At 33.4% G+C, this 72,089-nt stretch overlaps 3 protein-coding genes across 14 annotated transcripts; 1 reads left to right on the plus strand and 2 right to left on the minus strand.

The window, feature by feature from the left end:
* Nucleotides 1-9,206: 9,206 nt before the first annotated feature.
* On the minus strand, nucleotides 9,207-11,650 carry LOC128183417 (kelch-like protein 24). The gene is made up of 2 exons (XM_052852404.1): nucleotides 11,503-11,650; nucleotides 9,207-11,018 (listed from the first exon to the last, which is right to left on the minus strand). Exon 2 carries the CDS (start codon nucleotides 11,012-11,014, stop codon nucleotides 9,515-9,517), a length of 1,500 nt encoding a protein of 499 aa, XP_052708364.1. The 5' UTR covers nucleotides 11,015-11,018; nucleotides 11,503-11,650; the 3' UTR covers nucleotides 9,207-9,514.
* A 5,598-nt stretch (nucleotides 11,651-17,248) lies between these two features.
* Nucleotides 17,249-24,517, minus strand: LOC128183424 (uncharacterized). Of its 2 annotated transcripts, XM_052852415.1 has the most exons (8): nucleotides 24,287-24,517; nucleotides 23,243-23,371; nucleotides 20,682-20,847; nucleotides 19,785-19,924; nucleotides 19,133-19,246; nucleotides 18,841-18,978; nucleotides 18,281-18,321; nucleotides 17,249-17,712 (listed from the first exon to the last, which is right to left on the minus strand). In XM_052852415.1, the coding sequence occupies exons 1-7, from the start codon at nucleotides 24,324-24,326 to the stop codon at nucleotides 18,317-18,319; spliced, it is 732 nt and encodes a 243-aa protein (XP_052708375.1). In that variant the 5' UTR covers nucleotides 24,327-24,517; the 3' UTR covers nucleotides 17,249-17,712; nucleotides 18,281-18,316. The 2 variants fall into 2 exon arrangements, with proteins under 2 accessions (XP_052708375.1, XP_052708374.1); XM_052852414.1 differs by lacking the exon at nucleotides 18,281-18,321.
* Nucleotides 24,518-34,318: 9,801 nt separating this feature from the next.
* On the plus strand, nucleotides 34,319-57,309 carry LOC128183410 (uncharacterized). 11 transcript variants are annotated; one of them, XM_052852389.1, is made up of 21 exons: nucleotides 34,324-35,210; nucleotides 42,569-42,669; nucleotides 44,707-44,736; nucleotides 45,285-45,402; nucleotides 46,077-46,102; nucleotides 46,261-46,401; nucleotides 47,081-47,176; nucleotides 47,309-47,370; nucleotides 48,172-48,294; nucleotides 49,067-49,147; nucleotides 50,061-50,171; nucleotides 50,612-50,623; nucleotides 52,534-52,639; nucleotides 52,826-52,969; nucleotides 53,201-53,306; nucleotides 54,627-54,712; nucleotides 54,880-54,955; nucleotides 55,519-55,607; nucleotides 55,870-55,939; nucleotides 56,210-56,350; nucleotides 56,664-57,309. In XM_052852389.1, exons 1-21 carry the CDS (start codon nucleotides 34,605-34,607, stop codon nucleotides 56,775-56,777), a joined length of 2,439 nt encoding a protein of 812 aa, XP_052708349.1. In that variant the 5' UTR covers nucleotides 34,324-34,604; the 3' UTR covers nucleotides 56,778-57,309. The 11 variants fall into 11 exon arrangements, with proteins under 11 accessions (XP_052708360.1, XP_052708349.1, XP_052708351.1 ...); XM_052852398.1 differs by lacking the exon at nucleotides 34,324-35,210 and adding an exon at nucleotides 37,968-38,495; XM_052852391.1 differs by lacking the exon at nucleotides 44,707-44,736.
* The last annotated feature ends 14,780 nt before the right edge of the window (nucleotides 57,310-72,089 follow it).

Raw genomic sequence — 72,089 nt, forward strand, 5'->3', positions numbered from 1 at the left:
AAGATATGTTTAATCATTTTTTTTTTTGCTTGTTTTGAGGGGTTTTTTTTTTTGGGGGGGGGGGGGCTTTGAAATTTGGTCCTAAAAATTACTAGTTCAAGTATAAACAAGGGAAAAGCTGTCAATGTGACAGCAAACCGGGTTTTCTTTTATGTAAACTGTATCCATAATCCATGTCAACACGTATCCAGTGAAATGGAGTACCCTACGTGTATATGCAACATTTTGCCCAAAAATGGCTAAGTTCAAAAGCTAGTATTTTTTTCATAAATTATCGGAAATCAAAATCCTAGCAATATGCACACCTCTGATATATGTACAATTGATCTGCAAAAGAACAACTTCCTATCTTGAGAACTGTAGGAGGAGTTATCCGTACAATGAGGAGACCCTATATGCAATATTTTGCCAAAAATTGACTAAGTTCAAAAGCTGGCATTTTTTCGATTAATTATCGGAAATCAAAATCCTAGCAATATGCACACCTCAGATATATGTACAATTGATCTGCAAAAGAACAACTTCCTATCTTGAGAACTGTAGGATGATTATTCGTACAATGAGGGTACCCTATATGCAATATTTTGCCAAAAAATGACAAAGTTCAAAAGCTGGCATTTTTTCGATAAATTATCGGAAATCAAAATCCTAGCAATATGCACACCTCAAATATATGTACAATTGATCTGCAAAAGAACAACTTCCTATCTTGAGAACTGTAGGAGGAGTTATCCGTACAATGAGGGTTCCCTATATGCAACATTTTGCCAAAAAATGACTAAGTTCAAAAGCTGGTATTTTTTCGATAAATTATCGGAAATCAAAATCCTAGCAATATGCACACCCCTGATATATGTACAATTGGTCTGCAAAAGAACAACTTCCTATCTTGAGAACTGTAGGAGGAGTTATCCGTACAATGAGGGTTCCCTATATGCAATATTTTGCCAAAAAATGACTAAGTTCAAAAGCTGGTATTTTTTCGATAAATTATCGGAAATCAAAATCCTAGCAATATGCACACCTCTGATATATGTACAATTGATCTGCAAAAGAACAACTTCCTATCTTGAAAACTGTAAGAGGAGTTATCCGTACAATGAGGGTACCCTTTTGGCAGCCGCCCGCCCGCCCATCCGCCCGCCCGCCCGCCATTTTCACCATTTTAATAACCGGATTTTTCCGTTGGAAAACCCGGTTAAAAATGAAAAGATCAATACATAATACATACAGAGAGAGAGAGAGAGAGAGAGAGAGAGAGAGAGAGAGAGAGAGAGAGAGAGAGAGAGAGAGAGGGGGGGGGAGAGAGATTGTCAATCTGTGGTAAACAATATGTAAAATTACACACCAAAAGAGCCCGGCTTAAAGTATTTCAGTACTTTGAATTTTGTAGTTTTGCCCCTGTAATTATTCATTCGTGTGTCTAATGGGCACACTGCTTGTCTTAATGTGTAGCACTGGCAAATAAGTCCACTTCAGCTTATATGTATATTCAAATTTCCATTTTCCCATGATTTCTCGTGTTTTAATGACATTGATTTAAAAAAAAAAATCCGAAACGTGTTGAAGCAATCCTTCAGTTCAGTAAAATATTGTTTGGCTCGCGAATATGTCTGGTTTTTTCCCCATAATATACATGTTACAATGTAAAGCTAATGCCAAACTACAGATTCTGGGGAGTTTTAACAGTAGAAAAATGTCCAACTTTAAGACAATATATTTGCAATATTATTGAGAGTCCAAAGACAGATTTTTGATATATTGTAAAGATAAATGTCCTTTTATAACTAGAAACAGATTTAGTGAATTTAAAGTGCCATTTTCTGACTTTAAAGCATTTAAAAAATGTATATTTTCACAATTTTACAAAAAGTTGGAAACATGCCAGATTCGTGACCTATCTGCACTTAACAGAAAGAATATATGGGAATTGTTACAAAATGAATTACACAAGTGTACCTTGTTAGTGTTAACTCTAAATGACTTTTTGAATTCATATTTAAACTAAACTCAGAATTCTTAACAATAATTTGGTGAATTATACAAAATTTTATTATTAAAAGGGTCAAAATGCTATTTTTAGTAACAGTGCTGCAGAACCAAGTTTAGACTGACCACATCAAAAAAATTTTTATGGCAAATTAATTCATATAGATGCACACTGTTACACACAAAATATGAAGTTGATCAGAGAACCTTGCTCCCACCTTTTGCATGGTTTTCTCGTAGACATGCTCTTAAGTCCAGTGATGAGCCTGTCGACGCCGGGTCAGAAATCTAAATAAAACGCCTCTACTGACCACGGTGCGTCAGATCATTAGTATGCACTTAATCGCATTTACTTATTAGGAGGAGAATATTATAGCGCAGTGTCCGTGCGTATAAGATGGGGGTGCGGGAAACACAGCTCTCCAGTAGTCATCTGGAAGCTGTCTTTCTGCCTCCTCTTTTATACAGGTAAGATAAATTATAACGCTTGCGCGCATTCTCATAAGTAAAGTTAATAGATTCAGAGGGTTTAACTAATATTTTATTTTCAGAGATTTTTGTAATAAATATTAATGTTGATAAATTTCATTGTAATTAATATTGATATTTATTGTTAAAATGTCAAATTAAATAAATGAAAGAGTAGTCATCTGGAAGCTGTCTTTCTGCCTCGGAGTCCTCTTTTATACAGACTGGGACACGGGCTACTCCCCAGGTAGAGGAGGAGACATTCCGGAAACAACTTGGCTAGGGCACCCGCCAAGTGTGGGCATGTTGGAACAAAGATCTCGAGGATCTAAATAAATTAAATGTCATAACAGTCCAGATAACCCCAAGTCGACTTTCATGAAAATAGACTAAAAGCATTATGATATAGAAATGGACGTTATGATAATAGTATGATGATTTGTTAACACTAGTGAATCTAATTTACCATATTTGAGAACAGGGATGAGAATGAGGGCGGGGGGTAACCAAAAATACAGGCAAATTACCAGTGCATCATGTAATTCATTAGAGGAAGAATGCCCCCTCACTTTTCCTTTTCAAACATATGAATTTAAGCAACAATTAAGATCTGAAAAAGAAGTATGCTCTGTTATAAATTAATTAAATGCAGTGATATTGAAAAAAAACGAGCTGGCAAAACAATGATTTCTCCATTGGTATATGGAAGAATCCATAAGTGTTTCAACATACATGTAAACCCTCTTTTCATATTCTAATAAAATAAATTGAAGGTACGCAGTATTCCTTTACTTACCTTTAATTTCACACTCTGTTTTTTTTTGTTCCTCTTCCATTTCTCATATGCTTCCCAAAAAGTGTGGGACTAACTCCACTTTAATTCAGTTTTATTTGTAAATTTTAAGAAATTGTCTGCTGCGAGAAAAAATGAAGGCAGAGTCTTTTCCATTGTTTATATAGGAAAAGACACATTTCATTATTAATTTCTTGTACAATGATTTATAAGTAATTTATTATACAAGAGTTTATTGATATTGAATGAAATATTTGGTCACGATGGATGTGCGGATCTAGAGGGGAGGGGGAGAAGACGGATCCCAACTGAAATATTATATTTCCATAATAAATTTATCGAAATATGTAGGCCTGGACCCCCCCCCCCCCTTCCCTAGCAAACATAAATATCTCTCGGACCCTCCCCCACTCTACCCCCTCCCCGAAAAAATGTTCTGGATCCGCTCATGTTCGTTTTACATGTAATGAAGACTTCTCCAATAATAATCGAGATTGAAAACGTCATATTAATTCGTCTATAATATTTGCATTCCTAAATGGTAAAATCTGTAATTTATATGAATATAATTGATCAGCAGTAAAGTGAACTTAAACAGGAATTTCTTATTTTTCTCGATGGTACTTTATACAGTGGAAATACCGGTACAACCGCCGAAAATGGTCGGGGAAGAAAAATCATGGACATGTTAGTACATGTATGAAAAGAGATAGAAAAATGAAATTTCATATGTTTTACAATTTTTTTTAGCCAATTACCATTTTAACCTATGACATTTCGACAAACCAATATATTTAGCAATATTGAATGACTTATTTAAGATATAATTACCTTGTATTATAATACGAAATGTAGTTTGAAGTTTCAAAGTTTCATTTAACATCCGTTACTTTAACTTTCAATTTCGTGCCAATCCGAGCTATTAAATGTTTTTATCTAACTGAACAATATCCTTTCATAGATATTTCAGACTGCCTTATCAGGCATACATAAATTCGCTTTTAAGAGGCAGGTATATATTTCTCAAATTAAAGTATTATCATTAAAAGCCTTTGAAATGGGTCGGTGTCAATAAGCGCCTCAATTTCCATGCGTGCTGCGCATTCTCTATTTTTGCAGTTTTATAAAAATTGTCCTTGTTTTTCAAAGTTTTAGTAATAAACGTCTTTATGATTTGAAATGTATATAGAATTAGTGAATTTTTGTAATATAGTTTAACATCCGTTACTGTGATTTCAACTTCTTACCCCCCCCCCCCCCTCCCCCTCCTTGCAAAGAATCTGAGGTAGATTTGTAAAAACAATAGGTACATGTATGTAAAATTAATGATTTTCAGGAAGGGTATCATAGATGGTTTTTTTTTTTTTTAAACCAAATTATTAAAACAATCTGGCAAACTTGATCTTTTAACAACGAGACCTGTGTAATGGAGTAGCAGTTCTGAGAATGACTGATTTACTCCGTAATTTAAATCAGGAAAGACAACTCTGTAGTTCTTAAAATATTTTTACATGCATCTATAAATAAAACTAAAATATCGTAAATTCCATGCCGTTTGTATACATTTTTGTAAATATACATGTGAGTGCGTTAAATTAAGTGGATGTGTTTGATGGGTTCGGTACTGCAAGGTAGCTATATTTGCGATAGTGTTATAGCTGAAAGGTTACATGTACATGTATTTTACATTGTAAAATGTGAACTGTTAATTCCCTGTAGTCAATTGCATTCGAAAACGAGATATTTCCTGTGGAGAGAGAGAGAGAGAGAGAGAGAGAGAGAGAGAGAGAGAGAGAGAGAGAGAGAGAGAGAGAGAGAGAGAGAGAGAGAGGATTCATTTATAAGAATTCAAGATTTCTATTGATAGTTATCTTTTGTTGGACACTTTTAAGAAATAGACCTCCTACTATGTTAGCCAACTTTAGAGCACCAAATGTTTACTAAATCTTATCTGATCGAACTAGTACATGTATTTAATTTGATAACATAACGTTCAGTAAACAACGCATATATGTATAGATGGAGAGACAAAATTGATACATGAATGTTTCAATCTTATTCAATTCGCTAAACCCAAACCAAAGAGGCGGTAATACCACTTTGTATATGCACATTTATACATGTACGTGTGATACATGTTACAATAGTGGTTTTGCGTGTATATTTAACATGGGCTGCTATTGGTCGAAAACAGTGTACAAACAGTATGCATGTATAGTACAGTCACACTCTTTCATCTCGCACAGCGCACTAGCTGTTGCGTTTACATGTGTACACTATATACATGTAGTACATAATGTTCACTGCCATACATGTAGTACATGCTGTTCACTGCCATATCCGGAAGTTAAGTTGACAGGACACCAGTTCATGCATGAACGGTAAATAATGGAAGGAGGCGCGTTATCCAAGTTTCAAACAGGGTGCCCCTATCCTAACCTACCCTACTTTTTTCAAAATAATCTTTTAAAAAATACTATGTAGGGAGGAACCCACTTGACCTGTACTGTTACGTTCCAACACATTTAATCCATTTGAACTTAGTGGAAATCAATCAAATGTATATTACACAATTAAGACCCCTTTCCGACGAAGGGCTTGTGATAAAAAAAATACGTGGAAAATTACCCGACAGTATGACTTTTAAACCTGGAGGCAGCTCTAGTAAAGTAAATAAATCACATGCTCTAATATGAATAACTTGAACATTAGACCATGCAGCCATGTGTATCAAATATGTGGATGAAAGTTGATAACACAAAGAGCTCTAGATCTGAATCACTTCTATATATATAATTGGGGAAATTTGTGACAATGATATAAATTTAAATATGTAAACAGAGAAAAGGGAGTTTTTCATTTCATTTTAGTTGTGGTAATTTAAAAGTGTTTTTTTTTTAAATGAGAAAATTAAAGTTCAGTTGCGAAATGGTATACCAATATTTTGTGCAAGACAAAACATGTACGAACGAATTTCAATAAACGATAACTAGAGAATCGTTTACAGGTTTATTTAATATTCTGCAGACATGTTTCTCAGATTCCATCCTGATAGTCGCGCGCGAAAACGAGCATTGCGCTGGTTTTAGACGATTATGGTAAAAGAGCTTTCAAAGGGGTCGATGAAAATTTGATTCTAATTTTAACTCTCTAAGTTCACAAAAAGCGTAGAGAATTAGAATCGTTCTCCATTTTCATTAGTTATAAATTATTGGGCATGAAGCTCAATTCGACAAAAAATGCCTGCAAGTTTTTTTTCTTCTACTTTTTGATAATTTCGAGAATAATCAATAAACGTGATAAATCATCCAGCATGTAAACTGACTCAGGCACGTAGCTCATCATGTAGGTTTCATCAGTAATTACTTATAATTGATTAATTTACAGACTCTCAATGACTGTAATTTTTTTGTCCGTGCAACTATGAGGTGCGCAGATTCAGAAAACTTATCAATTGGAGGGCTGGGGGTGGGGGAGGGGAGTCCGAGAGATACTCGTGTTTCCCGGAAAGGGTGGGGGAGGGGTCTTTTTTCGGAAGTTTCCGGACCCCCTCCCCCCCCCCCCTTCAATGACCCCACCTTTAGATGTGTACTTGTGCGATACTAATTTGGACTAGGAGTTTTATTGTACGCGTGGGGGTTGGATGAGAAGTATAAGCCATGACAGTGATTTCCGGATATGTTTTTTCTCTCTTTTCTTCAATACTTTCAGTTTGCTATAGATTAAAAATTTTACATGGACGATTTTTTCGCTATAGATCTATGTATGTATCGCATTACATTGACAAAGCTCCGGATGAAGACAGGATGTCGTCCATTTTTACCCCGCACAGCTATAACACTATAATTATATAGTGCATTATATATATATATATATATATATATATATATATATATATATATATATATATATATATATATATATATATATATATATATATATATATATATATATATATATATATATAATACTACTACTTAGAGTCTTCTATGCAACAATCTCCAGAAGTAATTTTTATGCAAGTAGCGATAATTTTTTTATTTTGGAGGGGGTGTGCTTCCCGTAATCAACAAAAAAAAATTCTGATTATCCTTAATCCCGTGTTAATCTACTTGTGTATTGGTTAATCTCTATATTAGTACATGTATAGTCGAAGGTCAGGTGAAATAAAGACCCGGATTAACCATGCATGCTATAGGTGCCGGCGACTTCATTGATCTTTGGCGACGGAAAACCACATCTTAACTTTGATAAATAAAATGTGCGCATTTGCTGACTTTGAATACTTATACCCATAATTGCAATAACTTAGAGCAAATGTACATGGTGCATTTTCAAAGTATGTCTAATAAAAAAGGGCAAATATTCTTCACACCCCCTCCCATTTTGATTCTGTAATACCACGCTTACATGTATGAGCGAACCAAAGAAAGGAGAGACTTCTTTTTCAAAGATATAAGACTCCCCTCCCACTACCGCTGAAAAAATACTAGTAGGCAATAGATGTGGTGGCAATGGGATTGTGATGTTCACGTACATGTAGGTACTTACATAAAAAATTATGAAATCAATCTTTTCAAGTAAATCTATAGCTATACACTAGTAATTATATGCGCATTGAAATTCGTAACCATTTTAAGAATCAAACAATTAAAATACATCTTTCTATCCTTTTTCCTCCATTCCTTCCTTCCTTTATTTCAGTAAGTAAAGAACATTCTTAACCTTCCGAGCACGCCGGGGTCCATGTACAGTTGTATAAACCAAGAGTACGAGTAAACTTTTGAACAAAATCTAAATCTGCTTTAATTAATAACTCCAATCGCATTTCTTTCATTGACGGAGAGATTTAGCTTGCCTTGATATTAAATACTTCGCAACAAGCAAAATTTGTACCGAAGTTGCCATCGCTTCGATCACGAAAATCTAAGCGTAAAAACACGATAATAAGCAGTTTAACCGAGGCAAACAACTTATTACGTATTTTCATGTTAGCGACTCAAGCAGAAACATATTAATTTTATAAAATGCTATAAATCTGGACCATATTACGAGTAAATATATTTTTTGTCCGAAATAATTGCGAAAACGTTTTGAAATAGCATTGTATAGGATCTATATATTTAGATATATTGAAAGAGGACAACGTAATATTTAAGCAGCAAATCACACAGAACACGCGTAACTGCTTTTTTTTCTTCAAAGTGTTACTAAATTATTAATAAATAGTTTGGTGAACGATTGATTGGGATGGCCTGCATTTTTTTGTTTAGAACATTAATTTAAATCTCCTTTTTGCACTGAAAATATCTTTGGTTCATCTTCCTTTTCATTTCACGCGTCTTAATTAAATCATATGTAAACCATAAAATTTCATAATACGAAATTATATATATTAACGTCAGTTACATTATTCTTCATACAATGTTTATGAATTTCATTGTCACCTTTTCGTACCTTCATGCATATGGATGTTAACACGCATGTACAAATGTACACCTATCGAACTCAATCTAACTTTCTCACTTTTTTTTTTCTTTCTAGGCAGAAATGAAAACAAACAGGAAATTCGGTTCATCATAAAAAATAAATTAAACTCAAAAACACGAATAGGACAAAAATTTAAAAAGCGATGGAGGAAGAATAAAACAGAATAGCTTGAATCATTAACTTCGTCGGATTTTAACTTCCGTTTTGATCAAGCTTTTTAAGAAAACCGTTTTTATTGCCCACATTGTCTCCCAAGATATACGTCCGGATGCCTTATTTACGTTAATTTTTTATTTCATAAAAAGGAAGATTTCTTCTACGGTGCTTAATGCTATAATACATGAATTGCTCATCGAATTAAGTATTTGGGTGAACCTGACTGCGACCACACCAGCATCAAATACTCTGCATAATTTTACGTACAATATTTAAATCAGGGTTGTGTCATTAACTTGAGAATAAAGAAAACAAAGCTGTAATTTTTTTTCCATTTAATTTATTGTAAATATACAAAACAACAATTCATAAATGCACAAAGTGACAGTTTAAAACTGTGCATGCATTGGGTATAAACAAAGAAAACGCATATTATGCATGCCTTCAACAAATGTGATGAACACTCGAGGAACATTTGTAGCAATAAACATTGTGGAATAAAAAATAAATGCATAAAATCAATAAAAATACATAACGTTTTTGAACATATGTCTATTTGCACCAATCCCATACATTTTGCATTGCTTTGAAAATAAAAGAACACGATAAATCGGCAAGTTAATTAAACGGAATGTACTGAATGTCGCGAGGAATCTTTACAAGACACTGTCCACACACGCTCTGGCTTTTATTGCCTGTGATGGGAGCATCAGACCACGTGCTCCCGACTATAGAATACCGGAAGTTGTTATTTGGGGAGTTTTTCTGCGAGTCAACGCCCCCGGTCAGACAGATTTCGCTCCCTTGCAGGAAGGCGCCAAATTTTCGGCGGCGTTCAGGCTGACTCGCCATCATGGCACTCTCGTTTTTGTCGACACAGTATTTGATACAGTGTCCCTGTTCGGTCAGAATGTAGATGGAAGTTCCGACAACGACGCACCGACCCCCGGAACACTCCACCGGGAGATACCCAACGATGTCCACGGTTTTTGTTTTGGGATCAAACACTTGGATAACGGACACGCTGTCGCCATTTTCCTGCTCCCCGCCAAAAAGATAAACTATGTCTCCGTGGACAGCTGATATGATGGAATGGACGTTCCATTTCAGCTTCCCAACGACCGTCCAGGAATTTTTCTTGCGGTCAAACTCGCCGATTTGGGAAACGTTTTTACTTCCGTTTGTTCCTCCAAAAACGTAGACTTTGTCATTAGCGGCCTCCATTGTATGAAAGCATCGCGGGTTTTTCATGTTGCTGCAGACCCTCCATTTGTTCATGATGACGTCATACTCGATCATCTTCCTGGACGATTTCTGCCAGCCGCCGGACAGGAAGATGTACGGAGGCTCCGAGACGTCCCTTTGGAGACAGCACACGGCGAATCCAGGGTCCATTTCCAAGTGTTTCTTCATACTAGCGCTGTATTCTTTTCCGAGCTGCACATCCAAAACTTTCCCGCCCGGGCAGTAATGATTCTTGACCGTCTGATTCAGAGAAAATGTCACCAGGTACGACCTGTCTTCACTCTGTCGTTTCTGAACTGGGAACAAATTACTGTCAACTTGGTGTTTCAGATCATTATAGACCTGGCTGCGTTTTTCAGCATCACACTGCCACCACTGATACAAAGCGTCGCGAAGACACAGTTTGTTTTTACACATTGGGCTGCTCACAAGGGATTCCATCTGCGAATTCGAAAGCGACAAAAATTTCGGAAACAAGATAGCGCGCTCTATGCTTTCCACTATCTCGTTCGCACATTTACAGGAAACCTCTGCCAAGTCAAACTCATCGGCCAAGTCAAAAATCTCAAACATGTTTCTTTTGTCCAAGTTATGGACGAGTTTCTTCACGCAAATATCTCTTAGATCGCGGAGGTTCGGAATCGAGCTGCAGATGGTCAAATATTCCCGGATATTTTCGTACCGCACGGAATTCTCGTTAATTTGTCCTGTACACAGGTATTCCTGCATGGCTTTTTTACACTGTGGGTTTATGGAGAGATAGGCAGTAACAGCTTTCATGGCGGCCCCTCCGTCCATGCTTTTTTTGTTCTCCATGGCCCTTTTGTTGTTGTTGTTGTCGACTTGCCGGTGAAGCATCATCTCGTTATGCATCCCACTGTAACATAAAATTTAATAAAAATATTATGTCAGAAATTTCAACTTCAACAGCAGGAAGTCAGACAATCGCAAAGTGCCGGTTTCCGTCTTCCTCCCAAGTACTTCAATAACTTAGAAAGCCTCTTGAATTCTCCGAGCTAGAGTGTTACATGTGCCAACAAAACGAGGGTATAGAAGTTAGCACAGTATAAGCACTCGTCCACGGAAAAAAAAATTGTTCTGAGTATTCCGGCTTTGTTTGTTTTGTCCTTTGTTATCGCAGTATCATATTGCACGCTATTCATCAATAATGTAATTTCCTTTGTTTAGACCCATAATTTTTTTATTTCAATGCTGCTCTTTTAAATGAAAAAAAGAAAAAATGTTGATCGATGCATCGAAAAAAGTTGAATCCTCAACAAATAAACTTAATAAATTGCTAAATTTCATTGATTAAAAAAAATGCAAAACGAATTTTAATTGTATAATTTAAGTGTTCTTACCTGCACAAACACAAGTTAGTTTCCAAAGCGTCCTTTTCAGGAATAAAGTAATTGAAATAAAATTCAGGAGCCAGACAAATCTTTCTCCTTCGACCATTCGCAATAAGCAATAAAATAAATAAATTGAAATCTGACGGGCAGTATATATATGCAGAATAACTTTAAATTTATAAATAGGACGGGAAAATCCTCGAGATCTCTTCCACAGGTGACGCGTTTTGTGTGTCTATTTATAGCCGAGTGACGTGTACAGGTGATCTTGCACAGGTAAATGAAATAGATTTGCGATCGACGCGTTTGTTTTTGACTACATGTACCTGTGTTTTAGTAACTTAGACAAATAATGATGTATCAACCCTTTGCTTCTACGCAAAAAATTAAGAGTAATTATGGATAAACTGATTAATTCATTAATTAATACATGCATGTATACATGGATGTTGATAACTTCTCTAAAAACAACTTTTCCTCGCTGTCATTTAATTGCATTGTTGGTTTGAAAATTTAAATCCCTTATACTTATCTAGCACTGTAAATAGACTTGCAATTCACATTGTCAGTGCTATAGTTTCAATATTTTTTTAAAATTTACAGAGCTTCGATTCATCAATAAATTAATATATACAGTGTAATTGTTAATAACGCCAAAAATTAACTTCCTATATTGGAGTAAAAATATCAACGGGTATTCGTATTTAAAAATAGCTTGTGGTTTGCTTATTCATGTCGGCCACGTGTATATCATCTTGGGGATTCCACTCGCTCGTGAGGTGGCGATAAATTTCAAAATAAACACAACTAAAGCGCAGTTATTTATCATTGGGTAAAAACCATATCGCCTAATGTAAACATAAATATATCTATTACCACGTGTAATTACTAGTATGTGACGTGAGTGTGTTGGAGGAATTTTTTTTTTCGGGAGGGGGGGGGTGATGTTGGTCAAAATGATTTAGATATAATACATTGTACGTCATTTATCTGACGCGGTGTGAAGTCAATAATCGCTATGTGATTGTCGTTTCTATAGATTCCATTATTATTTACTGAATAAGATGAATATTTCCATTGAAACATCTCCATTTTGCAATAAAAGTTATATTTATCTATTGTATCATAGAAGTTTGTAAATCATGGATAAAAGAAAAGTTGTGTTTGGAAATAACAAACCATAAATGTAGATAGCATGCATACTTTTTCATGCATTTTGTTTTATTTCTTATGTAATTAAAACAAATTAATTTGCTCTTTTTTCTGTTTTGAGAAATAATTTTTTTTCAGTGTTTTAGAATAATATAGTTTATCTTGATTTGTTCAATACATAGCATGAATAAATATTGATCCCTAATTGATAAGGGTTTCAATTATGTTTTCACTAATTTCATCATGCTTATTCTTCAAAGAAACGCTATTATTCTATTCTTTGTTTTAAACATATTTTACAATTTTATGATAAAGTCATGTCAAGTTTTTTTTCTATGTTATGCTACCAACCAAAAGTCAAAACCTATATTTTTCTATCAGAACCAATTACTCAACAGAAAAAAGCGTTTACTTATTATTTAGTATATTAATAACAATCATTATCATTTTTGAGTATTTTTTTCCATACTATAACAATAGCAAACAAATAAAAATCCCAGCCTTTGGCACAAAATTAAATTGTCTAGTAACAAACCAAAAAAAAATCTTAGTACCATGTATTTTTGAATAGGAAGAGTACATGCACATTTCTTTGGGACTTATGTTTGTGGGTGGTTTTATTTTCATTCTGTCGGTGGACGCTTAACTTAGTAAAAAACTTAGTTGGCCTTATATTTACACGAACCTTAAATAAATAAGAAAACTTTTATATATTCAGAAAAGTTTGATAATTAAGACCAATATTAAATATTAATAAAATTGAGTTTTAGACATAGCTTTCAAGAACCCAACTTATTTTCATATTTTGACCTGTAATCACCCCCTCGGACCAGGGGCAAGTTTTTTTTTGTTTTTTTTTTAGGGGAGGGGGGGGGGGGGGCTTGACACTTCACTTTGACAATTAAACTTGAATGCTCTTTGCCCGATGGTGGTTGATATTTACACAATGATTCCTAGAAAATTTCGAAGAACCTTACCGGTACAGCTGACATGCGGATATTAAACCATTAAGACTAAGTTTTTATCAGAGAATTATCAGTGAAAAATTAACGCTACGTGAAGCTGAGCTAAAACTGATCAATTTTCGATAACAGTTTATTTACTTTAATTTGCTTTCGATTCGCATTATAAGATTAATATCTAATCTAATATTTACAAGTATATTTTTGTAATCTTTATAATTGTTACATGATATGTTTGATATCGTCGATCGTGTAATGTTTACTTTTCTATCAGAGTTTGTGTTACTAAATGTTGTCCCCCCCCCCCCATTAATCCTGAGATTCAAACGCATCCCCCAAAACACCCACACATTCTACTAAAATAGGTCTTGGAGACTTCGATATTTCCAAGTAAAACTTAAGTCAGAAAGGAAAATGTAAACTTTCTGTTTCAATAAAATACTAGACTAAATACGTTTTCTTGCAAAGGAAGTAATAGGTCTGTTAAATTGGCATTGCAGATATACACGTGAATAACACTTCTGTAGGGTTTCCAGGAAAAATCAATGCAAGTTCACCTCGATTTTTGACGACTAATAATGCGTTTACACTTAGTTTTCTTATCTGTAGATACATATGATTGTATTCTAAATTTATTAATGAAAGTAGTTTAAAAGGAAATACAGCTATGTTTGTCTAAAAAAAATTAGTCACATAAGACATTTGCATAGGATATCATGCGCGGATCCATAATCTTTTTTCCGGGGGAAATTGGTGGTGGAGGGTTCGAGGGATGTTCAAGTTTTCTAGTGGGGGCTCGAGGCAAATTTTCGGTCATGTAATTTTGCCATGTAAATTTAATAAATTTGAATTTCCCAGAGGGGGTCCACACCCCATTCTCCCCATCTGACCCTCCCCCCCCCCCTTTATATCCACTCAGTGACAGTGGACAGTTTTAAATAATTTATTCATTCCTTTTTTAAGTGTCATTATCAAGGTGTACGACCGACTTTTAGCTAAAACAGTTTCTGCATTAAGGTATCAAGGTTGTGAAATAGGGGACAGTTTCCGGTAAACACTTGATATTTCTATTCATTGCATCAGCTGTATTTAGCTCTGCTGGAGCCAATCATGTAAATTCAACTCGGAGGAATGTCCTTTTATCTTATCTGCGGTTAATTCTGTCATTCATCAAAATAAATTATCAAAGTAACATTGGATTTTTACATGTGTGCTACCGGATGCGAGAGATACCCCCCCCCCCCCCCCAACCATCCCACAATTTATTTTTTTTAATAAAATTGATGAAATTGAATAAAACTTTTTATCATTCTACATTTTTTTTCAAAATGAATAAAAAAAAAAACAACACGTAGAGTGTGACGGTGTGTTTATAAAGGTAAAATCAGTGTATGGTTATTTACGTCCGTCCATTACCGGTGTGGTCGCAGAATAGGCAATTTATTAAATTTAATGGAAATTACGAAGTGAATTAACTTCTTCTTTTCAAAATAGTATGTGTTAAAATGAGGAAGTTTTTCTTTTGCTTTTACTTGGGCCAGGGAAAGGCTTTTTAATATCAACAATCGCTATGCAAATGCACTCAGAACAGATAAATATTTCATATTGTATCAATGAACCTACATGTATTTTCCCTTTAATAAAATGTTTAATCAAGTTGAAATATATATATATATATATATATATATATATATATATATATATATATATATATATATATATATATATATATATATATATATATATATATATATATATATATATATATATATATATATATATATTATATATATATATATATATATATATATATATATATTTTTTTTTTTTCAGTAAACGACGTTTACAATAAATAGTGTAACAAAAAGAATTATACGTGTGTAGACTTTGTATATATATACATGTATATATGTGTGTTGGAGGAATGCTAGTTAACAATTCTTTAAATGCAACACGTGTTCACGTATCAATTATTAGAACTTAATTACATGTGAGTCTCACAAAAATCTCTCTCTATTTCCGAGGATCTTTTTAACTTTATTTTAAAAAGTGGCTCTTAAAATGAAGAAAAACGCATGATACATTATTTGTTAGAATATTGCCCGATCGAGTATTACATGTATACCTTATGAAAAAAAAAAAGACAACTCCCTTCACAATAAGGTAAATTTTACTTCTTATTTTTTTTTTAACGTGAACGCGATTAAAGAAGTTCGTTCCTCTGATTTTTGGTGGCCATTTTGGGTCACCTCTAGTCTGAAATTCTGTGTCTTATATGAATTCTACTTGTAAATTATTTTTTTTCAAAGTGGACGTATTATTACATTATTAATTGTAGCTCGAACCTGTAAATATTGTAAATTCATGATTGTACTTAAAGTGACACAGTCAGATAAAGTCAGTGACATACATTGTAAGTATCGGCGGTAGCTCCCTCGTAGGCAAGGACGTGTGTATATGGACTATATTTTGTTGGTTTTTTTTTTTAATCACGTGAACAATGAATATGTGAAGTCTATTTGACGGTTGACAGAATCATGCACCATCTGACAGGTTAACCGCAAAGATGGAACAAGATTGTCAGCCTTGGGGGAGACTTTTTATACCGAAAAAAATATAAATTGCGCAAGATTTCAACTTTTAAAAAAAATATGGAAAATGTACCTTTTTCACGGGATTAAAGCCGATAGCTTTATCTGAATACATGTTTATTGCATATACAGATTCAAAAACATGTTGTATAAAACGATGCGAAATTTAATTTTAACTGAGTATGTGCTTTTACTATCCATTTCGTTTGTACACCAGTACACTTACATATATATAAATTTTACCATACGGTGGCTGTATACAGTGATAAGCTTTGTCAGTTTTCGACAGGTTACATGTAATACAAGAACTAGACTAAGTGCTTTTTGAATTTGTCGGGAATATTTATTTATTTTCAAATATGTGGTGCACCTTTATACACAGGAAAGGGTTTACACGTAATGACAAACAAAGAATAATTACCCATGTATTCATTTGTATATTGTATCCCGCTTTCTGTGTCCTTACCAAATGTCTTGTATAGAAGATCTATATGTACGCGTTTAATAATTTCTAGATTTTTTTTTCTCCAACATATTTTTTTCTAGTCGTGGCGTTGCCTTTAATTGTTTGCGAAGGAATTGAACATTTCTTGGTCAATTTTGCAGATCTGAAGCATAATTTCATAAATGCTTTTAAAACGCTTAGCTAAAATAAATTTCATCAATATGCCAACAATCAGTTGTAAATTGATTTTATTTACTTTTTTAAAAAAAAATGTTACTTTATATTTCGGTCTAAACATTTCATTTCAATTGTACTTATTATAAATCACTTCTGTAAAGAAAACACACCGGTTTTTTTTTTTTTTTTTTTTAAATATCTGTATAATTTCAACAGTGTTATTAACTGCAGTTTATTATTTGATATAAAAAAAAAATTCCACTATTTAAATTCAAAATGATTTACCAAAGAACTTCTGTCATTTATAGTAAACTGAAAGAATGCATGTCTAATAGTCTATGAACAAAGGGAAATAACCCTAAATGTAGACCAGTACTTTTTTTATCGATTCTTTTATCATTAAAGCATTTAGAAATTTTATCTAGGTGCTCGATACAAATCGTTATTTATTAAGTTGTTCAAAAATTGCATATTATACAAACATACTTGTAATCAAAAACAGAAAATACATCTTTAAACATCGTATTACAGTATATATTGCGTATATATAATAATATACACATCTTTTTTACAATTTTTTAAACGAAAAAGTCAATTACAAGTAAACAGTCATGTAAAATTATTGGAGTAAAAACATTGATATTGCGTTAAAAATGTTAATGTGATGATATGGAAAATGAAATTTCAAGATATTAAGCCGTTCAGCATTTAGTCCATCACCAATGCACATGCGCAAACAAATATGCTGAACTAAAATGAGACGAATATCCTTGCATATTTTCAGCCATTTTCTGAAGCATTGTTTTTTTTTTTTAAATTAGTTTTCACTCGTTGGTCTAAACCTTCAGGGTGATGTTTCATGTCCTCATGGATTAAGCGTCGTTTTCCTGATCTAAAAAGAGTCGGGAAGAAAAAATCCATAAAATTATGTAACAAAATTATTTAAAAGGATGATACTGCAATGAATTTTACATAATTGATAGATCTGAAGATCACATATTGTTGCATGATATTTACTTATGAGATTAAGTGTACACATCAATGAACACATGTCATCCATTATATATCCGTTACGAAAATTCATTACGTTATTAAATAATTCAAATTTTTCCATATCAACATCGGTGACAACAACCATCCCCTAATGAAAATAATGTTAGGTACAATTGTAATACACCCTATCAACAAGGAAAACACTTCAAGTTAAGCCAGAATATAACGGAACAGACACAAATTAAAGGCAAACAAACGAAGCTCCTGACAAAATTTTGGTTAATGCTTAAAGTTTATTCTAGTTTGCAAGCCAAATAAGCTTTTATTAGATGAATCCGGCCAGTGATCAGCCAGTGAACGAATTAATTAATATATCTGTCCAAAACGAAGAACAAGTCACGCGTTTGCTACGATTAATGAGTGTAAAAAGCACAAATAAAACTGCTATTTTTTTTTTTAAATGTTACCTTTAGAAACAATTAAACTTTTCAGTTTTGATATTTTCATTCTGAAAATCAAGAGATTAATTCATTCGTATCTATACAATATACATATATGAGAACCGATACTGGTGTGTAGATGTTGATTTTTTTTTTTGTAGGACTATATCCTCTCAACAAATCGGCGGTTTACCGGATTGATGCTTTGTAGTAACGTCTGAATTCAAAACTTATACCTGCCAATGAATATACATGTAACTGTATTTTTTCTTCCAATCTATAAAATTTGGAAAATGTTTTTTATCATAGTAGGAAGAAATATATACCTACGTGTATAGAGAGAAATATTTATTAAGTCGAGATTTTTATTTCTACCATGCAAAGGGTGTGTGTACATATGCACATACAATTGTTCATATGTCCATAACAACAAGAGTGTATTCATGAACACACGTTTTCAGTTCTCAAATAAAATAATATAATAATTTATTATAAATTCAATGATAAAATTGCATTATATGAAACAGAAACCCAATGAGATGTGCTTTCCTAGGACCAATTGCAAACACTTTTTATTAACACGTTACCTGGACCAGGTGTGCTAGGTTTCCGGATTGTAATCAGTGGAATCGTCAGGTCCCGGTCCGGTTTTTTGTCCACTCCGTTCGTTTCCGGTAACACCCTCTTTTGCTGGGTGGGCGTGTCCAGTTCTAGAGGCTTTTCCACTAGTGACAGAAAATTGCAAATAATTTGAACTGTTCATATGAGAAAGCAGATACCTGTATAATAAAGGCACGCAACAATATGGCCGCTGAAAATACATGTACATTCATGTATGTCCTATGCAGATGATGCCTGCTACTTTTTCAGTCTACTCACAAGAGTGGTCAGTATGTCCCTTCTCGTCCGGAGAGTACACGAAACCGAGCACTTCCTCGTCATCGTTCTCCTGGGAGGGGCTCCCCGCGGGGGATACACCGCCCTCCTCGTAAACTACATAACAGAAAATGTTATTACAGATTACTCTCGAGCTCCAGAAAATACATGAGTTACTGTAACAGCCTCTAAAAACAAGCTTTTGTAAGATGGCTCATTCTGAAATATTATTTATTATTAAATGGAGTAGGTTAAATATGGAGGTTTCATTAAAGTTTCCTCCTTAACATGATATTTTTTTCAGCTAACTGATGACAAGAAAAAAGTAACAGAGATGGTAAATACATGCGCGAATCCAGAAAATTTTTCCAGGGAGGGGGTCTGAGGGATAATTTTGTTTTCTTTTGGGGGTAGGGGGTCCGGGCTTATTTACGGGAATTCGGAATTTTACTATCATAATGTGGATTTAACAAATTTGAAATCTCCAAGGAAGGGGGGGGGGTGGGGGTGTTGGTGGCGCCACGACCTCACGACCTCTCTCTTATTGTGTATGATATATCAGACACCCCCTATATTTACTTAGCAATAAGATAATTGGTATTTCAGAGATCAGTATTTAGTTCTGCTTTAATAAATCATAGTGTTACATACGTACCTATTTTATCCTTTTTCTTTTTGATCCATATGAGTTTCCCCTCGTGGATCCCCGGCCTCCTCTGACAACAGCAGCAGTAAAGGACCATACACAGTGTGATCCCCACCGCGCACACCACCACGATCGTCACCGCGACAGTCCTGTACAGAAATAAATTAACTCAAATATAATTAATTAATCATAGGTATGGGGGGCTTAGCAGAGTTATGCATAACCATTGCAAAAGACCCTTTTTTATTGCTATTCATGATTTTTGATAAGTCTTACCCCCCACTTTCAAATTTGCTTCCGACGCCACTATTTATCTTAAACATTACATAACTGCATTACATAACTGCCACATGCACACAGGACATAAGGTCATTTGAAAGACTGTATTTAGAATTTAAAATAATATATACAAGAAGCAAACGAATTCGATTTAAATTTATCCTATTTGAAGTTTCTACCACATTTGGAAATATAGACACTTGAAAATTAGCTTGAATTTGTAACTTTAATTTCATGCGTAAAAATACCCCCACCAAAACGCGTTATCCACTCAATATATAACCACTTTAGTGTTCTTTTTAAACTTTAATCTCTGTCTTAAGTTAACATAATTTGTCATGTAATTTTAAATTTTAGATTAAAAAGAAGTAAACACACTTGCATTCGTGTTCAATTTAAAAAAAAAATTTCAACAAGATTTATATAGCTCCTTAATTGTAGCTTTTTGCTTTGAGATCAAATAACCTATGAACATATTTTTTTCACATCATTATTTACCAATACCTTGAAGTTTACTTTAGTATTGAAAGAGGTTGATTCATGAAATTATATTATCCCATCAAACTTTTACCAAAAATTTGGCGTTCATAAAGTGTACAATCATGAAAAAAAAAGATCAAGTCATACACTGAATTGTCACTCTTGTCACGTTTTGGAACCATTTGAGGCATACAGCAGGTGTTGTTGCAGCATCTGGTTAACTTCCGGTCCAGGTCCGGAAGTGGGCATGTAAAGTTGGTGAAAACGGTTCCATTAACATCGACCCCAGGTTCACTGTAGCACAGCGTTGGTTCTGAAAATAATTTTACAGGATTGTGGTATATTTTCTGACAAGGAAAATTCGTAATAATAACGTTTATAACAAACGATGATGTAAGATTTTGACGACCGTTCAACTATCTTTTAGAAATTTTGTCGATACTAGCAGGGGATTGAAACTGATATACCATTGCTAAAAGCCGTGTGGTTTATCATCGAGTGGGAGAAAAAAGGGAATGTATTATTTGAATGTAAAATTAAAAAATGTAATTTCCGATCAGGAAATTTGATTAACTTTATTTATTTACACATTTTCGATTTTTTTAAGGGTAAAGATATATAACAGAAAAAAACTATGTATTCAATATACAATACGATATCGTCCAAATCCTATGTCAGAAACCAGACGTAAAATGCATGATTGTATTAACATATTTTTTAGATTTTTCCCCCCAGAAGGATCGTCTCCAGTTCCATGATTTCATATTTTAATGAAGGAGATACATGTATAAATAAATTGGGAAACATTTTGTGATATTTTTTGACATTTCTCATGTTTTTTTTTTAGTTTCTAGACTGATTTATCAACCCAATCATTCCCAAGCAATCTCAGTGTTTGTTACAATGTAATTGGTAAATGTATGAATCACTAAAACAAAGCAGCTTGATTCTTTTGAATGGACCTAAGCATACAAAGAATAATAACACTTCAATGTAAGTGGAACTTTAAGATTTTAAACTATACTCCGGTTTTTTTTAATGAATCAAACATCTGCAATTGTTAGTACGGCTGTGTAAACAACTGAAAATTTTTGGAAAGTGAAAAAACACCTGCTTATTTTTATTCAAATGTAGACCTGTCGATAATAGCATATAGGTATATTTCTGGTCCAGGCTATTGAAGCATGAAACAAGCCATGAACGTGTCACAGCTGTAACGTGCTAAATGTACGTGTACTTGTGAATCAAAGCTGCATGGTCTGATCTTCTGAGAAATATGTAACATATCTTTATTTTTTAATTTCTTGCACACCTGTATCTAAATAAATGGTAAAATATATAGAAATTGTGTGTTATGATATATAACTGTGTAAGAAAACCCTGTGTACAATATTTCATTAATTCAAATTTCTCACCAGTAGAACGTAATTTTAAGCTGCCATTGTGTCTGATACGCATATATACATACATGTACCTTCAAAGTACTTTACAGACACGAACTGTATTTGATTAACAGTGGGTTATTACCAGACCAGCTGCCGTACTTTGTCCGAAACTGAGACGGGCACTTAGTACAATCACCCCCTCTTATACTAACACAGCACAGCTAATATAAACTAACTCCAACCCCAGCCATGCCAATTAACAAAACTATTAACTGCTGCATGCAATAAAAGATATTCGTCCCTGAAACCTGCCGTATTCTCGCATTGTAATGATTAATATGTCTGTATATTAGGAGCAGTTTAATTAGAATTGTCATTGTGGTATTATATTGTCTAATTACCGGTAAATTGTAACACGCCATGTGAATAGATTCGGCAGTTACTACAGGGTGGTATTATTACAGGCTTATAAACAAACCTTATCATTTTTCTTTGCCATCGTTTTGAATGAAGTGTTCTATGCGCAACATCGACGTTTGTTAGAATTTTTTGGGGGTTTTTTCTTGCAGACATTTTAAGTAGCCATTTTCAAGAGAGGTTTGGAACTTCATTATGACAACGTATGTTTCTGTTACAAAATTTTGAGAGCCAATCATACATAGCGTCAAAACAAAGCTATAAAATGTTTTCTTGTTTGAGAAAAAAAAGTATACTTGACAAAAATTGTAATTATGACTAATGAATATAAATATGTGGAATGTAAAGTACAACCTTGAAAAAAGCACAATTTTGATTTAATATCTAAAATCAATACAAATTTGACTTTCTTTCAAATAATTGTACACTTCTATGCTTTCTGGATCCAAAAGTTAAAAAATAAATTATATATCTATTATAATTTATCAATTAGATATTTTTCTTGGATTCTGTATGTATACATGTAGCTACGTTTTATTTCAAACAAACTAGGAAGTATATGTACTCAACGTCATTTACTTGCGTATTTTAACCAAAAAATTGAACAACTTTTGACAGCTATATTCTAAGAAAAAAAATCACGGTAACCCGGAGGGGGGGGGGGGGGTTGGTACATCTTTACTAAAATTCAAATACATGTACCGTATAGTAATATAGCAATATTAATATATTTAACATTTAAATAGATTGGTGAGGACTTAGTATACTTTTCGCTCGTTATAAACTTTTAGCACGATGGAGTTAATTTACATCCATAATATGTATCCCAAGTCAGTCTATAAGACAAAGTTTGGACACTCAAAATTTTACCCCCCCCCCCAACCTCTTTTGTCAACGTTTACAAACCTGCACTGGGGTAAGCCTCCTTAAACTCCCGGTACCCGTATATTGAGTTGTACACGGTGGTATTTCCCGAGCCTGCTTCCGAGGAGAGGATCCCACGCTCACCCAGAACAATGGTCAAGAACACGATACCTTTAAAACACATCATATTGTTATGTATGATAAACACATGACAGAACAATTACAAACTATCGTAATTTGAATTTCACGGTGTCATTTGCAATGCTATACACAGCGACGTACTAAGAATATAAGAACACACGCAGATACGTAAATGTTAAACCTTATAGCCGTAACATGTGATACCCTTATAGCCATAACATGTGATACCCCCATTCGATTCATCAGACTTGAAACATAGCATTTTATTTCATTTGATTGGACAATATTTTTGATAAAAGAAAAAAAAACAGGCGAGGTTTTTTGTCTGCAATATTTTCCAAGTTCTTCCTTCTGACTGATAAAATATTCAGCCTGGGGATGTCGTTTGGGAATTCGAATTGCCTATAGTAAATGGAAGAGGGCTGTTTCAGAAAGGCCAGAACGTTTATGAATCGATCGTAAAAGACGTAATATAGTATCGCTTTTATTTATTACGCGGGAGCTGTTCAGATTATCAGCAAAACAGTACGCGAAATAAAAAAAATGGGTCATCTCTGAGAGTCATCATGTCACAAGCTACCCCGATGCGATCAATAGCCAACGGGATTATCAGAATGTCTGCTCCCAAGCCTAAAGATTACACCGCGCTTTATTATATCATTGCAGCATCTGCACGTAACAGTTTATCGTCTGCATTATCTAAGAATCGAAGTTAATTTCGCCCTGCGAAGATTCTAGAAAAAATTAAGGAAGCCTAATGCTGCGAAAGCAATCTTCCAATGACATGATAACACGCTTTAACATTTCTATGTTGTGTCGCCGAAAATTAAATATCTATCGATTATCGAAAAAAAAAATAACTCGCTGAATCTTTTCGATCGTTGAATAAATCATCATCGAAATATATAAATGGACGCTATTAAATAAAGAATGAAATAACTTTACCTATTGCATAGAGAACGCTTAAAAATCCTGAGCCATTCATTGCTCCTGTACATTTCACAAATGCAATTGGTGTTTCCTCTTTAGAACCATCACACGCGCTCCAGTGCTATTGTTCTGTGATCAATATTGTATGCAGTAAATGATGCGTAATGTGGTAGCTCTCTGTAGAAGCGAGATGAGTCGGACGACGCTATAGCATAGAAAGGCAATCCAGCGCTGCTTGTACAATAATCCAATCTCTCGTTTTAGAAATTATTCCGTTTCAGTTTTTAATTATTCAGGCGTGCGTTAAAACAAATTGCCTTGACATTCATGTAAGACGGGATTTCATTGTTTAGCTTTGGACAGCGTCATAAAAATAGCACACAGTGCTTGGCGTTCCGCAACGTTGATTTCATTGTCCGCGCACTGACTCATCTTGTTGTAAACATATCATGTTGCCTTTTGGAAGAAAACGAATTCTCTTTGATTTGCTCTTTAAACATTTGTTTTAAATTATTTAGGAATTTACTTCAGAACCTATCCCATATCCTGGAACGCAACGTTTATTTCGTTGTATGTATGAGTTGTCCAATTTGTAGGAAAAGGAGAATTATCAAAACTTCACGGATAAAAAAAAACAGAAAATGTTTTAACTTGAATAATTTATGCACCTTTTTTGCAATGGAAAGAGCTCTTATCTTAGTTATCAATCAAAGTGGATTAGATAAAGTCTTAAAATAGAGAAAATCAATATTTTCAGCGTTGGACGGGTTTTGCAGGAAACAACGAGAAGTAACTGATGAACAGCGATTCATTCACGAGAGCTGGAGTTATTTCCCTTTTCTTTCATAATCTTTCATTAATATACAAAGATTACATTAATATGTACACCAAATATTGGTTTTATCTTAAACCTAATATATAGAAAAAATAAAGTTGGCAGCTATGCTTGAATTTTAATGCAAATAAATTTTAATAAAAACCCGGTTTTATGATAAAGCTTCTTATATATATTAACCTTAGTTTATAACGATACATTAGTATAAAAAAACTATCCAAAGAAATTTTTTTGAAGATTTTTCCACAAAGGGATTATATCATAATCAGCAAAACAGTTTTTGTTCAGGACAACAATAATATAATTGTACCTTTATTAGGGACTCATAAATATTTTTTCCCCACAAAATAAGACTAACAGAACTTTTTTACTCATAGTCCTTTTGTCATTTTAGCTGTAAATTTTATGCGTATAACGATTTTACAATAAAGTTTTTAGACGTGAAAATTGCAGCTAACGATGCTTTAAAAAAAAGATCACCATCTTTAGAACAGCCTCCATCTTCACAACTCAAGGGTGTCTAATTCGCACCTTGTAGGGAGCGAAGTGGGCCAAAAACCCTTGACTATCGAAGACGAACAACCTCTCTAGTCTGTCCCAAGATATTTATGGCTGATGCGCATGCCATTCAAAATCCCTGTAGAACCTTGAATTGAAACCTGGGTGGGGGGGGGGGGGGGGGGGGCTTTTTATAAGGGAAATCTTGGGATTTGTTCATACTTTTGAATGAAGATCGTCTGAATCAAGAGGTATTTATAAATATCGAATAATTCAAGAACATATGCGGCAAACATATCTTGGGACAGACTATAGACAGTAGTATTAATTGTGCATCTTTAAGCATGCATGTCTAAAATTGAAGAAAAAAAACCTCGTAATAATATGAAACCTCACATGTTTATGAGCCGAGTATATCGTTTTCTTTCAAATAAAACGATAGTAAATATTGCTACATTCCAACGGCTTTTGATTTACAGCTACATGTACCATATCAAAGCACTTTAATAATAATAGTGTTTTCATTTAAAAAAAAAAACAAAGGGAAAACCACAATTTTTAATAGATGATATAGAATGTCGTTTTCAACTGCATGAAGTTCTACTGCAAAATTAAAGCGTCAGTTTTAATCATAACAATTTTATTATGTTTCTTTTCTCTGTTTTTTATTGAAAGATTAAAAATTATGGAATATTGTTATTAGAAATTACATCGTCGGCAAATTATCTTCCTTGCAGCTGCGCAGAACATAACATTTACCAATGAAATAACTTAAAGAAATGTAAATGCAAAACCCGAAGATTGTAACTTATTTCAACTCTGTACACCGTCTTCCAAGGAAGAAGTTATTGAGCAGAACCACAAACCCAAATCGTCGCTATATATGCACGTGGGGAAGCTAAGCCGTTGTTACAAAATTTACATACATCAAACAACTTTCATACACATGCATTACTACAAAACTGATTTGCGGATTTTTCTAAAATCATATTCATATACAATACATGTCGCTATCACGGACGTAATTTCATATAAACATTAGCTACATATTGTTTTAATTATAACAATTTTATTATGTTTCTTTTCTCTGTTTTTTATTGAAAGATTAAAAATTATGGAATATTGTTATTAGAAATTACATCGTCGGCAAATTATCTTCCTTGCAGCTGCGCAGAACATAACATTTACCAATGAAATAACTTAAAGAAATGTAAATGCAAAACCCGAAGATTGTAACTTATTTCAACTCTGTACACCCTCTTCCAAGGAAGAAGTTATTGAGCAGAACCACAAACCCAAATCGTCGCTATATATGCACGTGGGGAAGCTAAGCCGTTGTTACAAAATTTACATACATCAAACAACTTTCATACACATGCATTACTACAAAACTGATTTGCGGATTTTTCTAAAATCATATTCATATACAATACATGTCGCTATCACGGACGTAATTTCATATAAACATTAGCTACATATTGTACATCTGAACTACTATGATGCAGATCAGAATCAGGATCAGAACAAGTTGTCCATGCAAATAATTTTTTTGAAAAACCTAAAAAAAAAAATGCTTTTGCAAATGGGTCCTTTCTATCCATTTTTTAAATGTAATTTTTTTTCTTCAGAAATTACGATTTTGAAAATGTAGGCATAATAAATAAAATAAAAACTAATCTCAACTTTTAAGCAAAAGGTTCTATTCATGATATACTAGTACTAAGTTTAAACTTTGAAAATATTTCACTGTAGTGACTTAGTTGCTATCACTGCATATTGCTCTGATATTGTTACTTTCATATAATTAAATGCCAAAATATGTAGTGCTGATGTTGCACATTTCGCGCGCTTAGTTGTCGCTATGGCTCTTGTTTCAAAGTAACTTTGAAACCAAGAATTCACATAATAATGACAAAAGCATAATTAACTAGAGCAGAGCTCGTGGCAAAGCCACGAGTAGGTCTTCCGTTGTTGCTGCGAGTTGAAAATATATGTGATATGGTGTCAAACGATTATAATTACTAAACTTTCAGTTCTGCTTTTGTTATAAAAACGTGTTGTGATTGAAAGCCTGCATATAAAACGTGTTTTGAAAAAGAAAATAAGAAAATGTTTTAGGAAAACTATTTGTCGCACACAGTTTATGTAATCGTTACAAACATTTAAAAAATGAGATATTTAATGGCGAGATAATTTTTCAGAGGGTAGCAAGCATTGTTATAAACAGTATGTACTTATGTGTCATGTCAGGAATTGTGGGTTTTTTTTTTAAAAAAACCGAACCCGTTTACAAAACACGTAACCTTTTCTCTAAAATAACTTTTTTATTTAAATATTTGTAAATTTTTGAAGACAATATACAATTTAGAATTGTTGCGTGCTGACAAAATTTACAGACCCTGAAACGTACTACTACAACAAAAAATGGTGCGACTTACGTGCGAGCAACGTTTCGTGTTAACCGTTTAGCGTTTCGTGTGAATCGTGAAGCGTTTCGCGTAAACCGTTTAGCGTTTCGGACAAAGCGTGCAGAGTTTCGGACAATGCGTGTAAATCGTTTCGAGCAAAGCGTGCGAGAACCATGTGAAACGTTCATCAGATTTCATTCGGAACTCTCTGACAATTTGCTTCAAAATGGCGCCCGTGTTTTACATTACATGTACTTTAAACTGTTTGTGATTGGCAAAACTCTCTTGTAGGTATTTTCATGAAAAAAAAAATCTAGAAGAAATGATATACTTATCTTTTTACAAAATTGAATTTATTTTTAACAAACAAAAGAAAGGTATATGTATTAAAAGACGACTAGTTACAGAGTACATGTATATATAACGTTTTTATACGATGTTTCAGTACTGGTACAGTCGTTTTACCGGTAACGATTATTTGTAAGTATCGAATAATTTTTAGAAAAATTATTGGTGGAAGACAAAGTTGAGGTTTTAAAAAATCCTAGCTAGGTAATTATAACACAGAAATAAATATTATATCAGTGCGTGAAGTTGTTTGCCATTTGCACGATTATTTACCGAATTGTTTACAAATTAAAAATGTCCCCCACATATGACCTGCCGGTAGTTCAAAGCAGAAAAAACGAAAGTGTGAAAACAATTAAGCCTAACTATGAAAATAAGTTTGTTATTGGTCCCTATTTAGTGAATAATTAGTAAATATATTCATTTAAAAAGATAATGCATCATATCAAATAACAATGGAGCTTTGAATGAAATTACGACTTCAAATAGAACCGCGTGTAGTTTTCCTAGTTACGGTTCATTGCGACAGAAGTATTATTTGGCTGCAAAAATTGATAGATATACAGGAAAAACAAAGGAAAACGGCAACTACTTATCATCAATTACTATTATGCAGTGTTTTTATGAAAATTCAATATTATACAGTAACGGACATGAAAACTGTTCAAGTCCAGTTTCAATTTGACGGGAAAACGGTATGATAAAAATAACGATCATATTATTTGTTTAATTAAATGACATATTCCCACAATTGTTTTTCCTTGTTCATTTATAAGTCCATTAACATGTACCTCTATTATATTTTTGAAATTCGGTCAAAAGTGATAAAGGGCGCTTAATTCGATACTGGGAAACGAATTCGAAACTAGGAAACTGGAGGGGGTGTTGAAATTACTGTTTTCGTAATTCATCCTTTATATTTTCGGAAGTTTGATACTACAGTTTAGAAGGACAAAGAAACGCGATTTAAACAAAAAATAAAAACATTTGGAATTCCGATAATAATAGTTGCATGCACGAGAAACCGCATACTGATTCGTTGCCGGTAAAATGACTGTACAATATTAAAATTCGCTATACATAAAAAATATTAAATACAGTTAGCAAAACATGATTTCTGTTGGAACAAGCCTTAATCAACTTTAACTTACACGAACATGTTTTGATAAGCATGTATCTTTTTTAATTTATTTACATCGATAACTCTTATTGAGACCACTCGGCTTTGTACAAGTGCACACATAACCTCGGACATCGGGTGAGACCTGCACCTGGCTGAACCTGTCAATCAAACTCTGTGTATTTGTTTTGATTGGATGGTCAAGCGTCTCTTTTTTTTGTCAATAGCCAATGGAAAAATTAATGATTTCAAGGTAATCATAATCAGTATTTGATGAAGCACACAATTTAAATGATAGAAAATTTATTAATTATTTGAACAAAATTAAATGTAACCATAGAAAGAAAACATACTGATCATTTCTATGAATTGCGTAAGTTCTTTGGAATCCCGATTATAGATATTTTTACAAGTAATTATTTTAATTATTTAAACCACTGTTAACGGAAAACAAGACGTCTTAGAAGTAATTAACGCACAGGGATTTGCCTACAATGTATACAGTCATGCAATTAATTATTATGGGAATCTTTACGAATGGAACTTAATTCAAATAGATCATGATAATTTATATACACTGTACGCCGTTATACATGTAAGGAGCGCCGGTAATATATATATACGAAGATTGAGTCAAAAATTTAAATTATTTTTATTTCTTGTTCTTTTCAATAAAATGTTAAATTACTTTGAAAAAAAAATCCGAAATAGTAATTACAACTTTCTTTTTTGTTTAATCATTTGAATTTTTTCTGAGGTACATGAATATGTACAGAACATATTTATTTACGCGAATGATACGACATTGGAAAAAAATTATCGGATGTTTGTATAACATTGTTTTCTAACGAATGTGACTAATTTAATTTTAAATATTTTTCAACATTATCAATGTAAATAATATCAGATTTATTTACTGTTTGTATTTTTACATCGTATTCTCTGAAACCAATAAAAATACTAATGTTAGAAGAAAAAACAAATTCCGCCGAATACTGAAAAACCGATTTCAGTTTGTAATCATACGGATTTTATTTTTGGTATTGACTATTGAGTTACGGTAACATTTTTTCTGGATGATTTTTTTTTATTTATATTTTATGTAGTAAAAGCACCATTCCAATTGTTACTCAATTACATAACAATTGATGACCCGGGGCTATATATGTTCTGAGCTGTGTGCGCTGAAGCGACACAAGATTCTCGGTCGCACGTGGCGACTGAATTAACACAGACTGACCGAAAAAACAAACGGGTGGGAAAGTGAAACAAAATGTTACACATAAGAAGAAACCACCAAAATTGATTTTCTATAGATCTTGATATCGTTTCGCCATTAAAGAAAAAATACAGCGCGAGCTCCTGTCAGCGGGGCGGGAGGAGGGGGGGGGGGGGGGGCAGCAATGAGTTCGCTTCCACAATGAAACGAACATGTAGAAAAACTACAGAAGTGATTAATATGTGACCGATAGAATCTAATCTAAAGTTGTTTAAAACTCATGTGAATATTCTTTTAAATAATCATCGAAAGTCTCAACTCAGGACATTCTTTTATCGTGCTAGCACCTACCGCAAACATGTAACATGGAACTTTGATTATAATTTGATTTGATTTTTAAACTACCTTGTACGCTATCGTATACACCAATGCTTAATCAACTGTACAAGTAAAATAAATTTATCTTTTCATCTTAAACCAAAATAATAGTTGAAAACATAATAAAATATAGTTGTGTCCGTGCAAAATATGAAACATGAACGCGTGATAAGATACATGTAAAAGATCACGAACCGACCGCGGATCACTTGTCCAATCGTGCCGGATCTCCTCAGCCATGGGCGATGAATGATCATCATTTAAATGTTTAATATTTAGGAGGGGGGTTGTTGTTGATTTAAAACATTATTTGTACAGTTTATAAAATATTTTTTATAAACAAACCGACCATTAATTTATGTCTGACGATGTTTCCGATTTGGAGTACATGTAATATCGTTCATTAATATTCATTTACACTCTAATTAAATAAATACAAAATGGACAAACTTTTATAACATAAAATTAAAACAGTTCTTGTATTTACGGCTATATTAACTCAAACACGTTCATATGCATGGAAGTGTGCGTCTCGGTGTGCGAATCTTGTGTATAAATAACCGCTATGTAGTGCAGCCGTGGCTGAGATCCTCGGCCGTGGGCGAACGATAGATTACGTAAAGGTACAACGCACAGACCCGCACAGCTCAGAACCCAGTAAGCTTTGAAAATTGCAGTATAATGGCCTTACTCTATCAAATAGAAGTTATTTATTTTAAACTTAAAACCCACAATTGATCTATGTCTATTATTGCTTTAGATTGAGAATGACATTGCTTTTATTAATTAACTGAACGATTTCTTAATTGACACCCAATCGTTTAATCCATAAAAAAACATGTGTAATCAAAACGAAAACAATTCTTGGGTTTGCGGATAAATAAACTCATATAAGAGAGACGCAACTCTCGTGTAGTAGATAACCGCTGACCGCTAGGTAGTCCAGCCGCGACAATGGTGACCGATTTTCTCGGCCGCGGGCGAGGGAGAGCTTACGTAATGGTACACACACAGCTCTGATTCAAGGTAGATTTTAAATGTATGGAGTTAATAACTAAAATGTAATGTATAAATTTTTATTATTCCATATTTTGTGGTTTACTAGAAAAAAGAAAAACAATGATTTGTTTCCAAATCCCGTTTTTAAGGATTGAGCATTATAAGAACTTAACAACAATGACTTAAACTCCTAAAAAAAGCATGTATTCTAAAAAAAAAATTCTTATGAATTAATGCCGTTTGTATAAACCAGCATACTTTCTGCGGTAACTTTATGCCAGTTGTACGCGCAAAGACTTTCGTTAACTTGTCAAATGAAAACAGGTACATGTTAACATGTAAAGCTTTTTACAGTCATACTACACAAATCACATACAAAATAACATTGTAACGACCTTTATGAGATCCCAACAAACAACTTTTCCAGCGACAGTCATATCAAAATCCTAATCGTTTTTGAGTTATTAAGCAAAATTTGTTAGGGGCCATTGACCCTTAATTTAAGGGGCCAGCCCTTTTTTATTGGTGTCAAATGAAAGCCCTCAATATTTTGCACAACTTTTATTCTACATCTCTTAACAAAATATTTTTCGTTTAAAAGATATAAGGGAAAATATGTCAAAATTTTCGCACTTTTTTGAATCCTGTTTTTTGACCCCCTACCTTTTCCTAAATAAAAAACGTAATCTAAAAACAAAAACAAATGTGCACAACTACAACATCTCTGTTATTTAAATTCGTTGGATTCCCATTCCCTGCTATCATAGTCTCGGAGCCTTTGTCTGGAAACAAAAGGCCCTATAAAAATTTAAAAGGGGAATAACTCTTTAACGGAAAGGGAATTCTAAATTCTATGAATTGCTTAAGATAGTGTTTTGTAAAGTACATTAGTCCTGAAAATTTGAGCAAAAACCGTTCAGAAATGAGCAAGATATGAAGCCTCAAAGTTCGCGTCTAGGAAACAAAAAAAAAAAAAGAAAAATAATTTTTCCCGCACAATAATAGAAAGGTCTTCCGTTGGAAACGGAAGACCTTAATTAAAAGAATTTCTCTCTGACATGGCAAAAAGTGTTATGAATACAAGGTTAGAGAATTAATTCAACAAACATTTTGGTTATTAAAATGAAATATTCTTCACAGATGTCTGCTATCCGGAAGACTAAACTGTTGTTCTAATTGGAAATTTACAAAAAAAATATTACAATTGTAATTGAAATACAGTGGAAGCATGGTAAACCAAAAATATTGAAACATAGAGAGTTAATCGTTTAACAAGCATTTATTGCATTGGCTTCGTGGCTTCAAACTACAGGGCGACCCCTACTCTTCCTCTGTACACTCACACAGACACAAATTATTACTGTGTTAATTAATCCAAATTTTCCAATTGTTACAGTTTATTAGAATGTTATTCAAAGAAAAACCATCAGTCAGAAATTGCTACATGTATTCAGTGAGTAAGAGACAAGTACACGTAGTATATCCGTTTCTAATGGTATATATTCTTATATTTTAGCTTAATTTCAATGGGATTACATGTACAGGTACATACTAGTATGTAACAACGTAGCTTTGTAGGCAACGCTCTCTCTCTCTCTCTCTCTCTCTCTCTCTCTCTCTCTCTCTCTCTCACTCTCTCTCTCTCTCTCTCTCTCTCTCTCTCTCTCTCTCTTTCTCTCTCAGAAAGATAGATTCCAGCCGTATCGGCATATGTACAGGCACATGTATCAATATCATGTTTTGTAACAGCATAGCAACATCTCTCTCTCTCTCTCTCTCTCTCTCTCTCTCTCTGAGAGAAAGATCGATTTAAGCCACGTCTATGCTAGGGAAAACCCTTTCAATCTGTTCGACATACTTCCGAGTAGGCGCTGTCGCAGACCTTCGCAGAACAATCTGAAGAATAAACCATCAACAAAGATTCGCGATCGCAAGGCCGAATAATCCCCACCACACAATAAAAACGTCAAACAGTGATTTAAAAAGTATAAACTACTGTAAATACTTGGCAGACTTCTCACGGATCTACTTCAAAACGCGGTGTGTAATCTCTTGTTCCTGATAACTGAAGGTAAATTTACCTTTAATATAAGGGTCAACAATGCAACGTATATAAAAAGCTCGTGCTACAGGCAAATATCTGCTATAGATCGGAGCTGTAACCTCCACCACGCATGCGTACTCTTACACTTGCCAACGTACAAGCCGATTATCAATTTTAATCCAGTAGTAAAAAAATCCCCTAATATTTGTCTCATAACCAAATGCATGGCATGTGCTATTATTGAAACCTTGGCAATGTACATTCACCCTAACGTTATACGATGAGAAAGGTGCGCCTGCCAAATCGAAAACCTATATTGTTAATAGAAACTCATTTTCAAATACATCTTGAGTGAAGTGTTAAATTTTTTTCCGTGTTGATGTGTAACAAGGATTTACAATGAAACGTATGTTAAACAAGGGAATTGGCGCGTTTCTGGAGCACTCTGGTACATAAAGATTGATCTGAATTTCCTGACATAAAAATGGAGGTTGAAACCAATAAAGGTATGGATTCAGCGATTGGAATGAAACTTGTGAACAAGGCTGGAAGCACACCGTTTCAGAAGAGAATCGCTTCCATTGCGTTCAAATCAGGAGATGACGTCACGGATTGGATGAACGCTGGCAATAGGGCCACTGCCAGCATCAAAACGCCGAAATATGGACTGCGCCGCCGCCCACCCAAGCTCCCGTCGCCGCTTGTTAGAATCCCCGCCAGCAGCATCAGCGACACGCCCACAACGATGACATCAGACTCGATATCTCGTTCTACATACGTAACGCTTAGGGGATCTAGTATTACGCCGTACGCGTACTTGAACTCCGAGACATCCCGAACGAAGTCCACCAACAATGCGCCTGATGAGGCGGTGTTTAGAAAGGATTCGACAAACACGGACAAAACCTCGAGGGTAGGCTTGAGTCAGAAGGAGGTTCTTGGTCCTATCAAACGCAATGGGAATCCTCCCTCTCTTAAAGCGTATTCCTCAATGGAAAGGAATTCTAACGGTTCTTTGGAAATTGCTAAAATCAGCGAATCTGCACCACTACACAGATCAGAGTCCAAGAAAAGCTTGTTGCATCCAACGGTATGTATATCTAAATGTAATTTAGATTTTATCAGTTCATACAAGTTTGATTCCCCTCCCAGATGTTACATAACGGGTGTAATTATAATAATTATTCACCCTATAAGGAAAGAAAAGGGAAATTTGACTCGTCAGCATAATTAGAAATGGCAGCTATAAATTATCAGCACGGTCTAAAATAAATAAAGTTGTAACATTGAAATAGCTATTGAATGCAACTGTCTAAGGTTCAACGAGTGTATCAAACAACGGCGTTGAAAATAATCCAATTCACCAGTCACAGTCCCCCAATTGAAATCAATAGGTGTTGATAAATAACACAGGTAATATATCTGGTCCGCATTGATAAAAACGAAATAGACATGCTTAATCTCCTAGGGGTTTCTATACATAATCCCCCGGTCTCCCGCTGGGGTCTTTTACATGGCCCACCGTGCGATGTGTGTGGGGCTGGCCCTGGAACTACAAACTATACAAGTCTGTCAACAAGAGAGGACGGAATGATTCAATTAATTCCTCTTTGATAATGGGATTATTGTTGACAAATATAATGTACAAACGAATGACTTTCTTTAATATGGGAATTGACTGTCGGAGTTTAAATAGCTGTACAGACACAGATCGAGACAATTTCTTTTATAGCGGAATGATGAGAGTGGCAAAGGGTTCTCATAATGTTGTAAACTTCTGTCGTGTTGGATTGGGAAGGTCTCGACACTTAGTGTGGTGATTTTTGATAATTTGTTTTATATGTAAGGCATTGCCAATGCCCTTTTTAAGGTTTCTTAGTTCTTAACCACGAAAGACAGTACTTCTTTGAATCAACATTCATTAGAAACCCTCTGACATCACAATGACCAATCATCTTGTAGGGGGGGGGGGGTTGACTGGGAGAGAAGAGGGTAGGAAAATGATCTTGGAAAACCTATAAATGCTTCTGTAGACATTCTAAATCGCAAATTTGAGACTGACTTTGTAACTTTGTAATACGGCGACAAATTGATTTGACAATCCAAAACAGCTATTTAGCCACCATGGCGTCTTTTTAATGAACATTGAATATATAGATGGACTCTAGATCAACCTGACTGAAAGCTAAGTCCACTCTTAAGTACTTAGTCTGTTTTAAAGTGAATTTAATTTTCTTTTTTTTTGTTTATGGTTGGAGTCTGGATTAACATAATGACCCGACCATTGGAGATTTGTGTCAATGTGTCATTATGAGAGAGTCTTTATTGTAAATGAAATATACTCAAGAATAATTAGCCTACATGTATAAGGCGTGCTTAGAATGAAATGATGATTCATAGATTCAGACAATTTCGTGGGTCAATATATGAAGTCTTATCCTCTTGCCTTGAGATATTTTTCTCAGTCGTAGTGAAAATTATACCCCTATATATACATTAGAATATGGCAAGGGAATATTTTTTTTTCTTTAGAAGGCGAAAAATAATCACACGTTCCTGTGTAGAAAGCTAACTTTACAAACTATTAAAATATGAATTCATACTTTTTAGAAAATATGTTTAAAACGGTGTGCCATTGTAGCCCAACAGTCATGTATCTACCTCATGACGGGGTCCACCATTAATACAGTGCATGATCTCGACTGTATGTGTTGCCAACAATATGACAACTCTTAACGCTAATGTGCCTAATCTTTGGTCCACATTGCAATTAACAGATATTCAATTAGCATTTTATTTAATTAGAATCGATCGCGAAGAACAGAGCTTATGTAATGTATGACATGGAACTGAGCAATGAACAGCTGCCTAGCCTTTTTGTTACTTTGAAATCTCCATAAAGTATTCCCTTTTCTAACTGCAAACTCTGAAATGGCAGATTTCAAGGCTGTTTTTACAGGTGAGAGATATTAGAAATCTTTAAAGTGATTTAAATTTTAACGTATTGAACGTTCTTTGTTATCACCTGAAGTGCATGTTTTGAACTGTGTAAGATAGCAATATCGTAAATTGCTGCAATTAAACGAACAACTTTGACCTTAACCTTCAAAAGCTAAAATGAGTTTTCTTCATTTCGAATAAAAAAAACACCTGAACAACATTATAACGGTAATAACTTTGGTTTAATTTGGCTTGATATGCGGAGGGATAAAGTTAACCTAAAGAAACTTGTCACGTACACCTGATGCAATTTGTTAATAAATCTGACCGTCTGAATATTTCATATATTTAAGATTTTCATGATCATTTATAACTTTTTATTTTGATAGAAGACACGATATCTAAAATCGAAATGGGAAAATTTTCAGTAACTTTTTTTTTTTTATTTTTAAATACGAAAATAAATAAAATATCCAGCGAGTATTATAAGTTAGAATATTCAGAGGTATCAAAGACTTTTTTTAAGGCCGTAAATTTATTACTCTTAACCACCAAACCTTGTCGTTCCAACAGCAAAACTATTCTCATTAATTAGTAACAAGCACATACCAACGAAAACTTAATCATTAATCATTAATATACATGTATTATACATATATACTTGAAGATAGTCTGTTTTTGCGAATTGTTTTTGGCAAAGATATTAGATCCTGCCTTTTTGCATAATTCATGCAGAGTCGCACGTATATATAGGATAAACACTCACCGATTGATCTGTTTTGAAAGATTAGCAGGTCATCAGCAGATACCAAAGTCAGGAATGGGGCTCTAAAAAGTTTGTAGACAGGCTTTTAAAAAAGAAATTCGGTTTTCGATCTTTCTAAGAGTGATTATTGCTCCAGCTAGCCTCCAGGTAGTAGGGCTGTTTTCTCTTGTATACAGTGCATTTATCTTACGATGATCCACAAAAGGCACAGCCGAGGAACGTAGCTTTAAACCAGTCTCATGTTGCAATAACTTAAGTGTTCGATGTCACAAAAACGGGTCTAAATTCGTTTAAGAAATTAAAATTCGATGTCTCAAAAAGGGCTTTAAATGAAGTCTGAATTGAGTCCATTTGCTGGATTTCTTCTGTAATGGAACGGAGTTGCTACATGCCGGATTTTAATATGTTGACATTCCTATCAGAATATGAAATATAGGTATTCGGAGGGAGAGAAAAAAACCCTCAAAAAAGTGATCTATAGTGATTAGTGTTGGGTTATAAATCATTATGGATGCTAGGGAGGCGTTTTTAGTGGTGGAGAGTACCAAGGCTGTGTTATACGACGCTCCCCCATCGCGATGCCCAGAGTGTGTGTTACAGAAATCACAAAGTATGTTCCCGGACCTACCCTCCCGACAAAACCCCCTCATGACCACGCCTGGATCCAAGGTACTATGACTATTCTTTCGTGTGAACTCCAAGCCTTTAGATTATTAAATCTCTTCTTAGTTTGCTGAATTCTGCTGAGAACTCTATGTAGGCCGATATCAAATTGACGGAATTCAGTTGTTTCGTCAAATTTTGTTTTATTGTTTTGTTTTTCAAAATTACCATGGCGTTTGACTCGGCGTTTGATTCGATATGTAAAACAATTTCGGTTATCATAGATTGGGTATTTCTTTAAAGGTGTTTTCACGGTTAGTTATTGTTTTAAACGTTATTATAGTCTTAAATTTCGGAATATTCGTCAACAGGGGAATCAACAAATCTTGTCTTCAGAAAAAAAAAAATACATTGCTGTCTGTTAAAAATGAATCGAATGTAAATTAGTGTACAAAATAGGCAGTTTATCTGTTTATTACTAGAATTCACTTTATTAGTTTACATATATATTTTCTTTAAAAAACCCTTTATTCATGTGATGTAGATAATTTTATTTTTGAAGACTTAAAAGCAAGCTAAGAACTTAGCAGGGGATGTTTAAATCTATCATTTTCACCCTTCATCGATTGCCATCTGAAATTCATTTCATGCTTAGTTAGTCATGACAGGAAAATTTTTAAAAGAGTGTTTTTAAGTTTACATAGTGGTTTAGTTGAAGAATTCAAGACCAGAAGATGTTGCTTGGAGCTAATTACGTACGATTCCCATCACGTTATGGCTACGCCGTTTTATTTTCCTTTAAAATTTCAGTTTAAACACTCAATCTTACGGGAAGACCAACGACAAATGTCTACAGTGTCAAAAAGCCTCTATTAAATCGATCGAAAGCTACCCGTTAGGATCTCTTGCTACGATTACACACATACGGAAAACGACAGCTTTATTTTTTTCTGATTGCAAATGCCTTTATCTCTCAGATAAAAGCCGTAAATCTCGCTCGATCAGGACAGTTTTGGCAAGCATTGTAAAATGCCAACTGAAAGCTAGGGTTAGCGTGTTGGATCCATGTAGGATAGCGACTTTTTAGTTTTCTCGTTTGATGCGTTCCGTCACCTAGTCACCAATGCTTTTTTTTGATCCAGGAGTATTAATTTCGTGTAACTAGGGCAGTCTGCCTTGCACGTTACGTAATCTCCCCCCCCCTTCCAAGAAATTAAGATGTTTACTTTTATGAATATTTCTATGCCTTAAAAAGTGTATGTTTTATATGGATCCGTCGAGTTGGATTAGGGATAAATGATGGATGAAAAAAGGGTGTAAAATGTAAAAAGCCCCCCCCCCTCCCCTCTCTCTCTCTCTCTCTCTCTCTCTCTCTCTCTCTCTCTCTCTCTCTCTCTCTCTCTCTCTCTCTCTCTCTCTCTCTCTCTCTCTCTCTCTCTCTCAGTTTATAGGGAAACGTCATTTTTCGACTTGAGACATATAATAGGAGTTGTTAACGATAATAAACAATGAAAACAAAACATAGAAAAAATATGTATGGAAAAAATTTTAAAAAAGGGGGGGGGGGTAGTGCACTGTCCTGTCCACAAGCACCTGCATGTGCATGTACGTTATTTTTTAAATACTATACCCCCCCCCCCCCCTTTTCAAAAAAAAAAAAGAACAGAAAGGAAAAAGAAACTTACAGTAGTGCTACATGTAATTCAAAACTCGAGTGGACAGTCAAAATGGCAAATCAGTGTTAAAATTTTCAGCAAACATACATGAGAGAAAAAAAATATTCAATAGTATTGTAGTAAAATTTTCAAAAACAAGAATGTATTTAAATTCAATACATAACAAACATCGTAAAAGGTAAAATTGGAATTTTGATCAATAGTTTTCTCTTTGATGTTAACTTCTGATGTTTATATACATGGGGCGTATAAATACATTTGTAAGCATTGATACATGAATAATATATTACCGGATGTTTTACTTAAGGTACAGTACTGGGCACGTGTTCTTGAAGTGGTCAAAGAAAATGCATGATTTTTTTTTGCCTTGAAGACTGGATTTTAATATCATATATTTTTTTTTCGCATTGGTACCTCATATTTTGATTGTTAATGTTTAACTTGCCGAATACGTTAGTAAACTGACAATTATTGTTCAGATTAATAAAACAATGTAAAATACTTTATTCGTTTACTAACCAAAGCATGGTAAAACAGGGAAATAATTTGTCATTCAATATCAAATTCTTATATACCGTCTTGCGGTTGAACATTTCTAAATGTGCTCTCTCTCTCTCTCTCTCTCTCTCTCTCTCTCTCTCTCTCTCTCTCTCTCTCTCTCTCTCTCTCTCTCTCTCTCTCTCAGGGCATTTTATGATGATAGAGATTGACGAAAAAAAAAATCAATACACCTTTAAGTTGTATCAAGTGCTAAAGTCTTGAAATATTTACATTTAAATTAAAATCCTCCAATCTTAATGGAAGGCTCTATATGCATAGATATTGGAAAAAAAAACTTATTCAAAACATTTGCTTACAGAGATTTTTAAATAAATTCAATTGGCACACATGGATAAAATTTGAAAAAAAAGGCAAAGCAAAGTGACTGCATAGGGAAAGAAAGAACTCCTGCGGCCCGCCGTAAAATAAATGTTTTGATAGATAAAATTCGAACCTCATATCAATTCATAAAACACAGGTCTTTTGTAAAGGCCTGTCCGATAAGGGATATTTAACATTCGTCACAAGCGAGCGGTTTTGAAAACTCGAGATGTACGCCGAATGCACGAGGAGGATGGTAGCGTTTAGTAGGGTCCCTCGTTGTTAAGGACGCCGCTCGGAACAATGGCGGTTTAGCAAAAACAATGCCCCTCCAATATTGTTTCATCTACTATCTTAATTTAACAAAGACCGCCATCAAAACTTGGTTAATTATCTAATCGATTTATTTTGTAAATCGATTGTGCCTAGAGGTTTTCGTGGAGACTCAGTCTTGTTCCGCAAATGTGTAGGGTGTAAAAGTAAGACCCGTGTGGAATGACTATTTTGTCCGGAGGGTGTTAAAAAGATGTGTGCGATTTCACAATGGTGTGGATGTAATTTCAGACTGAACAGTGAATTCGCAAGATTTCCGGATTTAAATGATCTGTGTTAAATATTAGCTTCACTCAGGACAAATACAATTGACCATGGAGGGAGGTGGTGAATTGGCCTTTAGTGTTCACGACCTTTATCCCTCTAATGTTAACCCCGCTGGACCAATCACGACCTTCGTACTAGAGGGCACGAAACTCAAAGTACCGGAGGTATACATGTTGCTCATTGTGTTCAACGTATTCATGTGCCAGAAAAAATCATATTGTTGAATCAATATCATTAAAAGCGCGATAAGGCAAATTCTCTTGATTAGTATTGCTCGGTAGGCTACTTACTCAACCAACTTCAAATTTAAAGTCTTCTAACGTCTTGCATTTTTAACTTTTCTTGTTTCAGTTCCAAATTAATGTTAATGTCCTATAGATTATGTGTACAATATAATGCCTTGCTTACCTTTGACACCATCTGCGTTTTGCAACCTTTAGCTTTTAATATGTATAAGGGCCATGTACATGTATAATACATGCACATTAAAATGCAGTATTGGTTAACACAGATGCAGTTGGATTGTAAACGCAAAGCAACGTAATGCAATGCTACCATGAGCAAAAACTAAAACACACATATAAGGCATAATGTTCCCTTGACTAGTTGTACCGATATATAAATATATACTTATATATGTATTATAATAGGTTCATTTGAGTATGGTATGCGGCACTATACTTGTAAAGCATGTGAATGATTCGAAATTTTACAAAGCAACTGGTTTTTTTTTTAGAATTCAACTTCTTAAGAAAAGGCATGTGTTTTTTCTCCGATGTGTGGCAATTCTTTCGTATCTCTGGTTAATCTTTTGTTAGAGAGCCCATATAAAAATTTGAATTTCGTATAAATCATTTAATTTATCGAAGTATAAAGGTTTTGCGGACAAAGTAAATTTGCGATCAACTTTGTTCTTTGTGCGTACCATGATGGTTAGATACGTGCATATCGTTGGACTTCACTTTGTAGTGTTTATAGTTGTATCTATCTGTCTGGTTGTAGTTTCGTCATATGTCCTATACTAACAGGACGAGAACGTCAATGGAGGATGGCGAATTCAACATCAACCCCGAACCGGTCCCCTACCAACCTCAAAACTTCATGTAAGTATAGACTATATATACCCCGAACCGGGCCCCTACTCAAAACTTCATGTAAGTATAGACTATATTTACACCGAACCGGTCCCCTATCAACCTCAAAACTTCATGTAAGTATATACTATATATACATCCAAGTATCCGCTTCAAAATGTCATTAAAACACTGTAAATACATGGAAATGCACATTTTCCAATCTGGTCATTTGATTAGCCTCCATCATTGCTGTAACACCCAAATTAGTTGACCCGACAATGCAAATGGAAGTTCAGTTCAGAAATGCCGGAAAAATTATCAACTGTGCATACACTAAAACGTATACCAGTTATTTACATGTAACCATAGTGGAAGATTAACTAAAACAGTCAGTGATTCACTATGGTGCTTTGAAATCATGTCACGAGAATAAAATTTTGTCAGCACCAGCACCAGTTTTATACTACTTTGCTACATGTACCAGGACCTTTATGAAGGTATTCGAAAATGATGCATGCGATAAGAAATTTAAAACGTTGAAGTGGCATCCATTTTATGGTCAATAGAAAATCATTACACATATCTAATTACGTACAATGTCAAACAAATTAATAGATTACCTTATACAACAAGATATATGTATTATGTCTTTTCATAATCGTTATGGTTACGTAAATTTACATTAATTTTGGATTTTTACTTAGATTTATTACGAATATGGAATTTAAAAGCTCATCATACAAAATGTAAAATATCAAGCAAACATTTTTTTTTTTTGAAACTCTCATAAAAATGTATAACAATCATGTAGTTGCACATGCAGATACGTTTATGCAATTGACAGTTTTAACAGACAGCAAACGCATTACTTGTAATAAGACTATTACCCTACAACTTGAATTATGTTACCTATATCTTAAACTCTGACTTCTGCATGTATGGAAAAAAAGCCAGATGGTAAGTGGATTAATTAAGAGTAAACAAATTGTCAATTAAAAAGCTTCATGTGTATAATTTATATGGACATACATATTGAACGTTCAGTTCCTAAATCACATTACATACCGGCAATACGCCTCTTTATTTAAGGGGGGCCCTATATCAGACTAATCGTTTAAAATACCTTGCGCTGATTAAATCTCTTATATTTAAAAGGCCAAACAATCTGTAGATTTCTGCATTCAAATCTTCTGCGTTGCTGTTTGTCTGTTTAAGTTAAGAACCTATGGTGTGCATGTTTTGATTATGTTGGTAAGTTTGTATCAAACTAGGTCGTTTATAGGGAGAACAGTAATTATGTACATAAAACGTCTTTTGCTATACTTGCAATACATATCCTGACATTCGTTCGTGCCTTATGGGTAATTGTAATTATAGCAATTTGATTATTCGATGTATTCATTAGATAATCAGGCAAAAAAGGTCAAAGGGCAAAGATGTCAACATCGATTATGACATGAATATGCATAAATGCATTTATTAAAATAGACAAAGAATGTGACAACAAATCACACTTGATTTAAACTGAATGAATGTCATGTTTGTTTTAATTGCATACAGTATTTAGATCCCACTGAGCTGATTCAAAAACACTACAGATACTGAAGATCATTTTGATGATAATTGTCCAGATTTAATCCCCCCCCCCCTCCGATTTTAAGGGGGAAGGGGGGGGGGGGGGGTTAAAGGCTGGGAAATGAAAAAAAAATGAAGAAAAAACTAACATATGTTACATTAAATCGGAATGTAGAGATACATGCACGCATTTTACATAAATTGAAAACAATTTGAAAAAAAAAAACCAAATGCGGCCCCCAAAAAGAAAATATATAAATTTATTACAACCCCCCACCCCGCAAAAAAATTCCAAAGCCAAACATGTTGTTGATGTTGTCTGTGAAGAATTTCTAAAGTACAGTATTCAGGTTTGCCCTAAAATTTAGATTTAGTTAGTCTGAATGATATTTTTACCTAAATCGAATGCCATTCATTGTTACACAGTTGGATTTAAAGATTCTATGTTCATATACATAAAAAGTCACCATCACATTTCTTTCTACCCAGGCAAACCCCGCTTCCCCGTATAGGGCCGGAGTAAGTATGGAAATCTGAAGTGTCTAACATGGAAACATGTTGGATAGTTTGAAACTAAGATATAACATAACCGTTGGATGTTTCTCATGGCTATTTACATACTAGACATGGACAGAAATACAACAAAAAGAACCTGTATCTATTTTGATCGACGGAGTTAAATTAATTTCAATCATTAGATTCCAGAAAACAGACATTTTTACCTGAGAATCCAATTTTGATTTTTTTGATAGAAACTTTCATATGTTCAGCGTTTTAATAAAAGTTTATTGACGTTAGCATAGCAGGCATGCGGTTGAAAACTAAAAAAAAGCATGGTTTGATGTTGATCATATACAGTTAATTTGTTTGTCGTGAAAATAATATTGAAATTTTAATTTCTTTGTACTAGAATTCTTCATCATCATGATTTTGTTATAACACATCTGAAAAATTATTTTTTTGGATTTTTAAAATCCTTTTGCATGACTGTATGACCTATTAATAATGTGTACTTTTTTCTAAAATATTTTATTAACCAAAACGAATAATCTTTGAATCTGTAACAGGTCTTCCACACTACTTAAGAAGGTTCCTATACCTAAGCGTCATTTAGACTCGTTCGGAGGTTATGAATATTCATTAGGTTCAAAACGCGGAGTGATTCTGCATACAGATCGGTATCAAGTAAGTAGTTCCAAAGCCTAATAATTATCTTCTATATGTATATCAAACTTAATTTAATAGAATGAATTTAAGATTAGATAAAATACCCCGAAATTTGACTGATTTCTTTGGCATGTTTTTAGAGAGACGGAGCTCTAGTGGTAAATAATGTTTAATATGATGATGACTGGCTAGAATTTTTTTCTCGATATTAGATGCTGTGGAATCAACTCTTATTTATATCATGGTGGCCAATATTTATTAGTAGTATTGATTGAAATCTTACACAGAGAAATGTTTATGTAAAAGATAACTCTATTGGAATTAAATGTAGATCTATGCAAAACATGATCTTGGGAAGGTAGATTTATGGAGCAATGATTTCCATGAAATCTCTAAACACCTTTAGCCAATTCCGAGAATGTTGATTCCACAATACATTTTTCTTGCCGTTTCCTTAAAATTGAACGTGTATAATTATTAATCGACCGTTTACGGATATTTTCTTTCTGCGTGTTTTTCGGATACCATGTTGTCAGTGGCAAGCTAGATTTTAGAAAATTCATGTTGTGATCTCTATTGTGATTTTTTAAATTAGCTTTAAGCTTATTATTCCAGAATCTGAACTCAAATTCATTTATCTGCCTGTCTGTTTTTTAATGGAAACATACTAAGTACCTTTATTTAATTTCCAGTGGGACGCCCCAAAGTCGTTTGAGGGGTAGGTTCATACAATGTAAAATACCACCAAGCTTCTTCCATTGACGCTTAATATATTATTTTAAAATGAATGTCTCATAGAATAATTGTAAAAAAAACCCATTAAGATGTAAGACATTATAACTGTTTTTGACTCTGACTCCTGAACCCCTGTTGCAGCATGAGTCAGCGAGATCGACTAAGGGCAGAGCTGGAGTATATGGAGAGACTGCGGGGGATCAAACGACGACGAGAAATGCTACCTCACAGGGCTCAGCTCGACCTCCTGATGGGGGGCAAAAAGGTGGAATTTTCCGAGAGGTATGATTTGATAACCTTCTGACACCACCAAGAAAAGCATCGATAAGTTACTGTACATGAAACTTCAGGCACGTAGCATCGTTTTTGAAAGTGGTGGGGGGTAGGGGGGGGGGGTGGGCTCATCCAAAAAAAAAAAAACAAAAAAGGAGAAAGGTTACTTTCCAAAATCCTGAAAATCCTAATCCGTTGGAAGGGGGTGGGGGGAGGAGGGGGCGGAACAAGTACTAGTATATCTTCAACTTCAATTTCACATTTTATTTCCCTATTTTCAATTTGATCTTTTACATGGTCCCATAAAAGTGTGGGAGGGGGGGCAACTCCATGTTACTTAAATTTTTTGTATGTAATTTAAGAAAAATCTTTGCTGCACAAAAAGTGGGATACCCCCCCCCCCTCCCGATGCTTCGTGCCTGAACTTCAATATAAAATCGTAAACTATGTTACATGTAATTTTTCTATGATTGTAGGAAGTACTAATTTTGACTAGGCAAATGTAAAAACTTGCAGTGCCACATGACTGTATCTAACTCTACTGTATACCGTGTGCTATAAAAAGCCTCGGAGAGTCTTTTGATCTATAGTAACTACGTCATTTAATAACTGCAGTATTCGCCTTCATATGCATTTATGCCAGTTCATCCTTTAAAGCGACATTTTCAGACCAATATTTTCATTCTAGGTTTGATATCCAGAGGGAGATACAGAAACTAAAGTCTCTGATCATGCCCCAGAATGCCCGGGATCTATTCCACGGCAAAGGGTTCCATTTGCCAGAGTAAGTTTGGGTTTCTATTCAGTACTTACTAGAAAACTAGAATATTTTTTTAAACGTAAAAACCAAACTAACTAGCGTTTTCTACTTGACCAATGCATTGATAGATTCGTTTTCCTTTTTTTTTTTGTACAGTGAACACTCGTCTCTGAGGCCTCGGCGAGCTCCTATGCTGGACTATGACAGCGACGAGGACAGTGAGTTGTCTCCCTTTTTTATTTTAATCTTTTCATGTTTCTACTTAAAATAATTTCTTTTATCAATTATGGTTTATTTTTTATCATTAAATATCTTTATCAAGTTTAATTTGTTTAAACTGTTCCTGTCTCCTGTATTCTGCTACTTTAAATACTAGTTACATGTACATGCGCGTATCAAGGAAGTTTTGCAAGGGGGGGGGGGGGGGGGGGGGAGTCCGCCGAGGGATATTTAAATTTTCAGTAATTTTATAATAATATGTAAATTTAAGAAATTTGATGCTTCCAGGGGAAGGAGACACCCCATTCAACCCCTACTTGATCCGCGCATGAGCTATGTAGTCAATATTTGGATAGTACATGTAATGATAAAAAGCTAAGCTACTACTTTATTGCAAATTGATACATAATATTTATATATGTGATATTATCTTTGTGTTGCTACGTACGCAGTTACTCTCTATAGTTGTAAATGTTTATAAATTATTTTAATTTGGACATAAAAATTGGAATTTTATATAAAATCAAAGTATTTATTATTGATATTATTTATAGCTTTTTTTTTCAATTGATGAGACTGATGGACAGTCAACTTCAAATTATCTAATTTAACATCTTTAACACTTTCTTTATGTAATTTAAAACATTATGATAAACTCTTCTTGGTACGAAGGAAGTAAAAATCTACCATAGCTAGAAAATGGCCAAGACACATTGCCTCGTTAGGAACATGTTTCATTTAAATTGGTTAGATAATTTAAGACACCCTGTTCTAAAGCCTAACCAAAATGTTAATTTCAGCCTCAGTACCATCTAGTCACCGTCTGGGCAAGCAAGCCGTTGACCCAGATACTGGGTTGCCCAGATCGAGGCTAAGGCAAAATATCGGCCAACTTCCCAGAATTGTCAACAAAAACATAATAGGTACATTTTTAATGCTAAACAATCCCTGCGTGGCTTCCATGGTTTGATTTACTTGTGGTAAACACCTTTTACCTTGTATTCTTAACCCCGCACCAAACCATCCGGATTAACCCTTAACCTCCATGCATTTCATTTGCTGTAATTGTGCTTCAAGGTAGCGTTTTGCAAAAATCAAAATCAAAGCCTTGCTTCTCTTGAATGTAGTTTTGTGACGTGACAATGTAGTTTTGTGTAGTTTAGACGTTGGTGTTTAGTTTTGAATAAGAAGTAAAAGATCTGTACACATCGGAATGAAGGAAATCAGTTTTATTCAACAATTGAATATAATAATCAAAAAGTACTCCAAGTCTAGTTTAATGGTGAACGTTTCATTCTGTATCCAATGGAAACAAAATCTCCAAAACAGTTTGAAGTTTTATTTTTTATATCAAGCAAATCCAAATGAATAACATTCGAATTGTATGTCTGAACGACAAAATTAATATACAATAATACATATAACACTTCTTTGATTAATTCTTTAACCTATAAACAGTTTTTAAAATCAAATTTTATTGGCACATGTGCATTTTACTTTCAAATTGTTAGATTATTATGTGTAACGAATTTGTTCAAAAAAAAATTAAAAAACAAAATGTAATTATTCATGTAGTAGTTTACTGTCACATTTCCAAAAAATGAATTATGTATTGTAACATTGTGATAAAGTAGCACTGTTTATGTTTTTGCGTACCACGTGACTCACACGTGACTTGTTCTACTCCTTCTTCAGGTTCTTCTGAATCACCTCTTCTGTTAGCCAGAGAAAAGCGCACTGTAGATCAAATTAAAGCTAGAATTAGCATTCCCGCAGGTTTGATCACATGATGAACTCACAGTTGAATATTCTTTGCTTCCCTTGCACATGTCTCTTTATTATTATTATTTTAATTAGTCGCTTTCTTTTGTTTTCATTTCGAATTTTCGAATTTCGAAGTCTTGTACAGTGTTTTTAAGATTCTGATAAAGATCATTTCTTATGGTAAATAAGCAAGTAATGTATATGATATGTTCTGCAAATAAGTAATGTTTAGCATAAATACTACACAGTATATTGTTTTATACCGATTTGATTGATGTGTTTATAATAACATGGATTCTGATCATCTAATGTGTCAACCATCCTACCCAGATAGATTAAACAGTCGCCAAAAAGAGGAAGATTGAAAAAAAAAATCCAAGCTTTCTGCTTTCTTCATTTACTGTGTGAAACACCATCGCTGAAACAAAATCCTATATAACCGACCATTTCCTGTACTTTGTGACGTCATTTCCTGTGTCTATATATGTTCCGCTTGCTTCTGCTTTTTACGTATCGGCTGCTTTTGTTTCTTTTCCGAGCTTTTGAGAAGTGTAGTTGTTGAGAGACAATTCACGCGTAATGACGTGTGTGGTGAGCTGTGACTGGTAAGAGTGCTGTTAACACGTATGTGTATATGCTGTGCTAAAAAAAAACCCGATGACGTGTTTGCAAAATTTTCAATCCATACTCCAAAGGATCATATGATATCATTGGCATATACACAATATGTGCATCTACATCACTTTAGTAAAATAGAATATTTTCAATTTTTGAACACAAAATGAACGGAGGTCATTAGTCCAATGCAAAATGCACTTGAAATAATTACAAAAGAAAAAAAAACAATTTCCGATTTTTCAACAACAACGATTGCGATCATGCCAAAAATGATGAGCTTTTTTGACCCTGTGTGCTTTGCCTGTAGAGCTACAGCGCGGCCGGAGACCTATCTCCATTAAAAACCACGATATGGCCCAAGAAACGCCTCGGTTCTCGGAGGACGGACCGTGGACACGAGATCAGTTCGCTCGCCAAGGTACACTCATTTCATTTTTCCCAAGACTTTGAACAAGAGACTCATGCACATTTATGATAATTTATACCTCAGTTTAAAAAAAAAAGTATATTACTTTTATTTTTTTGCTTTTGCAATTTGTACTTGATGTATATTACATGTACATATATTACTTGTACGTGATGTTAATTGATTTTTTTTTTTTAAATTTTCATCTTCTGATGTAATTTTTTTTTAAAAATAAAGTTTGACCATGCACTGTTATACTATGTTATACAATTATATCACCGATGGTCAATTTAATTAATATTGATGCTGTAAGATATGAAGAACAATATGGTTTGTTAAATTAATCGTATATAGATTTGAATACTAATTAAATCTAGTTTACAATGTTTCTTCTCTAATCATTGTATTGTCTCCAGAAAGAATCAACATTTTTGTGAGAATTTTTTAAATAGGTCGAAAATTTGGTAAGCTGATGTCTTTGTTGATGTACAAGTGTTTTTATTGCGAAGTTATTTGGTCTTCATGTTGAATTTTACATCTCTTTTAATGCTGCATGCTGTAAACCTCAAACAAAGCTAACCTTTCTGAAACTTTTTTTATTTTGATCAACATCTCGCATTATCATGGATCATAATAAAGCTACAAGTACTATATAACAATGCATGATTCTGTAAAATTTTACAGCAGAGTGATTTTATATTCTTTCTTTTTTTTTAAGTTTTATCTTATACAGGCTGATAATTTTTTCCCGTTGATCGCTGAAATATTTATAAGAGCTGTCTATTTTCATAACATTTTTCAGGTCTTTATCTTTAGTGTTGAATCTCTTTCCATTGGCTATATTTATCATTAAAGCAGCATGTTTTGCATAGATTCCAAATAACTTGGCAGTACTAACACTTACGAGCTTACTTGTTATCAATTTTGTTCTTACAATTAATTTTTCAGTGAAGTGAATGTATTTCTACCAGGTCATTTTTTTTTAACAAGTACTCCAGCTATTTTTTTTTCTTGAGAAAGGTTAAGGTATTTCACCTTGACCATATTGGAAGGCATTTAAGAAAATGTAGTCTAATGTATTTTACATATTAAGAATAAGCTTTTTGAGATGAAGAGTATATTATCATTGATAATCGTTGACCGTGTAAAACTAAACTGCAGTGAAAGTATTTTATGAAGTAATGCCACTGTTTTTGAAACGGTCAAGAAAACAACAAGTTAGAATTTAGGGTAATATTTCTGGCTTTTAATATTTATTCAGAATAGAAACTTAATTTTGAGAACAGAAACAAAATATCGAACGTATGTATGATTTGGGGTATAGTCACAGGGATAATTTTGTTCTATGCAATTCCTCCCGTCAAATAGTACCAAATCACTGGAATGACTACAATTAACAATCACTATTGAAAATGGTTCATTGTGTTAAAGGTGTACAAACAAAATACACAAGAGGATAACGGATTGTGTAATTCAAAGACAACTGCCCCCTGATTTGCTTGTGCACATTATATGCTTGACCTCAAACCTATTATTTAAGGATTATTAAATTCTAACCTCTGGGTCAATGTAGTAAAGAGTTTATACAATCAAATGATTTAATTACTTGCATGATCGTAGTTTGAATGTATCTAATTAACACTATGGTTTTTATACAAAGAGGATTATAGCCATTCGTAGTGTTTTAAACTGGCTTTAGGATTTAACCAAATCTTTTATATTTGTGTTATGAATGATTTATCGAGCAAGATAAAACCCCAAACTCGATTGGAATTACACGCAAAAAAATGCTAAAAAGATACGAGCATGATTTTATAATATCTGCACGCGAGATCCGGAACTAGTGCGCAAGATGTCGTCTGCAGAAAGCACGAATTCAGAGAACAACAAAATGACGGATGTAGTTTGTAAAAACGTTATATTGCTTCAGTTGTCCAGATGTAAGTATGTCCGTCTGTGTATGATCTTGAGTGTTCAGATTCATCATGTCATCTCACCAACAGTCTCAAACAGCCCGCAAAGTGCGCTAGAAAATCGGCATCTAAATTCAATTGCAGCCATGTTTCTAGAACAATAGTCTAGTCAATTTTTGTAATGTCTTGCATGCTTTCAATGTAGCCAACTAACCAGTTGAATTCTAATAATATAGTACATGTATATGTATGACCTTATATATTTGTAACACTTTCATATTAACTTCCCATTACGTGTGAGAACTAACGGGAATTTCTTTCTGCCCAGTAACATTGCCTTTTTTTTTTAACAAACTTACCTGAGAGAACCATATTCCTCCTATCTCTGTCTCTCTCGTCAACGTTTATGTTGAGCCATGTAAAGAACAGTGAATGCTAAATGTATTTTGGTCGTTGTCTAGGTATGAGTCCAGCCTACCTGAAGCGATCACGGACAAATGTCCCATCAAAGATGGATCCCATGGTCAACAGGAGCACGACATTACCGCCCAACGACAGACAGCTCAAGTAAGAGGACACTACTAGTATTTGTAAAAATAAAAATAGGAATAAAGGGATATTTCTGTTAATGATTTAGGATCCTAAATTAAATTTTCCTCGCGACATCAAACTTAAGCCTAATTAAAATCACGAAAGATTCAACTACATTTCTAATACGATTGTAACCAATTTTATTTTTGTTCAATGCTGTAGTCTTTCCACAAGAAACGATGCAGTGAAGAGAGTGGAAATACCGTCTGCTGGTGCCTTACCAAAGTCACGTGGTACAGAGAAACCAGAAGCCATGGTGGATCCGGACACCAATCCTTTGCAGATCGACAATCTTAAAGAAAACCTGTAAGTGTTTACCGACTTATATCACCTTACACGTCTGTACTTTTGTGTAAATCGATACCATTATTCCAACAATTATTTCACGCCTTCATGTCATTATGATAGTTAACCGGCAAAATATGATTCACCAAAAATAAAGGATTTATTGCAAATTAAAAAAAAAATCTGAATGACAATATAAACTTTGAACAATTTAACTTACATAGTACATTCTAATCATACTGACTTTCCTAGACCGGAAGAGGATGTGGCGGCTTTGGAGAGAATCGAGTCCCGCCTCTCCGGGAGATCTAAGCTGATTGATAGCCCGGTGAAAGCGGCGACGCCCAACCCCCTGAAGGTACTGCATGCATACATGTTGACCAAATCAACATTGAATTTGGCCCAAACAAAATATAGTCGAGATTTCTGTGTACACTTTTTTAAATGAAAAAGTATGGCGAATAAACCTTATGTTTTATCAAGACATCGCGTTTTGTGTGAAATAGTTTACTTGCTATATTTCCTTGATGATTAGTAATCGAAAGTATTTATCGAATGTATTAAACAGATATAGCATCCGATTTCTTTTTTTGTGTGTCTTTTGCATGCACCTGATACCACTACCTTAAATTCAAAGCCCGATAACTCGAACTTATTTACCGGACTCGAATATTTACTGTTGTCTAAAAAGCCAGTTAATACATGTAACCAGTGGCGTAGCGTCCTTTACGCAAAAACGCAAATGAATACACAAAATTTTGCAAAGCATAGGTCTTATGATTTGAGTTTCCTATTGTTTGCACGTAAACAAATCGTATTGAGACTCCACTGAATTATAATCTGCATATTAAGTATTCAGTTCTCATCGTAAACCACACAATTACTACGATTCCGGAACATACCGTCATTCCATACTTTCAAGTTTAAATATTCATACTAAAATCTGATAACACATGAAGTTTTGAGTGTTTGTCCGTAATTGTATTCTGTCAGTCTATACTTACATGTAATTTAAAGTCGGCGGTCGGGTGATTAAAATTTTGACAAAGTCACAATACATTGTGATAAACTTGATCAAAAATTTGTCATTTAGGTTAATATGTTACGGTTTGAATAATAGACATGTTTCAAAACGCCTATTATCTTTAGTCATATGCAGTTGGTTTCCGCTGGGGTATCAGTGTTTCAAATATAACTACACATTCTTTTAAAATTCAATATTTCCCTTACACAAACAGTATGTAAAATTGTACCATTTTGAGACAATATCTCATCCTCAAAAGCCTGTAAATTTAAAAGCTAAAACCTAAAATCAAAGAGCATCGGTGGTCTTGAAATTTTAAAGAAAATATTCTAAGAGTACCAGGTAAATAATGTTTGTCTCGGAATTCAGCAACTTTTGTTCGGAATCATAATACTTAAAAAATGTCATATTTATAAGGCTGTTTTGTCATTCAAAAAACATAAAATCCAGGAGCTTCCGGGGGCTTGGCCCCCTGGGCCCCCACCAGGGCTCTGCCCTGGACCCGCTGGCCCCCTACCCCCAGACCCCCTACCTTTTTTTGAATACAGTAAATTGAAAGGTAGCTACTCCACTGGTAACCTGTATAAAATACGCGTGCTTTAAATTCTTTTGTCATAATTTAGAGACTATGTTATACGTTTCTTCATGAAACAGGGAAGTGAACTCTCACATCTTTTGCCGGAAGAAAAGAGAGATGAGCTGAAAAAAACTTTCCAGAAATTGGACACAGATGCTGACGGGTATGTATGCGTGCTATAAGAAACATATAGACTAATTTAACGAGTTTAACTATATGACTGTATATAAATGTAAGCCTACATATATAATCATTATTATTTTTAAAAAATCGAAATTATTAAATAATTTAAATTATTTTATTAATAATTTTAAATTGTTATCATTGAAGGCATTTAATGTATCAGCAAATTAAATCCCAGCTTCCACCGCAGATGTCAGTTCAGCAAGAACGTTTCCTCAAACAGGTGAGAACTTTTCATACAATTTAACTATATCTATTATAATGTAGTGCATTCAACAGTTTAACAATTGCCGTGATTAGAATTATTTTAAGAAGAGCTTGGACTTTGGGTAGTCGTGTCAAATAGCATTGTGAGGTAGGCCTGTCATTTTCATTGCTGCTCAATCGACCATGGCTCTTTGAACTGAACAAGATTTGTCAGGTTTTTTGAGCTAAGACAATGCAATAAGTGTATATTTTTCACTAGAATGCAGCGTCATTTTAACGTGTTTTGATGCCAGAAAAAGATAGCAAAATCCTATCGAAAGTCCAAGGTCTTGTTAAATGGTTTTGATTTCTTTATAACGGCAGCATATTTTGCCGGATTGCTTTTTCTATAAATGCATCAATGACAAATCTGCATATTTTCTTTTGATCTGAAGTTATTTTATTCAGTATATTCAGTGGTGGTGATCTGGAATGTTTTTAATTTGTATATTCAATCGGAAAACCAAAATAAACAAAACTAATCTAAAACATGAAACAGATCGATAGATATTTTAACATATTTGCTTCACTGCCTTGCAGGTATACGATATCACTAGCTCCAGTACATTCTTTGGGGTGGACGAATTCATGACCATGTCAACACTCACAAAGAAAGTGCAGGACCTCAAGTAAGACACTGACGCATCAGCAAATAATTAAATGTCTTCAACACGCATTATCCTGTAATTGTCAGCGAATAGACAGTGCAAGAACGTAATTTCAAACTTTGATTATGAAAAGATTGGACCAGAGCTATACTTAAAGGCGCTCAAGTTTATATCAAAGCAATTATATTAGTGTAATGAAATGTCATAGGATCATATTAAGAAGATCATAGAAATGAAATTATATCACGTTAATTACAGAGTGTTTATTCTTGTATATTTCCAGATCTGAAGCAGCAGACAGCTTTGGAAATCTAGATTTCGCTTTATTGCATGATCAAATCATTAAATATGTGGTAAGTAAAAAGTAAAATCGCGTAATATATAATAGTTTACATAAGGTAAAATAACCAATTTTATTAAAAAAAAAACCCCACACAAAACAATCAAAGACTATGTATTAAAATCATAGTTAAAATTCACAATTGGAAATTTGCATCAGTAATGAAAAAAAATTCAAAGTTATTTTAGAGTACAAAGATGCCAATACGCATGTACTTGTATCAGTTGTACTTAGTAACAATTAAAATTGAAGAACTATTTGACAATTTGCCCCTTCTTTGCAGGATTTGTTCCAGTCTGTGGACAGAATTCACAGCGGGAAAATCTCGCTCGAGTCTCTACAGGAAGTGCTGTCTGCGGCCCTAGAAACGGATCTCTCAGCAGACGACACCAACTGGAACAAGATCCTTGAAACTGTCGATCCTGTAAGTACATTGTACGATCATTTGAAATCACGTGGTTCTGGCACGTAGCAATAGGGATTTGGAGTGGGAAAGGGAAATTTATGAGTATAAAAGTAGGCAACAGAGAAGCCAATTGGCCATACTATTTAACAAGTATTACGACAAGTGCCTGTAATTTTTGCGCTATTTTAATTATGTATTTAGAATATAGTGAAAAAAGATAAAATATATCATATAAAATCAGTTGTTTACTCAACTTTATTGTAATTGTAATAAAATCCTGAGTATAGTATAGATAACATATGCTTTTTTCTACTTTTAAAAAAAAATCTAGGACGAAGGCGCAAAAATAAGCAAGATCGAGTTCCTAGCACACATTCCATATTTTCTGAGTTTGAAACTAAAGCCCGGACCTGGTGCGTTGCCTCATAGTCAGCGATTCCAGTAAATGCAGGCACAACTACAGTACATATTCTACCAATTCAATCCATTTAGTCGGATTGACCATGTATTCATTAAATTTAAGCATCCGAAACGTGTACCATTCGAAATACTTATTTATACTTATTGATTTGTGTTTAAATTATGCGTAATATTAAACTGAGATGTGATAGAGAAGTTTTAATCGGTGAAATCAAAAGTTTTTCACGTTATATTTGAATCACAGCAGAAATATGCATTTGTCGTGTAGTAAATCTTGAATTATTGTATGGACACTTTTGACGCTATTAACTACGATAATTATGTGTGTTAAATGTTCATTCCATTTAAGCTGTAGGTTTCAACGATTCATCGAAGCTAACCTGTGATATCAAACAAACCGTCTTTTGTACATGTTTATAGATATATATAATAAGTGCTGTAACTCTGTGTGAATTTGTATATAGGTTTATTTATATTTTTGTATGTACGTTATTTCATGATGTACATGTATAAAATCATGTTTATCTCTCTCTGTGAGAAATAAAGTTTTACTACAGTTTTCTTGTTTTACATGCAAGTGCACTACAAAATTCTAGAGTGTCTTTATGAATACAACCCCCCCCCCCCCCAAAAAAAAAACCACAAAAAAAACAAAAAAAAAACAACAGCAAAAAACAACAATCTGACCGATAACCGAAACTGAAGATTTTGAAGATTATTGAGGGAACCAAATACCCAGTAAAACATAAGGTTATCTCAATTTTAGTTGTTGAAAAGATAGTACCGGGTAAGGTTCATGATAATGATTTTATATCAAAATGAAAATTAATTCTCAGATATAAGACAGTTTAGTTCTGGATCTGACTTTACCCTACCATACCGTCTTGGGTGGTGCAATTTTCTCTTGTAATGCTAATTATTATGTTCAATTTTTGGTTTTTAAATTGGAATCAAACATTAACCTTGAGATAAGAAAGTTATCTGAGGTTATGAATTTTCCACGTTGTGCATTTTCAGTTCACACTTAAGTTAAAAGTGCAAAATTGTCTATACATTTGTTCTTGTTGGACAAAAAAGAAAAAAATAAACAACCAAGAGTTTGACAAGGAACTATCACAAAATTGAAGCTTTCGAATAAATAATAATAATAATTCCAAAACGTATGAAATACGTGTGTATCACCAACAATACTTGGAAGAGTCTGATTAATGAAAACTAAGAGTAAACTTGATTTATGGGTATACGGATCTATTCACAATAATTAACTAGCTAGCAGTAATCGGACTTTGAAATAGAGATTACGTCCTCGAAGTATAATGTTTTGTGGTACTAAAATTTATTTTTTTGTCAAACATTTTTTTTTCTGATAACAATGTGGATTCATTACAAGACAACAGAAGCGAAATTAGCTTCCTTGCTACTTGCCCACAATTAGCTGCATTCGATAACTCTGATCATATAATTCTAGATACAAATGATGGTTTGATTTTTAAAGATGACAGGGAAATATGAGAACATTATAGTGTATTGATAACGTTCACATTTAATCTATCGGACTATAATGAGTCGAATAAACCAGGAGTACAAAAGAGGCACAGTTAAAAAGATCTTCTTTATCCACGGTAGATTAACAACGTAGAAAATATAAAACTAGAATGTTAGAGCTATATTTTATACATTTTTTTCCTCACACCTTAGAGTGACCTAGACAGAATTTAATGGAAAATAATGACTTAACGATGATCTCGTGATTGTTGTTCTGATTTGTACTTTAAAAAAGTCAGAATAATGTATAATGATCGTTATGCACAGAGAAGATATATTTATGTTATAATGACAGGAATGAGGATCAAGGTATAAACAATTTTTTTCAGAATAAAGTACACTGTTGACAATTTTCGTTTCAGAATGTCAACTATACGACTATATGAAATTTCAGACAAAAATAATTTCGTTTTAAAGATGATAACCATTGCAATGATCAAATGTCACGTGTGTAAAAAAATATGGTATATATTCATTTGTTAAAATTTGAAGGTTTAGACAGAAGATTGTGGATACAAGGTAAGAGTTGTTTGTTTTCAATAACTAATAGTTTTGCGTCCAAAAAAAAAAAAAAAAAAAAAAAAAAAAAAAAAAAACCGAAAAAAAAAATTGTCAACTTATGTGTTCAACCTTGTAGATTACAGAGCATTTAGAGTAAAGAGGCATGTGTATTATCTAATCAAAATTATAATCAGTGGCAGGTGAAAAAAAAACTTAAATTTTATTAATGCGAAAGAACACTTATTGTTTATCATAAGGTATATTTACTATAAGGTAACTAAATAGCAGAAGTATTCATTTTAGAAACAATGTTTTAATATGAACGTTTAAAGGACATTGAATTAAAATATTAAATTACATGTACATATGTTTCATACAGGTAACCATACAGGTAACTTTCTACATTGGACCATACTTTTTAGAAATTACTGGTCGAGAAGATTTCCATTTCCCTGAAATTGCCAATTAAATTATCAGGCATCGAGGTAAGATATATACCGATGAGACCAAACCTAACACTTCAGTAAACCCCACCTAAACCCCGTGTTTACTTTTGGGGTTTATTTGGGGTTTACTCTGGGTTTACATTTTGAAAATGTGGGTCCACTTGGGGTTTTTATTTCGGGTACTTTTGGTTTATTTTGGGTTTACTTGGAAATTGTATTTGAGGTCAACAGTATGCGCTGAAGTTTGAAGCAGACCTGTCTTTAATCTTAACATCCTTCTGCCTCTGATTTCAGGGATATATATTTGACTGGGTTTACTCTCTGTGTCCCCTCTGGGTTCACTTTGGGTATTCTCTGGGTCCACTCTAGTAAACCTTGAGTAAACCCAGAGTAAACCTAGAAATCAAACCCAGGGTTTAGTTGGGGTTTACTTTCTGTTAGGTTGAGTCTGGTCGATACTATATATATATATATATATATATATATATATATATATATATATATATATATATATATATATATATATATATATATATATATCAGGTTAAGGCGACCTCCGTTTTTGGAGGATAGATTTTATCCTCCAAAATTGGAGGATGGACACTTGCGTCCCCTGGTGGATCTTTTCAGATGAATGGCAATTAACTTTGTTTAAAAAAAGGGAGTTAACTATGATATAAAATATAATTATTAGACAATTAAAAAATCACTCCATAATATCAAATTGACCGGCACTGCAGGTACTCTTTAAACGAATCTACAAGTTTCGTTGATATGCAATTGAACTAATAAGAATAATTGCTTGCTAATATCAAGGGATAATGACTACTCGGCTCATTATAAAAGATGAGTAATAACAAGAGACCCAGGGGCCACATAGCTCACGTGAGCAAGAATTGTCAACTTATGTGTTCAACCTTGTAGATTACAGAGCATTTAGAGTTTCAAAATGATCAAATTAGCATTATAGTATCAAAATCAAAATATCTTGACAACTTAGTACTGTAGATCTTGCCAAAAAATTTAAAATCTGACAATTTTTATCCACATATTATTTTTGGTGTAAATACAAAGCCCCTTTTGTTGTTGTACCTGTAAGAAAATTTTACTCTATCCCTATAATCCCCCCCCCCCCCCATTTTGTGGCCCACTTTTCTCTAGGGAATCATGGTTTCATCAAACTTTAATCTGCACAACCTGTGCTTTCACACATGTTACTGCTTTTGGGACTGAAAACTTTCCCAGAATATTTTAAAAACTTTTTGCTATATATTCCTATGTAGAAATTAATCCTGCCATTGCGGCCCCGACCTACTCCCAGAGACTATGATTTAGCAGACTTGAATTTACACGACCTGAGGATACCTCCACACAACTTAAGACTTTTCTGGCCTTATAGTTTTTAAGAAGAAGATTTTAAAGATTTTCTCTATATATTCCTATGTAAAAAGTGTAACCCCCATTGTGGCTCCATCCTACCCCCAATGGTCATGGTTTTCACAACTTTGAGTCTCCACTACCTGAGGATGCTTCCACAAAAGTTTCAGTGTTCTGGTTCAATGGTTCTTGAAAAGAAGATTTTAAAAAATCTAATCTATATATTCCTATGTGTAAATTTGACCTCCCATTATGACCCCACCCTACCCCCGGGGGTCATGACTTTCACAACTTTAAATCTACACTACCTGAGGATGCTTCCGCATATGTTTCAGCTTTCTTTGCCAAATGGTCCCTGAGAAGAAGATTTTTAAAGATTTCATCTATATATTGCTATGTAAAAAGTTGATCCCCATTGTAGCTCCATCCTACCCCCAATGGTCATGATTTTCACAACTTTGAGTCTACACTACTTGCGGATGATTCCACATAAGTTTCAGCTTTCCTGGCCAAATGGCTCTTGAGAAGAAGATTTTTGAAAATTTATCAAAATCTGTCATTAATTCCTAATTATCACCCCTTGTAAGAGGGCGTGGTCTTAATTCTCAACTTTGAATTTCCTTAAGTAAAGGATGCTTTGTTTGTTTTGATGTTTGGCTGAAATTGGCTCACTGGTTCTGAAAAGGATGTTGATAATGTGAAAATTTTACAGACGGACGGACGGACGGACGGACAGACAGACGGACAGACGGACAGACAAAATGTGATTAGAAAGCTCACTTGAGCTTTTAGCTCAGGTGAGCTTATAATATGAAAATGGTCCGGTTGTAACGGATTTAGCAAAAAATATTTCTAGCAATTATAAATAGTATAATTTTTGCATTTTAAGATATCTTTTAGCATCTTTGGCTGATTAACACCGACAATTACCGCTTTCTATGATATTTATTTTGTGTAAATAATAATTCATTATGCAAAGGTGTCTTATGTCTTAGCGTGGTATGTTTTATGTTTAGCTTGCGCTTACCATGTGTAAAAAAGGTAGGAGCTTTAGCTATGTTTTTATTTATTTATTTATTTAATAAATTCTTTACTCTTTGTACAGAAGTTTTATTTCTTACTCCTATACTTAATGTATTCTACAATCGAATAATGTCCGGTATTATCGATTTCTTAAATAATTCTGTTCTACACCTAGGTAAAGTATGATTTTCAATGTTACTAGTTCTATATGCAGAATAGTATTCCAAGTGTTAGGAATAATCTAAGAAAAATATTCAGTATAACAGTTTATATCAATAAATGGTGTACGTGTACGCATAACAGGGGGAATTAATATGAATTGTGGGGGATTGACCCCCTCCCAAGTTGTTTTTAATCAAAACATTTTTTTTTGAATCTGAAATTTTGTTTTAGGACAATAATGGTGAAATTTGACGAACAAAATTATAATTTAGAGATAAGACACACTTACGGTATACGTTTACTCAGAATGAAAAAAAAAAATTCAGTGATGATAATGAAAAACCATCTATTGTGTGTTAAGACCTATCATGGTAGTGCTATTTTTCACTTTAAAAAAAGTAGGTCAATGACCTACTTTTTGAGATAATGGCCATTGGATGTTTTTTGAAAATTTAAGAAAAGTCCCTAAGAATTTTACACTATGATTGAAATTTTCTTAATTGTGAAAATAATACAAATTGTTTAACTCTTTTAGAAATGAAATACAGTTTATGAATGGCAGTGACACTAAACAGACACAAAGCAATACGTTTTCATTCACAATCCGAATTTCCTCTTTCATTTTTAAAATTCATACCTTTTTTTGATTCAATTTTACAAAAAACTGAATGATGATAATATTAAAACATTTATAGCATTAAACTAGGTATATTGACCTCACTCTGCAGGCATAAAAGTTATATGAGGTCAATGATCAAAATTTTGAGATATGGTGTCTTTTGTCGTTTTTAAGCATTTTTCAATATTTTTGTAGTGGGTGCCATTCGAATATCTAAACGAAAAAGTGAGAAACAAACAACATAAAATATGCAAAATTATGTTGACTAACAAAAAAAATCTTAACCTTGAATATTACAGTACTACCAAAAATATTTCAGTGAAAAACAAAATCTGAAAATTTTAGTCCGAATTGCCTCTGTTTTGCTAAAAGTCCAAATTTGTTTGAGGCTAATTCAATCTTGTAGTAAAGAGATCGAATAGTGTGTCAATGAAAATTCATTTCATAAATAATTTTAGTGTTTAGAACAAGTTTTAATCATGACATTGAACTATATAACAATCCGAATTTGAGAACTCAAACCCTGAGTAAACAACGTCCTTAAAACTCACTCAAGAGTTGAAATAATATATATATATATATATATATATATATATATATATATATATATATATATATATATATATATATATATATATATATATATATATATTTTTTTTTTTTTTTTTTTGCAGTTCTCACGCCTGCCCGAGATAATAAAGTTACATTATATTATTGTTATTTGATTGCTTAATGGTGTAGTTTTTTATAGAAGGTATTTTTGTGTTGTATTATTTTGTTAAATTGTAAACAAAAATGACAAATTCAGAATTTAAAAAATGTTTATGTAAGACTAATTATTCCATTAATGGATACAAGTTTGAAAAATCATCACAACTGAGTTAAATAGTAAGGCTCTATGAACACATGCTCGATTTTTTTTGGTAAAGTTTTGATGTTGAAGGCTTGTAAATAGAGTGACAGCAGTCATTGGTATCTTATAAATTAAATGCTGGTCTTTATTTAACTTTATTTAATAACAGGTATGGATGCTTTCCTCCAGTCACTGGCATTATTATTGCTGATGTATCCTGTGAACCGAATTCAAGGCACCATTGAATGGATACACACTGAAGAAACACACAACGATACCATTGACACAGAACACAGGAATATATTGCTCCCGACTCATGACCTAACGCAGAAGGAATTAATGGACTTTCTTTGTTCTTCAAATGCATTCCTTATGGAAAATTTTCCGGGGATGAGTAATGAAACTAGAGTTACTAACCAAACGATTGGACTGATAAATATTACATACATTGCGGAAAACATGATGTTTGAAATGTCTGATAATAATGTAGTTCCGCCTATTATGATAGCGATTGGGATAATAGGAAACCTAATCACGATATTGTATATTCCGATGAGAAAAAAATTACGAAAACCGTTCTATTATTGTGTCCTTAATCTTGCTTTAGGTGATATAATGGCTCTCTTATTTAATCCCTATTTTCGCAAACTCTTTCTAGAAAGAAGCAGGAGCATGCACTTATGCAAGTTTTATGATAGTTTTTGAGATATTTAAACAGTCCTTTGATCTGTTTTCTGAATTTGGAGTGCTCATCATGGGATACGTGATGTATCTTTTATTTGTTCATCCCTTCAGAAGCATAGAATATCTTACGAAATCTCGGGTCCTTTTTAGCTTCATTTTTTCTTTTGTCTTTAGTGGTTTATACGGGTACCTAACGGTTAACGTTTTATTTGGAAGTAAAGGACTCAAATATATAATCATTAGCACCCTCTTCGACGGATTGTCATTTATACTTCTTTTGATTATTTTGATAATTTTCTTTTGGAACAGATTCAAGGCTGCACGTGACACTAAACTGCCAATGACTGTCGTCACTTTAATCATTTTGGCGCTAAACGCTTTAAAACTTGCTGCATCATTGGCTAACAATGTACGTTTTTTAATTTTTGAATACAAAATTACCAAAGATTCAGACAAAGAAACATCGTTCATTCTCGTAAATATTGTAGTTCATAGTGTGAACCCATTGATTTATTTCTTAAAATTCAGTTCAGAGAGAAGGAAAAGGGCTGCATGCTTTTAATTTTTTTCAAAATGACTTTTAGTAAGACATTGTAGCATCATTTATTCATATCTTAGCCCGATTACTTTCTTCTGTTCAATTTTCGATCATGATATCATATGGGAATAATTTCAGATGAACATCTTTCAATTGCAATGAAACAATCACGGAGAAATGTTCCCTTTCCTTCAGTTAAAACAATAGAAATCTTGGAATGGCTGGCTGACAAGTTTCAGTTTTCATTTATTTGGCACTATTTATTGCATAACCCATGTGAATGTATTAATCTACATTTTAAGAAACATCAACAGATTACAAATGAAGTAATAAAAAAGTATTGTTTTGAATAAATATCTATCAAAATACTGTGAAAATACTGTAAATTCCTGAAAATACAAAGTTAATAGTCACGCGGTCAGAACGATTGAAACCAGTAATATTATTTATTACAATGTATTTGAATAATAAAATACTCTAAATGACTGAATGGTTAAAGCACAGACTAAAATGTGAAAGTCGCAATTAAAGTATTTCATATTTTGATGTAATTTTTTTTAGAATTCTGATTATGTTGTCGTATACACATGGATATTATTAGTTAACCTGGTCTCATTAAGGGTGTACGAGGACTTACGGACTTACCCCTGGTCGTATTACATACACCATTAAGCTGCAGGCCTAAGGATACATTTTGCCATCTGTTTCTTTTTTGCGTTTGTTTTTACATGTAAATATCGATGTTGTCTTTTGCATACATATACAAAGACAGTAAGTCGTTATTTGAAAGAGTAACTGTATTTTTGTTTTAAACCTTGAATTTTTATTGTGGAGTCATTGTTCGTGGGTAGTCAACACTTTTCGTGAGGACATAATTTTGTCTTTACCTAGTTCTATTTTGTAAATAAATACTAAACAAATGCTTGTATAAACGTTTGTGGGGATGTACATTTCTATGCAAGGGTTCACACGAAAGCCACAAACACTGCTCACTCACGAAAGATAATGATTCCACAGTAACCGCTGTGCATTTTTTACGTAATTTATGTTAATAAGACCGTGTATATTGTTCCTATTATTTTCCCTCGAATAAATATATTTCATATACATTGTACACTGTAGTAAGTATTGTATTTTATGGAGTTTAATTAAAAGTATTCTTGATTAAAATAAGAAATTGAAGGTTCAAACATTTCGTTCTTAGTACTTTTCAACCATAGATATAGGTTTTATGGGCTATCTTTAGTCTGTTGATTGGCATAATTTGCCGTCAGTGAGGAGTTGAAATGACGATATCCAACATAGTTATTAAGAGCTAAGTAATTATTATCATCATTAACAAATGTTAGATCATTGTACTCATTATATTCACTTGAACAGAAAAAGAGCAATCCATAGTGAATAAAATCAACGAAGACAATAACAAATCAAATTCAGCCATTCATTTTCATTCATATACAAAATTTGAAGAAAAGCACTGTCTTATGATACTACTTTTGCAGCAAATCCCATCCAAAATATGAATGTTGGTTTTCTAGTGGTGATGTTTGTTTGTAAATTACTAAAACGATACTTAATTCAGCTAATTTATAATTAATGAAACGCTGTACAAACATAAGAATGTATCTGAGATTTATGCAATTTCATGCTTTGCACGCCCCAATTAAAACCAAATCCTAAAACTTGATAACGAGAACAAAAAGAATGTATGATTGTAAGAAAGTAATTTTGAGTAACAATTAAAATTATTATTCTCATTAAAAAATGACAATATAATAATAGAGAAATATTGTGAATTATCAGATTTCGTGATGGCTCAATTTTCGTGGAATTCGTTGATACTTCTCATCCACAGGATGACTTTTCTCCACGAATTGATCAATTACGGTTATAAAGTCATATCTTCTTTTGTTGATATAAAAGAATACACGAAATTATGTCCCCAAGAATTTGTATGATTTTAGCAATTCACGGAAACTACCACCCCCTATTTTAAATGATTCCGCAGTAGTAACTTAGTCTTGTATTCTTATGTTATTTCAACCGGCCTGATCATTTCGATGTTGACCAGTCTACCTAGATTAGTAAACCCCAGTTTATTTTTACCTTTATCATTGACTGCTAGTAACAAGCATTCTGAGAGTATTGCATAAGCAATACACGTCCTCTACCCGTTTGTATTATTCTATGAAAGCTTCGAAGCATACATCTATTACAAAACTATTATAAACGAGATGTTATGCTTTAATCAGAGATAAAAGAACAGAGGAAATTCAAACTACATAGTTGATATTGAAATTAAATAAAAAGGGGGTAAAATAATACTTTTTATATCATCTCCTGTAATTTCGCCATAAGTCCATTCAGTATTTGCTGGTAGAAATTTGTGAAAACAATGCACTGTTATGCAGAATTCAAAATATTATTTCTTACCGTCTTCTGTACCCCGAATAAACAGACCAACCCGATAACGAACCCGATTATAATGATACAAAACACCCTGTCGATAAAATTTTCAACACAATGCTTGACACAATTTTACAAAACTTATTTGTTTGTTAGAAACAATAAAAGGAATGGTACAAGTAATGCACGATATTATTATTACTGACTACATACTTTCCTCGTTTATTCAATACACATCGAACCCGACAACGAACCCGAACATTAAAAAAATGGAACATAAAAAATAATAATTTTCAAGAAAATATGTCAAGCAGACGCTACAAAAGTATAAACTTGATTTGTAGTTTGACATTTTGAAGTGTTCAGCAAATTTCATATTATTCCTCTAACGCATAAAGAAAAAAGTGTGGGAAACTGAAGTGGGACAGACAGACGGGCACACAGACAGACGGACGGCGGACAGACGGACTGACGGACGCAGATGTAAGCTATAGTCCCCTGCGGTGAAACCGGTAGGGGAATAAAAAGTTGCTAGTCGAATTGTGTAAAAATTAATAGTATAACTCCATTATGCACGATTATTCATATTAAGCATGTGTGTCGAAGAGCTTGAACAGGATAACGTCTTGCACATAACATTAAAGTTGATTCCTAATATGAAACACGACAGCAGGTATTGAAAAACTTAATTTTTTTACTTTTTATGCTTACACAAGACAAATAAGATAAAACGATCCCCTGTTTGTTAATTTTATAATTATATTTATAACGAGTGGCGACAAGCTGTATGCAAAAAGAAAATTAGCTGTGTATTGATCTTATGCACTTTTATGCGTCAGAAATTTTAACACGCAATATCCTGTGGTCTGTTGGAACTCCTTTCACCCCTTTTTAATCGCGTTAATTCTACTAAATGTTATTATACTTAGAATATAATCTAACTTAGAACATAACCAATTTTTTCATTTGCTGATCAAGAGTTCTGCGCCAATCAGATACATGTACCGTGTCTCTTTCGTTACGACTATCAAAGCTGTCAATCGAAATGTGACGTCGCTGTAAAGTGAAAAAAATTCTAAATGATTTAAAACATCACTTATTTGAATATTAATTTTATCGACTGCTGATTAGACGAAAAAGGTGGGTTATGTTTTAAAGCAGAACTCAATCATACAAACACAATGTCAGCTTACAAGCCAATAGCTTCTTCCTTGATATAATGCAAATGCAAAGACTCACTTTTCAATCTCACACATAATGATTATTTCGTTATAAAAAGTAATATAGTTACCTGAAGGGCGGATAAAAACACCATTAACTCAAATATAGGTGCATTATTATGCACCTTTTGCATTAATTAAAAAATTAATATAACATTATATTGTATTATATTTTATCAACTTTTTCATTATTGTTTGTTCAAAAGTTTGTAAACGTTACTTAAAATATTGGTCAATCATTGCTTTCCATATTATTGATCGTTTCCCATTTCTTTAAAGAGCAAACATTCGCAAAGTAAACAATTCATCATTTTTTTTTTAAATGGAAGGACATCTGACGGCTCCTAGTTATTGGTGAAGTTTATTTGATAATGTAATATACAAGTCTTAATAAAATCTTGAAATATTGTTCGTCGTGTATAAATCTTTAAAGTAATGGATCTTAAGGAGAAACCTTGATAAAAAATGTAGCTTAAATGCCTCTTGTCAATGTTCCATCGACTTAATCTAAGTAGAAACAATTATCTTCCATATTTGAGGGGCTCGAACTCACCAATTTCGACTGGACACGGGGCAATGTTTTTGTGCCGTAATGTCGACTGTATCAACCCACTTTGAAAAAAATATAATTTTTGTTAAAGTGGGTCGCCCTGGACCAAATTTTGTACGCACTTCTTTGTATTGCGTTGTAACAACACTGCTGCTATAAAACAACAACCCAGAATCGTTAGCGTAACATGTTTATACACTTATTTTTCTGCGATGCTTCATTTTGTAGCTACATAGTTCACAGTCTGAATGAAGCATACTAATTGAAAAAAAAATACAAAGTTCGCTTTGATACTCATAACTTTAATGTCATGAGACGAACATGCCTATGATGTAAGTTTTCTTGGATTTAGATTGTTTTTCAAGTCTTAGAGTTATAATAATTGACAGTTTCCGTAATGTAATTTGTAACTTTTAGTGAAACGCTCTCAAAACGATAAAACAAAATATAACTTGAAAACATAAGTTATATCGATTTTGATTTTCATCTTTGAAAGTTTAGCAAATTCGAAACTAATTGCTCTGGGGACATTAATTTTATGAAAAATAATCAGTTATTTTTTACATGAAATTGGTTTTTTTTTAGCACAATTGTATAGATAAAAGAAAACGAAGCCTTTGAAAAATATTTGGTTATATTTTTTCTAAAGTTATTATTCTTATAACAGGATCCAGTGATTTTGTTTTTAATTCCCTTTCTGATAGAAACTTTCATGTTTATACCTAATTTCATTTCTGACAAAAATGAAAGGGATTGAAATTTTCATATCGGTCATCTAGGATGGTATAAAATGTGTTATAAAATCATAAATTCAGTACTTTCAAACATAAAACCATAGAGAAAAGATACAAGGTAAGTGTTATGCACTTTCTATCGCTTTTCATTTTCGCTTTTCATTGCATTTTGAAGATGATTAAAAAACAAGCAACACTTTAAAACTTAGATTTTACAAATTATACAAAGAAAAGTTTATAACATTCAAAGTACATTTACATTTTGATGAAAAGAAATTGTTTATACCGGTCTGTTTCCTTAGTTGGAATTTATTAATGGCTGTACTCAGCTGAAAAGTAGCCTACATGTAATTTCACAAAATATCAAGTGTTTATTGGTTTGAAACAAATCGATTAAAGGTTTGCTTTAATTCACTTCCTGCGTAAAATAACCATTCAATTTTGAAAAAGTCAACGAAAACATATGAAATTAAGTCATAGACTTTTATTTAGAAAAAAATTGCTTATAACACGTTCTTAAAGATTTTTTGCATGATAAGGGAAATATGTTTCATCACTTGTCGAGATGAAGGAAAAATTATTTTCAATACCAGAAATAGAAAGAAAACACAATATTAAACTGAGATAGCTGCAATTATACTAGAAATAAGCTGATTTTAATTCATAAATTGGAAGGTTATATCAATTCTAAAACTTAAGAACCGAAATCATATTTATAAAATCAAGTAAAACCAGTTATACACTGTAATTACATTAAAAACCCAGATCGTATGTCCAAAAAATTGTATTCTGTTGATTATCAACTTGTTTGTCAAGGAAAAGCTTAATATATATCATTTTCAATTACAACTTGTCATTTCATGTCAACATTAAATTTAAAAAAGTCCTTTTAAAGAGATAATTTTATATTAAATTATATGGAAAATCATTTAATTATTATATCAATGATAATAATTTCAGAAAACTTCAATATTGATATTATCAGATCTAAAGATCTAATTCTGTTTTCATTATTTCAACTCAAATCTGAAAAATATGTAATATGTTGAAAATGGCCTTTGGTATCTTTTTACAATTACCTATTCATAACTAAAAGGGGAGGTATTCCCTGTTGTTGGAAAAGAGATAATTCAAAATAATTGTCCAAGTAAGATTAAAACATTTCAAGTGAAACCATATTGTATTAAATTTCTGCATACTATGAACATTTTATATTTAAGTAAAGTAATTACATAGTGTACCGACTGACTAATGTAATTACCAAGTAATTGCCAAGTAATGCAATTACACCACTGTACCAACAATAATAATCATTTAAGGTATGTACACGCTTATAGAAGAAAGATATTTATTTACAAATTCAATAGAAAAACATAAGACACAATTAAACTTTAACATATTCTAGGGCAATGAAGTACAATTATATCCACATATGAAATGAATATTTTGTTTTTGTTTTACAACAGGTATGGATATTTTTCTCTGGTTGTTTCCAGTTTTTGTGAAGGCATATCTGCTTCAACCTCTTCAAGCCAGCAATGATTGGCTGTTGAGAGGAGAAATTCTAAACACAAGCATCAACGAAATCCTCAACCAAGCATTGTATCCAACACACGATATCACGCAGATAGACGTCATGAACGTTATTTGCTCCATAATGAATTTCTCATCAGAAGAGATCGCAGTGAAAACAAACGAATCTGACAATTGGAACGACACACTCAGTCTAGAATATGATGTGGTTTTGACAGTTGTTATTGATATGTTAGAAATACAAGTAGCTCAACCAGTTATGATTGTAATTGGAATAATCGGTAACCTTATCAAAATGATGTATATTTTAGTGAATAAGAAACTTCAAAAACCATTTTATTACTGCATTGTCAACCTTGCTTTAGGAGATATACATATGTAATATCTCTTTTATCTAATCCATACTGTCGCAAAATATCTATAGAGTTTTTCCCCAGGCCTATGCACACTCTTGAATTTTATGTTTATTTTCGAAGGAGTTAGACAGTCTTCAAACCTGTTTTCTGGACTTGGAGTGCTAATCTTGGGATATGTTAGATATCTCCTTTTTGCTCGTCCCTTTCAAGGTATAAAGTACCTCACAAAATCACGAGTACTTTTTAGTTTCTGTCTCTCTTCTGTTTTAAGTGGGGTTTACGGGTATTTTACGGCAAAAGTTTTATACAGTAGCAGAGGTTTCCAATATGTAATCATGAGCTCTCTCGACGACGGGATGTCATTAATCCTTCTGTTGATAATTTTGATATTCTTCTTTTGTCATAGATTCAAGGCAGCACAAACATCGGTGTCTGCACGTGACACAAAACTACCGATGACTATCGTCACCATTATTATTTTGGCATTGAATACCTTAAAATTTGCATCCAGCTTGATTAACAATATACGTTTTTTTCTACCAGAATACAGGGTCATCATGCTCAATAGCATAGAAACCTACTTCATCATAGTCAATATCGTAGTTCATAGCGTGAACCCACTGATATATTTCTTTAAATATACTACAGCTAAACGGATATGGACGGCGTGTTTTTTCTGTTCAAAATGATATAGTAGGAGAGTTTTCAATTTATTTTTTAGTTTTGAAAATTATGATACATTTGGTTGTTGATTATTCCCAATTTACAAATGAACGAGTTTACTTGTCCT

The sequence above is a fragment of the Crassostrea angulata genome, chromosome 5 (assembly GCF_025612915.1).
Source record: "Crassostrea angulata isolate pt1a10 chromosome 5, ASM2561291v2, whole genome shotgun sequence".
Lineage (NCBI taxonomy): Eukaryota > Metazoa > Mollusca > Bivalvia > Ostreida > Ostreidae > Magallana > Magallana angulata.

Coding starts and splice junctions, on each gene's coding strand:
- LOC128183424 (XM_052852414.1), bottom strand. CDS start 24,326: ATGAATGGCTCAGGATTTTTAAGCGTTCTCTATGCAATAG. Junction 19,247..19,784: donor AAAGAAAAAGGATAAAATAG/GTACGTATGTAA, acceptor TCTGTTATGTAG/TTTACGAGGAGGGCGGTGTA. Junction 18,979..19,132: donor GGGACATACTGACCACTCTT/GTGAGTAGACTG, acceptor TTCTGTCACTAG/TGGAAAAGCCTCTAGAACTG.
- LOC128183417 (XM_052852404.1), bottom strand. CDS start 11,014: ATGCATAACGAGATGATGCTTCACCGGCAAGTCGACAACAACAACAAC.
- LOC128183410 (XM_052852389.1), top strand. CDS start 34,605: ATGGAGGTTGAAACCAATAAAGGTATGGATTCAGCGATTGGAATGAAA. Junction 44,737..45,284: donor CTTCCCCGTATAGGGCCGGA/GTAAGTATGGAA, acceptor AATCTGTAACAG/GTCTTCCACACTACTTAAGA. Junction 47,371..48,171: donor CTATGACAGCGACGAGGACA/GTGAGTTGTCTC, acceptor TGTTAATTTCAG/CCTCAGTACCATCTAGTCAC.